The 50,471-nt window shown below is 53.0% G+C and overlaps 3 protein-coding genes across 3 annotated transcripts; all 3 read left to right on the top strand.

The window, feature by feature from the left end:
* The first annotated feature begins 21,288 nt into the window (after positions 1 to 21,288).
* NANOS2 (nanos C2HC-type zinc finger 2) lies at positions 21,289 to 21,745 on the top strand. The gene has a single exon (XM_025914271.2). It carries the CDS (start codon positions 21,289 to 21,291, stop codon positions 21,703 to 21,705), a length of 417 nt encoding a protein of 138 aa, XP_025770056.2. The 3' UTR covers positions 21,706 to 21,745.
* An 11,889-nt stretch (positions 21,746 to 33,634) lies between these two features.
* Positions 33,635 to 41,312, top strand: MYPOP (Myb related transcription factor, partner of profilin). The gene is made up of 3 exons (XM_086690155.1): positions 33,635 to 33,709; positions 34,452 to 35,003; positions 39,986 to 41,312. Exons 2-3 carry the CDS (start codon positions 34,505 to 34,507, stop codon positions 40,693 to 40,695), a joined length of 1,209 nt encoding a protein of 402 aa, XP_086546281.1. The 5' UTR covers positions 33,635 to 33,709; positions 34,452 to 34,504; the 3' UTR covers positions 40,696 to 41,312.
* A 3,721-nt stretch (positions 41,313 to 45,033) lies between these two features.
* Positions 45,034 to 47,567, top strand: IRF2BP1 (interferon regulatory factor 2 binding protein 1). Its single transcript, XM_086690154.1, has one exon. It carries the CDS (start codon positions 45,418 to 45,420, stop codon positions 47,170 to 47,172), a length of 1,755 nt encoding a protein of 584 aa, XP_086546280.1. The 5' UTR covers positions 45,034 to 45,417; the 3' UTR covers positions 47,173 to 47,567.
* Positions 47,568 to 50,471: the final 2,904 nt, after the last annotated feature.

The raw sequence follows: 50,471 nt of genomic DNA, 5'->3' as shown, positions 1-50,471 counted from the left end.
GGGAGTGGCTCTGAGAGAGCGCATCAGAGCAAGGTCATTTGGAGAGAACAGAGAAGGTAGAGGTGGACCGGCAGAGAGGGAAAGACAAGCAGAAACACGAAACAGACAAGAGACAGAAACAAGACAGGGATGGGGATACGGTTGCCAGATGTAGCATATAAAAATACAGTATGTCCGGTGACCTTTGAATTTCAGATTAAAAAAAAAAATTTTCCTTAAGGGTAAATATGTCCCGTGCAATGTTGGAGCTATACTCCCACTAAGTATTAGCTGTTGCTTATCTAAAATCCAAAGGTAGCTGGGCATCCTGGATTTTATCCGGCAACCTTAAAAGGAAGAGAACAGAGATCTGAGGGGCATCAGTGACGCCAGGACAACTAGTCAGAGGAGTCAGGTCGTCTGGGTCCACTTTCTGGAATCCTAAAGCCGGGGGTGCTCAGCGCCCCCCTCTCTCCCCGGGTCCCCTTCTCTCTGCCCCTGGGGCTCCCTCTTCTCTGCGTCAGTCTCCCCAGCTCTCTGCCTCTCAGACCCCTCTCTTTCCCACTCCGTCTCCCTCTCCTGCAGACAGTCTCTCTGTTCCCTCCATTCCTCTTCCCCCTTCAGTCTTGCTCTACCCTCAGGCATCTGCCTCAGACATAAAGGTGATTGACCCACCAGGTCACCCTTCCCCAAGTGAAGTGGGCTTCAGGGCAAGTGACAGGCAGGTGGGGAGTGCATTCAGGGACACTACTGTTTTCCTCAGTCAGGGCTGTTGAAGCTTGGGGCTGGGAGGGGGAAGAGACAGTCTACTGGAAAAACTCTCCATCAGCAGGGCAGGCCTTGAGGAGTCTGGCAAGTACAGACCTCCCCAGGGTCCCCTCCATCCTCCTATCCCCAACTGTGACTTAGTCTTTCTAAAGTGTCCTCTCCGCCAAAACGCCCCATTGCAGCATTCTGGAGAGAGCTCGGCCACATGGTTTCTGGCCCCCTTGCCCTTGCCTCTGTCTCTCTCTCTGCCTCAGTTTACCTTCAGTACCTCTCTGGGTGTCTGTCTCATCACATCTGCCTCCTTCCATCGCTCTTTTTCTCCCCCCCACCTCTTTTTTTTTTTTTTTTTTTTTTTAATTTCATCTCCTTGTATCCCTCCAGGGCTCTGCCTCTCTGCTCGCTTCCGCTGGGGGGGGGTGGGGGGTGGGGGGTGGGGGGGGTGGGATCTCTGCGTACCTCTCTGAATCACTTTCTGTTTCTGCCCGCCTCCGCATCTCCTTCTCCCTGTGTACCCATTATCGCTGAGTGGCAGCGAACAGAATCCACTCCGGCCAGTGTAAACTTATTAGGGGACACAGAGCCTGTATGAAGAAACTCTCCAGGCTGAGCCTTCAAGGCACTTCCAAATCTACCCTCCAGAAATAGCCGCCCAGGAACTGCTGGTCCTCCTGCAAGATCAGGAAGCCAGCCGCTGGGCTCCGCAAGGGTGCCAGCCCTGGGAGCCGGTGGAGGCAGGGGCGGCGGCCTCGAGGCTACCTCCCTCCCCGCAGACTTTAGTTAGAAATTCAAGCTTCCCGCGGAGGCATCTGATTGGTGGACCCTAAACCTACTTCCGGAACGGCCAACCACAAGGTATTCTGGGAAGTGTAGTTTTTTTTTTTTTGGCTTGCCAGTCTGCGGTCGCAGGAAAGCGCTGCGGAAGACTGGGACAGACGCTACGCGGAAGAGATGTTGGGGGGACCCGTTTTCTCCCCATTATCGCACGCCCTGTTTCTCTGTCCACCTCTCTTTCTATGTGCATGTGTTTCCCACCTTCAGTCTTTCAGTTTGTCTCTATTTTTCTCTTTTTTGCCTCTTTTTCACCGTCCAGTCGTATTTCAGTCCTTCCACCTCTATGGCCTTCTCTGTCTTCTTTCTTCGCCACTGGCCGTGCCAAGCCCCACTGCGTTCCTGCCTCATCCCCACCTTTATGCCCAGTTCCAGCTCCAGTGTTGAGCAGAGTCTCCCTCCTGGCCCTCACCCCATTCTCAGCTGGACTGGAAGCTGAGAGTTCTAAAGCAGGGAATATATGGATGTCCCTGGTTCCAGGAACAAGCTAGGAAGAGAACCCAGGCTCTGACCTTACTCAGCTGCTCTCCCTGCAGGTGGGCAACGTGAACCACAAGTTGGGTGAGTTCCTGGCCAGGGCTGAAGTGGCCACAGAGGTTTAGGGACAGAGCTAGACCCTCTGTTGGCCAGATATAATTGAACACTCCTGGCAGCTGTGGCCACGGCCACCTGCTCCCATCTGCACTATTCTTTCTCTGACCCAGTCATCCCAGAACCACCGGGAAATGGAGCTGCATCTTTCTCAGGAAGCACATGGTCATTCAAAAGGTATTAAGTGTCTACTATATGCCAGGCACTGTTCTAGACATTGAGTAACAAAAAGAGACAATTCTTCCTATCCTGGGGACTTTATACATTATGGGGGGCGGGGGGTGGGGAGAGATGGACAATAAACAAGATAAATAAGTAAATCACACAGTACACTAGGTGATAATACACATCATAAAGAAAAATGAAGCCGAGAAGGGAAACTGAGCATTCTGGGAGAAAGAGGCATTGCAATTTTCAATAAGGTGAATGGTGAGACTTTACTGGAAATATGACATGTGAGTACATACCCGAAAGACGTGGCGGTGGGCATGTGGGTACCTGGGGAAAGAGCATTCCAGGCAGAGAAAACAGCAAGTGCAAAGGGCCTAGGGTGGGATGTCCCTGGAGTATGTGTGGAATAGCAAGGAGGCCAGGGTGGCTGGAACAGAGTGAACAAGGAAAGGGTGGGAGGAAATGGGGTCAGAAAAGAGAGAAAAGGGGCCATATTATTTAGGATCTTGGGGGCTAGTGTAGGACTTCTACTTTTCCTCCTAGTGAGATAAAAGCCATGGGAGGTTTCTGAGCAGACAGATGTGAGCCAACTCAGGTTTTAACAAGATCCCTTTGGGTGGGGGGGGGGGGCTAGAGAGTAAACAAGGAGCCTAGGGAGAGGGTGACTGAAGTAATCCAGGAAGAAGATGATGGTGACTGAACCAGATGGTGACTGTGGACGCAGAATGGAGTAGTCAAACACTGATAGAACATGAAGGGAGCACTGTTAGCATTGACTGGCGGACTGGGTGTGGGGAGTGAAAGAGAAACAAAAGTCAGGGATGACTCCAACTTACATGAAACTCTGAGCGCCGGAGTTTGGTTCCAATTAAGATTAGAAATTCAGAATCAGGCTAAGGCTAAGCTTAAGGATCAGTAGCAATCAGTATTGGTGGAGTTTGGTTTGGGGTTGAAGACAGGGTTAAGGTTCAGGGTACAGGATGGGGCAACTGGGTGGCTCAGTCGGTTGATTTGACTGACTCTTGATTTCAGCTTAAGTCATGATCCCAGGGTAGGATGAAGCCCTGAGTGGGGCTCTGTGCTGGGCATGAAGCCTGCTTAAGATTCTCTCTCCCTCTCCCTTGTCTCTCTCTCTCTCTCTCTCTCGTTGAAAAAAAAAATTTTCAGGTAAAGATGACAACCAGCCTAGTGTTTGGGTTATGGCTATGGTTGGGGTTAGGGCTGAGTACACAGGACCTGGGTAAAGACTGGGTATAGAGTTAAGACAGCTAGAATCAAAATCAGGGCTAGGATTGTAGCTAAAATCAGGGCTGGATTTGGATCTAGGGCTGGATTGGGACTGACACAGAGATCAAGCTCAGCGTGAATCTCTGCTTAGGACCAGGATTAAGGTTCAGACTTGTGATATAAGTGGGTCATAATCATCAGACTTACTTAAGAGGAGTATCAGGGCCAAGGTCATTAGAGAGAGAATTAGGCCAAGACAGTGTTGGGTTCAAGGACAAATTCAAGTTTGGGTTTATACCAGAAACAGAGCTAGGGATTCACCTGAGGTCAGAGTCAGGTTAGGTCAAAGGTAGAATTGAGACTAAGATTGGGGTAAGATTACCTTTAAATGTTCACTCAGCTTTTGGCACGATGTGAGTTGGGTCCTAATATGAGAAGACATTGTCCTACCATTGGAGATGGATATGTGAATTGAAGATTCAGGAATTTTAATGTTGGGGTCTTGTCAGCTTTCTGTATGAGAAGGTAGGTTGGGCATGGTAGGTAGTAAGGTAACTTTAGCTGCTGTAACAAATAAACCCTGACATCTCAATGGCTTAGGACAACAGCAGGTTAGCTCCTGCTCACACAACAGTACAATGTGGGCTCAAAGTAGATGTCCATTTATAGGCTCCACCATCACCAATGCGTGCTGCCCAAGGAAGGGGACGGGGAAGGTGGAGAAGCCTTCCTAACTTCTTTCTGTCACCTCTGCTAATCTTCTATCTGCGAACACTAATCACTTGCCCCTTACCAGTGATACAGAAGAGGACCCTGGGAGGAGTAGAGTGGAGTAACAGCCTAGAATTGATGGGGAGAAATATGCGTGGACAGTCTTCAGCCCTGGTGTTGGAGGGCTGAGAAGGGGCATGGCCAAAAATCCAGGTAGATGGCAGAGACTGAGAAGGCAGAGAAACTCAGTGTCGGAGAGAAACAGACAGAGACCCCAGAGAGGAGGGGAGAAGTCAGAGAGAGGGACAAGAGACGCAGAGAAAGGACAGAGACACACAAGAGAGGCAGAGCCAGAGAGATGGGGGATAGAAACCCAGAGAGAGCAGGACGGACGTATCATGAGGGGGTGAGTAGAGACCCAGAGAAAGAGAAAAAGAGAAGCGAAAATACAGAAATCCAGGGAAAGTGGCTGGGGGCAGACCCCAGAAGCCCCCTCCTCACCTTCCATCTACCTCTCACTCCTCTCTTCATTCAGCGATGAATGACCCCCCACTCTGGGTCCTTCCAAGTGATACCGATATGTAGTTAATTTGTTGATTTTAGTAAATGAACTGTCATTTCCCTTTCTTTCCTTTCCTTTCCTTTTTTTTTTTTTTTTTTTAAAGTTTTGCATCTTAGAGGCAGGAGGGAGTCTGCCCAATTCTGACCACTCCCCTTTAAAAACAAAACAAAACAATCATAACGCTTTCCTCTCTTGCTATAGATTCCAGAGATTGGGTGGAACTTTGAGGATGAAGGTAGAAAACAAGCGGCCTTTGGTGAGGGGTATCCCCACATCACCCCAGGTGCCTTTGGCTCTTTTCTCCCCACCGGAAGATTGATCCCTGGAGACGTTTTTCAAATACAGATCACTTGCGGACCAAGAGGGGGTGGGCAGAGGTCTCTGGGTCGGCTTCTGCCTACCCCGCGAGGCCCAGAGATTCATGTGTCCGTAGGGCAAGATGTACTTCGCCAACCTCCCATGGCAAGACCTTTTTGCGGGCAAATAAAGTCTCCGGGACCCACACCCTTCCACAACCTAGTGACTGCTCCAGGCCAGGTGCTAGAAGGGGGGCGGTGCTGGAGTCGGTGGGGGAGAAGGCGTGGCTAGAGCGGGAAGAGAGGGAGGCGTGGTGTGCTGTGGGAGGACTTCGGCACACCCAGCCGTGGAATTGACAGATGGGCGTGGCTTAATGGCCTCACGCCTGGGATTGGAGGGCTGAGGCGTGACCACACAATGTTGGGCGTGGCTAAGGGAAGCAAGCTTCCGGGAGAGGGAAGGCAGCTGTCGCTGTTTAGCCCTGGGATTGGAGGGCTGGGGAGAGGGCGTGGTTCCGGAACCCCGGCCTGCGCGGGCGTCTGAGAGTGGATGCCAGGGTTAACCTTGTAACTAGCCCTGGGGACAGAAGACGCGGAAAGTATCGACGCAGGTCCTCCAAGCGCTCAGGAGTACACGGGTTGGCAAACATAACACCCAGAGGAGGCACAGTGAAGTTGATGGAATGTCACCCAGCAGACACTGTGGAATGACGCACTAGATCGAATAGGCTGCCCTTGAGGAGCCCCTTGCCACGGGCTGGGTGACCCCCGACATGCTCCATCTCCTTGAATCCTCCCTCACAAAGCCTTATGAGGTGGAAGCTGTGATTGCCTCCATTCTACAGACAAGGAAAAGGAGACACAGAGACGCTAAGTAATTTGCCCGAAATCGTCCCGCTAGTGAGCCGTGAGCAAGAGTTGAAGCCATGCCACCTTCCCGAGCCTATGCTCTCATTTACTAAAGCTCAAATACTCCCACGGACCCCAGGAGCAGACACAAGGTAACAAACAACAAACGCACACAACGCACACCCTGACTGGATCCTCTCCCCGTGCCCACCTTGCCAGCTGTGGGACTCCACAACCCAGCCTCCCCGCCTCCCAAGCCTGGGGTCCTCACCTGACCCAGCAATGACAATCCTTGCTTTATTTACCCAGCTTTCTTGGCGCGGCTGGGGTCAAATAACCAAAGTTGCTAGCCACTGAGCCTGAGACCCTTGGAAAGACCTAGCATGGATTTCGGAGTGTCTTTGCCCCCTAAGCTTGAGTTAACTTGGAGGGAGTCCTGGCCTAATAGCTAAGAAGAGAGACTCCGGGTTTGTCACCCTTCCTTTGTCATTGGCTACCTGTGGGATCATGGAAAAGGCAGCCCTCTCTCGTTCTCTCTTTCCCATCTATACCATGGGGGATCATCAAGGACCTTCCGTCTTGGATTGTGGCAAATACTGTGCTATCCGTTTATAAAGTACTTAGAACACAGCCTGACACAGACTAAGGGCTCTGTAGGTGCTAGTTATTAGTAGATGTGAGTCTCCATTTCTCTGTCCAAGGGGTGCGACAAACCAGATAGTCTGAACCTGAGCATTCATTGAACCCCCCGAAATTGCACACAAAATTGCATGTGTTTACATACAACTTTTATTAGATTCCCCAGTGGGTCCCCAAAATGGTAAGAGAAGTCCACAGGAAGGCACAAAAAGGTGTCTTTCTCTATAGCAAGGGACCCCCAATCACATCACCCTGTCCTGACACCAGGCTTCCCATGTAAAATCCACACTACCCATCCCGGTCTGCAGCGTCCCACTCCACTGGCCAACCCATCAGCCTGACCTTGAGGGGACTCGGATTCAGCCTTGCTGGCTCTCCTTGCCACCCCCCACCCCCCATCCCTGGCCCTCTCTCTGCTCATCAAACACACCAAATTCTGTCTGGCCTCAGGGACTTTTTACATTTGCTTTTCCTCTTCTTTCCAACTCAGCTTCCTACCTAAAATAGCCACACAACTCACCTCACCCCTCCCCAGAGTCTCTCATGAATATCCCCTTTTAGCGCCTAACGCTCTTCATTCATTGCTTCCAACATGACTTTATAAAGCGGACGTGTCAGGTGCTCTTTCAGGCAACAGACACAGCAGTAAACAAGACAAAGTCGCTGCCTTCATGGGGGGCTGACCCTCTGAACCTCTTAACTGTTTATTTGCTGGTCTATTGTCTTCCTCCACCACCCCACCCCCAAATAAAATGTTTACTCCCTGAGAACCAGAAGCATTCCTGTCTCCTGCTCTCTAACACACTTTTTTTAAATGTTAAAACGTATCCTAAACAGGATCTGCATACAGTCTCCATGTGTGTTCCAGACATTCCTTGGTAATTACAAAGGGGGGAAGGTATTTATACAGTGGTGAGATCATATGTCTCATCTGACTCTGTACTGACACCGTGGGAACCTGCTTGGGAGTCTCTCTCTGCCCCCCCCCCACTTGCATTCTCTCTCTCTCTCTCAAAAATAATAAACAAACTTTAAAAATATATGTATATATATGCTTGAATTTCAAATTTGAACGTGCGAAGTTTGAACACTTGAAATTTGAACGTTTGATAGTATTAAGAAATTATGATTAATATTTAGACATCCTATTGTGTGGCTGTACGTCAAAAACAATCTTATTTAGAGCCGCATACTCTAGTGTGAGTAGTCGAAATGGTCTTATGGCTGGGATTTATTTCAGATAATCTAGCAGATGCAGGAAGAGAGATGAAACGAGAATGGCCATGTGGCAATAACAGCGGAGCCTGGGTGACAGGTATGTGAGGCTTCAGTAAACCGTTTGTGTATGTATTAATCTGCTCAGGCTGAGGTAACAAAACTCCCTAGACTGGGTAGAGTAGATCACATACATCTATTTTCTCCTAGTTCTGCAAGTCCAAGAACAGGGTTCTCGCCGTGTCCTCACACAGACTTCCCTTCGTGCTGGTGGAGAGGGAGAAAGAAACAGAGAGAGAGTGCGCGCTGGTGTTTCTTCCTCTCTAAGGACACCACTTTCAACAGATTGGGGTCCCACTCTTATGTTCTCCCTTAACCGTAATCACCTCCCCCAAGACCCCATCTCCAAATACCATCCCCTGATGGTTAGGGCTTCACCATATGAGTAGGATGGGAAGGGAACCACAGTTCAGTCCATAACAGCGTGTGTTTGAAATTTTCCATGATAAGAAGTTCTTCAGGAGAATTCTCAAATGCCAGTGTGCATCAGAATCGCCCTGAGTGCTGGTTTAAAATGCGGCTACTTGGGGGGGGGGGGATGGGGGGGGGAGTGCCTGGCTAGCGCAGGTGGTAGAGTGTGTGTGTGACTCTTGATTTCAGCGTCGTGAGTTCCATCCCCATGTTGGGTGTGGAGCCTACTTAAAAACATAAAATGAAATCTAAAGTGCAGCTACTTAGAGACTCATCCTCAGAAACATCTGATTCTCTGGTGTGGGGCCCAGAGGCTGCCCGTTTAACGAGCTCCCCAAGCTCTCCTGATGACCCTTGGATCATCATCACCCTACTTCACTCCCAACCTCGGAAAAATAGTGCCAAGTACAGAAATCCAGGAGTTAGGGTGCAACGCAGTCCCTCTGAGTGCAAGAGGTCAGTGGACTCTGGGGAGTGAGTCCCAGCCATGCTTCGTGTAAACCTCCACTGTTAATTCAAACACATTCCAGCCATCCTGTCATTTTATCCATAGATTCCAGGAGGTATCTTTAAAAACAAGGGCTTTTTAGAGGCACCTGGCTGGTTCCCTCAGAAGAGCATACGACTCTTGGTCTTGAGGTCATGAGTTCAAGGCCCACGTTGGGTGTAGAGATTACTGAAATAAATTAAAAAAAAAAACTTAAATAAGGGCGTTTAAAAACATCACTAAAATACAATTATCACATCTATTTTTAAAATTTTTTAAAAATGTTTATTTATTCTCTAGATAGACAGAGTGAGAGTGGGGGAGGGGCAGAGAGCGAGAGACAAAGAATCCCCAGCAGGCTCCAGACTCTGAGCTGTCAGCGCAGAGCCTGACATGGGGCTCGAACTCACAAACCACGAGATCATGACCTGAGCCAAAGTCGGACGTTTAACTGACTGAGCCACCCAGGCGCCCCACACCTAAATTTTTTTTTAGAATAATTCCTAACATCACTTAAAACTCCTATGTCACCCAGTGTGTTTTGAACATATGAGAGGAGTTTTTACTCTTATGGTGAGGATTCCATGGTGGGAAATTAAGCCAACAACAACAGATGGCAATTATTCAATCTCATGAAAACAAAAAGTTATCAGAGAAAATAAATGTAATCATAGCACACTATAAGGCTCAGCTGGGGACAGGATTTTACTTAGTCATAATAATACAGACATGAATATTGATCTAATAATAAATTGCAAAGCGATTCTACAGTGAGGAAGGAGAGGGGACATGAAGTCAATAGATAATGTGAAATAGAAACATAAGAAGTAGAGATTTAAACATGTTATCCAGAATCCTGGAAGTAAAATACCAAAAGAAACAGTTACAAGATTTCAAAGTGGTGGGGCGCCTGGGTGGCTCAGTCAGTTAAGCTTCTGACTTAGGCTCCGGTCTTGATCTCTCGGTTTGTGACTTCGAGCCCTGCCTGGGGCTCTGTGCTGACCGCTCAGAGCCAGGAGCCTGCTTCGGATTCTGTGTCTCCCTCTCTCTCTGCCCCTCCCTTGCTCACACTCTGTCTCTCTCTCAAAAAAAAAAAAAGGTTTCAAAGTGGTTTGATAAGAATAAAAATTAAATAAATTTAAAAAAAAAGAATTGACATTAAATGCACTAGGGGTCCTTATCATGGAGTGTCCATAGTCTCAGAAGGGTGGCGGTCCTTGGGCCATAGGGTTTTGTGTTTGTGTATGTTTTGTTCAAAGAAGTGGGGTGCTGGAGTGGTGCCTGAGTGGCTCAAACAACAGACTCTTGGTTTCCGCTCAGATCATGATCTCATGGTAGTGAGATCAAGCCCTGAGTCAGTCTCCACACTCTGCCTGGGTCTGGAATCTGCTTGGGATTCTCTCTCTCCCTGTCTCTCTGTCCCTTCCCCCACCCCATGCACACACGCCTCTCTCTCTCTCAAAGATAAATAAACTTAAAAAAGAGAAAGAAGCAGGTGCTGGACTCTGGAGGTTCTCTGAGATGAGGCAGTGGGGGGGAAGGTGGAGGCAGAGCCACTAGGATTTATAAAGAGCTTAGCACAAGTTCAGGGAGCTCTCATCACCCCCCCCACCCCCGCTGCCAAAGGAAACTCAGGACCCCCCAGGGAAAGCCAGACTATTGTCCCCAAAGGAAACAGAAGGCACGTTCCATTGGAGTTGTTTCAGCAGCTGAATGAGGAGGCTATTTACAAAGGTATAGCCAGCCCCCAAGAGGACGGTGCAATATCCTGGGTCAGGTAACCTTGGGGAGCCGTGACCACCCCAGGCTGGGAGCTGTGAGGAGGGGGAATGCGACCAGGACCCAGAGATAGGGAAGGGTCTTCGAGGGGCTCGGGCAAGAGCTGATGCCTTGACCTGTCTCTCTCCCTTCAATTCCTCCCTTGTCTTGGAGGGAGAGGGGAGGCAGGCATTGGCCGAACCCGACAGGAAGGGGAAGCGGGATCCCATTGATGCACCCCGATCAGAGGTGGGAGAAGAAGGGCAGAAGTGGATCTGACACGGGCAAATGGAAATTGACCACAGCAGGGGAGCTGAGGGACAGACCAGTGAGTCAGATTCAGCGCGCAACTGAAAGGGAGGATGGTGATAGCCAGGCCCTTGGCTACGGGGAACCTCCCCCCTGCCTCCCCTTACAGACGCCCGGATCTCTTCCCCGGTCCTCTCCAAGTGTTTCTCCTCACCACCCGCGTTCCTCCTCCTTCTGAAATGCTTCCCTGGTGAGGAAGGTGGTTCCTGGAAATAGCGAAGGAGCCACACTGGACCAGAGAATACAAATGAGTCATCAGCATAAGAAAAGACACTCACCTTAGGGACCTTGGACAAGGGAATGAAACCAGTAACGATCTTTAGAAAAGATTGCAACCTGGAGAAGTCGTGGTCTGGCCATCGTCTGAAAGACAATATGTTGGAAAGTTTAGTTTTTTTCTGCTTCCGGTAATGGCAGGCTGAGTTATTTGCCTCAAGGGAAACGCTGGCATGTATAATGTTTAATCTCAGAAGCCCCGAGGAGAAAACAGTTTAACACTTTGTTACAACACCAATCAGGCAATTATCACATGACCCAGCAAGTTACGTTCTGGGCAGCTTCCCGGAGAAATGAAAATATACGTTCGCACGGGCAACTGGTACATGAATGGTCATGCATGGCAGCTTTGTACAGATGGTCAAAAATCAAAACCGATTCAGATGCCTTTCAGTAGGTGAACGATTTTGAAGGCACCGGGGTTCGCCCATGCCCCGGACCACAACTCAGCAACAAGACGGAACAAACCATTGGCACATTCAACAACATGGATGAATTTCCAGAAAATTACGCTGTGTGAAAAAAGCCAATCTCTTGGGGCGCCTGGGTGGCTCAGTCGGTTAAGCATCCGACTTTGGCTCAGGTCATGATCTCACAGTTTGTGGGTTCGAGCCCCGCGTCGGGCTCTGTGCTGACAGCTCAGAGCCTGGAGCCTGCTTCTGATCCTGTGTCTCCCTCCCTCTCTCTGCCCCTCCCCCGCTCGTGCTCTGTCTCTTTCTCTCTCAAAAATAAATAAAAACATTAAAAAAAAACCTGCATAGAACTAAACGCTCACACACACACACATACACACAGATGAATTCAACGAAATGCAAACTCCAGATAAGATCAGCAGATTGTATCAACATCTACATCGCAGTTGTGGTATTATATTATGGCTTTGTAAAATATTATTAATCAGGCAAACTGAGCTAAGAGCGTGCAGGATTTCTATTATTTCTTACGACTGAAGGAGAGCCCACAGTTTATCTCAAAACAGAAAGTTTTATTAACAGCATTCACGAGATGAAAACACAGACGGGATATAAACCTGCTAGAGTTTGCAGTAGAAACAGAGATGTGGGAAGAATTTACAGAAGGTGTTGTAACCTAAGGGTGTTTTCCTGGAGGACACAGTTGGGTTTCCTATCGTGGCCCCCCAGAGTCAAAGGCCCATTGCCTGGCCAAGACAGGAAGTAGACTGGAAGGCACCCCCACATTAACCTGAGACCCCAAAGTGCTTTTCCGAGTTAGGGCAAAAGCCAGATCTAAACCTGTCCCTGCCCCGACTCCAGGCGCAACCGCCTTGACACAGCAGAAGAGGAGAATGACATTTTCAAAAGTCCTTTACAGAGGTGCCTGGGTGGCTCCGTCAGCTAAGTGTCCGGATTGATCTCAGCTCAGGTCCTGATCTCAGGGTTCCTGGGATCAAGCCCCCCATTGGGCGCTGGGCTGACAGCACAGAACCTACTTGGGGTTCTCTGTCTCCCTCTCTCCCTGCCCCCCCCCCCCCGCTCAAAATCAATAAATATTTTAAAAACCTTTTAAGTTTATTTATTTATTTTGAGAGAGAGAGAGGGAGAAAGCACAAGCAGGGGAGGACCAGAGAGAGAAAGAGAGAATTCCAAGCAGTCTCCGTACTGCTCAGAGGCCGATACGGGGGCTCGAACCCACGAACGGAGAGATCATGACCCGAGCTGAAGTCAGACGTTCAACGGACTGAGCCACGCAGGCGCCCCTCAAAATAAGCAAGCAGTTTTTTAAAAATCCCTTAGAGGGGGCGCCTGGGTGGCGCAGTCGGTTAAGCGTCGGACTTCAGCTCAGGTCACGATCTCGCGGTCCGTGAGTTCGAGCCCCGCGTCAGGCTCTGGGCTGATGGCTCGGAGCCTGGAGCCTGTTTCCGATTCTGTGTCTCCCTCTCTCTCTGCCCCTCCCCCGTTCATGCTCTGTCTCTCCCTGTCCCAAAAATAAATAAACGTTGAAAAAAAAGTTTAAAAAAAAAAAAAATAAATAAAAAATAAAAATCCCTTAGAAGTTGTGACCTCAGAATGACTCAGGGACAGGGATGCCTGGCTGGCTCAGTTGGAAAAGCATGAGACTCTTGGTCTCAGGGTCATGAGTTTGAATCCCACGTGAGATAGAGAGACTAAATAAATAAACCTTAAAAAAAAAAAATGACTCAGGAACAGATTGAAACCCCTGGGACAGAGATCTAGGTGAGCCAAGGAACATCAAGGCAGAACTGGGTCTAAGGTGGCTCTGATTGGAAGTGTTGCCCCAGAGCCCGGCCAAAGCAAACACAGCCTCCGGTGGTGGCACATCCGTGTTGGGACTAGGGGAAATCCCACAAATCAGTAATCATCAGTCAGAAATAATCAGGTCACAAGGAAATACTGCAACATCAAGAGCCAAGAGAACAGAACAGGTGAACTCAGGCTACAGGTTCTAGAATGATTAGACACTGATTTTAAAAGTTATGCTTATTACCATGTTGGAATAAGGGCACGCACGCTTGAGAGTATCTGCCGATAATGAGGAACCGATCGAAAGTGACACTGTTTTCTGAAAGAGAACCAAAAAACCAGAAATGAAAAAGAGGAGCAATGAAATTTAAAAACCAACAGGTGTGGGGCGCCTGGGTGGTTCAGTTGGTTGAGCATCTGACTTCAGCTCAGGTCATGATCTCCTGGTTCTTGAGTGCGAGCCCCGTGTGGGGCTCTGGGCTGACAGCTCAGAGCCCGGAGCCTGTTTCAGATTCTGTGTCTCCCTCTCTCTCTGCCCCTCCCCTCCCCTCCAAAAGAAACATTAAAAAAAATTTTTTTTAATAAAATTAAATAAATAAAAATCAACAGGTGTGTGTAACAGCAGGATGGGTAGAGCAGAAGAGAAAGCAAACGAAATTATCCAAGACATAGCACCAAGAGAGGTAAAAACAGAAAACACAGAGAAAGAGAGAGGTCGATAGATAATACAGGGAAAAGGTCTAACACGCACCCTTACTTCCAATCCTAGAAGGAGGGAAGAGGGAGGATAGGGCAGAAGTAGTATCTGTAGAATAGTTGAAAATTGTCCAGAACTGATCAAAGACATCAGATCACAACTTGAAGAAGCCAGCGAATCCAAAACAAGACAAACACAAATACACACGTTGAAAACTCAGAGTAAAAAGTTAAAAGCTTCCGGGTCAGGGGCGTGGGGGGAGGGGCAGGCTGGGGGGGGTGGGGGGCGTAGATTACTTTCAGCAGAAGGCTGTTAAACTAGACGTGACTCCTGGACAGCACCAGCGGAAGTCACCAGAACGTGACATGAAATCTCCAATGTGATAAAAGGCTATAACTTCAAATGTAAAATTTCGCAACCTGCACAAGCAACTCCTAAAGGCTTAACGTTTTAAATTTTGCACCCGTAAAAGGCACTCCTGGTTTGGGGGTGCCTGGCTGGGTCAGTCAGAAGGGCACGCGACTCTTGATCTTGGGGTGGTGAGTTCAAGCCCTATGTTGGGTATCGTGACTATTTAAATTAATAAATAAAAACTTGAAAAAAAGAGGGTAGGTTTTACTAGTTTTGTCGGGCCATCATGACAAAATACTACTGACTGAGTGACTTAACAGAAACTTATTTTGGAGGCCACAAGCCCAAGACTACGGTCTGCGGGTTTCCAGACCTGAGGCTTCTCCCTGTGGCTTGCACATGGCCACCAGTGAGAACACAGTGGCTTCATATGGTCTCTCCTCTGTGTACCCATGTGTCTTGGGTCTCTTTTTTTTTTTTTTAATCCTTTAAAAATAGGGGCGCCTAGGTGGCGCAGTCGGTTGAGCGTCCGACTTCAGCCAGGTCACGATCTCGCGGTTCCGTGAGTTCGAGCCCCGCGTCGGGCTCTGGGCTGATGGCTCGGAGCCTGGAGCCTGTTTCCGATTCTGTGTCTCCCTCTCTCTCTGCCCCTCCCCCGTTCATGCTCTGTCTCTCTCTGTCCCAAAAATAAATAAACGTTGAAAAAAAAAAAAAATTTTAAAAATTATTTATTTCTGAGACAGAGACGGAGCATGAGCGGGGCAGGGGCAGAGAGAGAGGGAGACACAGAATCGGAAGCAGGCTCCAGGCTCCGAGCCATCAGCACAGAGCCCGACGCGGGGCTCGAACTCACCGACCGTGAGATCATGGCCTGAGCCGAAGTTGGACGCTCAACCGACTGAGCCACCCAGGCGCCCCTCTTGTGTCTCTTTCTATGTCCTCATCTCTTCTTCTTCTTCTTCTAGGACATCAGTCATATTAGGTTAAGGCCCATCCTAGCAACCTGGTTTTCACTGGATCACCTCTTTAAAGGCCCTATCTCCTGATACAGTCACGTTCTGAAGTCACATAGTGAGAGTCAGACTCAGCGTCAGTCACATACTGAGAGTCAGGGCTTCAATATATGAATTTCGAGGGAACACAAATCCGTCCATAACCTAGGTAACCTAAAAAAGATTTTCAGACTACAAAATGAGTTCATGAGAGATGAGAGATGAGAGAGATGAGAGAGTTCATCACCACCAGACCATCATTAGGGAAAATTATGAAGGATATACTTTGGGCAGAATGCAACACCATCCCAGAGAGAAGGTCTGAGAATGTAAAAAAAAAATTAAAAAATAAAATAGAATAGTAATGTTGGGGTGCCTACTGGGTCAGTAAGTGGAGCATGATCTTGGGGTTGTGCGTTTGAGCCCCATATTGGGTGGGGAGATTACTTAAAAACAGAATCTTAACTGAACTAAAAATAGCAGACAATAGTAATTCATACACTGGGAACAAATGAAGGGAAGGTAAAGTGTTCTCAGGTCCTTGTATTATCCAGAAGCGGACGAAAGCGTAAATAGTGATTTCAATATGTGAACTATGCATTTGTAATTTCCGGGATGCCCAGTGAAGGAACAGAAACGGGGCACCTGCGTGGCTCAGTTGCCTTCTGCTCAGAACCCCACCCTCCCACTCTCCCTCTCAATCCACCCAAACCATGATGTCCCTTGAATACCTCCGTCATGCCCTGACCTCAGGGCCTTTGCACCGGCTGCTCCCTCTGAGACATTCTTCCCCCACGTATCTCTAAGACTCCCTCTCTCACCCCCTTTAAGTCTCTTCTCTAATGTTACCTCCTCCAAAAGATCTTCCCTGGCTGTTCTCTACCTGTATCCCACACCTTTTATTTTTTTTCTCTATAGCACATAGTCTTACCCAATACACTATCATCTGTCTATCTTATTTGTTACCTGTAGAAAATTCCAGCTCCATGAAGGCAGGGGATTTCTGGATATTTTGCTCATCGCTGTATCTTTAGCAACTAGAACTGTGCCAGACACACATCAAGTGATCAGTAAATGTTTGTTGAATGAATGAGCAAATATTCTCCCCATCTCTCTGGGCCCCCACTGTCTGCATGCCTCAGCATAGCACTCCTCAGTAAATCTTTAGTGAGAGAGATTAAGCATAATGGCCAAAGGTCACTATATACCTGTGCTAATGACTTTACCTGTGTTCTCAACTGTCATCCTCAAAAGCAGCCCCAGGCGCCCCTGGGTGGCTCAGTCCGTTAAGCAATCCGCCAGCAAGCGATTTGGGTTCAGGTCATGATCTCACGGTTCGTGAGTTCGAGCCCCCACGTCAGGCTCTGTGCTGACAGTTCAGAGCCTAGAGCCTGCTTTGGATTCTGTGTCTCCCTCGCTCCCTGCCTCCTCACCACTCGTGCTCTCTGTCTCAAATGCAAATAAACATTAAAAACGTAAAAAAAAAAAACAACAACAACAACCCAGTCCCATAGTAGGGGGTCTGCAATGGTCTCCCTTTTTGTTAAACAGGGGAGACAGAAGTCCAGAGAGGTGGCATGACTCCCTCAAAAGCACACAGCTGTGAGTGGCAATGCCCAGATTTTACCCAGGCACTCTGGCTGCAGTGACCACACTCCCAATCACCAGGCGACATCACGTATTTTTCTTTTATACGTGTATTAAAAAAAATTTTTTTTTAGCATTTATTTATTTTTGAGAGACAGAGAGACAAAGCATGAGCAGGGGAAGAGCAGAGAAAAAGGAAGACGAGAAAGAGGGAGACAGAGAATCCGAAGCAGGCCCCAGGCTCCGAGCTGTCAGCACAGAGCCCCACGCGGGGCTCAAACTCAGAATCGCGAGATCATGACCTGAGCCGAAGTCGGACGCTTAACTGACTGAGCCACGCAGGCATCCCCGTAGCATATTGTTCTTATGTTCTGTCTCCTGTCTCCATCTTTCTCTCCAAGAGTCTCTCTTTAACTTCCCTTGTGTTGGTCTCTGCACAAGTACACCCCTCCGGTCCCTCTGGGAATCCCTGCTGCCTCTCTCTGTGTGTCTCCCCCACTTTCTCGGGGTCCCCCTCCTCCTGACTCACGCGTGCCCCGCCCCGTCCTTCTCTGAACTTCCCAGGAGCTGTTTTCCCACCAGGCACCAGGTTGAGAGGGAAACTCACGAGTAAACAGGGCAGCCTTGGAGTCTGGTCCACTGAGAGTGGTGTGGCCATGGTGGGAGTGGAGGCTGGGATCGAGTAAACACCATGGCTGATGAATTTCTCATCAGTATCATCTCTGACTTTCCCTCAATACACAGCTCTGACCACTCCATGGAAGAAGGCTTGTCTGAAGAGGGATGTCCTTCAATTACTGATCCAGTAAAACACCACTGGGAGGGGGAGGCAGGGTAGCCATGTGCTAATAACAGTGTCCTAGAAAAAAACGACCCTGGGGGTGGGGCAGGGCGGGAGGGGGGAATAATAAGGTTAAAAAAAAAAAAAAAAAAGACTCGCAAGCAAGGGAATCTGAGAGTCTCCAAATGGTAGGTGCGATTATTAAGGGGAGTTCATGGAACCTCCAAACCCCCACTTCTCCATAGTCAACCTCACACATGCAGCGGATACCATGGCTTCCGGGACTGGCACCGTGTCCCTACGTCTCCGTCCTGCAACGCACAGGGACTCCTATACCTGCTGGCGCGAAAGCTCCCAGCTGTGACTTTGTGGAAAGCACTTAGCACAGAGACCCCCACACTCGTCCTGGTCCCTCCCTCCAGGAGCCTTGTTCTTCCACATGGCAGATTCTGGTCTCTTCCGCCTCAAGAGGGTCCATCGATGGCCGGCAGGTCTCTTGTGTTCTCCCTGTGAAAACCTATGTGGCTCAGCTACCCCCAACCTTCCCAGTTTTCCACTGCAGAATGCAGAATGTCCCTACACCCGGGAGGTCCCTTTCTGCTCCTCTCCTAACCACTTTTGCAGACTTTCAGGGGAGTGGGTGGATGTCCTGAGTTCAGCTCCAGCCCCCACCCCATACTATCTATATAACCTTGGACAAGCCCCTCGGCCCCTCTGAGCCTCCCACTGCTTATCTGTAAAATGGGGCTGCCTTACAGGGTCTGGGGAGGATTCAAGAACCCAGGTAGCCTATCATGCTGACCCAAAGGAGATGCTCCGTAAATAAGTGCCCTTAAAATCATTGCCTTCTCTGTGTCTTAATTATCCTAGCTAACGTTTTTGGTTGGTTGGTTGTTTTTTTAGAGAGTGAGAGACCGTGCGAGTGCTGGGGAGAGGGAGAGGGAGAATCTGAAGCAGGCTCCACACCCAGCAAGAAGCCCTCCACAGAGCCAGACACGACAGGGGCAGGTGGCACAACCATACGCGGAACCTGATGTGGGGCTCAATCTCACGAGTCAAGAGTCAGATGCCAACCTGACTCAGCCACCCAGGCAGCTCTCTAGCTAACATTTAATAAACATATCCAGGGGCGCCTGGGTGGCTCAGTCAGTTAAGCCTCCGACTCCGGCTAGGGTCGCGATCTCCTCAGGTCATGAGTTCGAGCCCCGAGTCGGGCTCTGTGTGGACAGCTCGGAGCCTGGAGCCCGCTTCAGATTCTATCTCTCTCTCTCTCTCTCTCTCTCTCTCTCTGCTCCTCCCCCCCCAGCCCTCTGACTGTCTCTCTCTTTCTCAAAAATAAAAATGAACATTTAAAAAATGGTATCTTTCGATAAATAAATAAATAAATAAATAAATAAATAAAACCCATCTCATCAGGCGGATACTAGCATCTCTGTGTAGACGTCCATGAATGAGACAGGAATAAACTGTGTGTTGTCTGGACAGTTGCCACCATTAGGCTGGGTGGTGGGGCTTCTCGAAATAGTGAACAACTCTGGAAAACAATATACGCGGTAATTGCGTTCCAAGAAGAGTCAGTGTATCTGAAAATATCGTGAAAGTGCTGGCGTTTATACGCAAAACACAGCTAGGTTCTAGGCTTAGATCATCATAAATGGCTTTTTCTACACATGTGGGTGTCCAATAACACACTGGACAGTTAAATGGGGCCCAAAACAGATCTTGGTCATGTGGGTTGTTGAGCTATCCGGCATTCTCTGCTCACTAATTCCAGTCACACTTCCTTTTTTTTTTTTTTTTTTAACGTTTATTTATTTTTGAGAGAGAGAAAGAGACAGAATGCGAGCACGGGAGGGGCCGAGAGAGAGGTAGACACAGAATCCGAAGCAGGCTCCGGGCTCTGAGCTGTCAGCACAGAGCCCGACACGGGGCTCGAACTCACAAACTTCGAGATCGTAGCCTGAGCCGAAGCCAGACGCCTAACCGACTGAGCCACCCAGGCGCCCCTCCAGTCACTCTTCCAATCGCTGTGACAAACCCAAAGAGCCCCCAACCATTTCCAAAACATCCCCTAAAAGCGATCCATAGTCCGATGGCTTCTAGCCACCCCTGCACGCTGGGCTGGCTTATCTTGGGATACTCGCTCTGTCCCTATCCCTCTTGCTGTCCCCAAATTTTAGGCTTCCATAGCTTGCGTTCCTCTTTCTGGAAGATTCTTCTCTGTGGTTTCAGCTTCTAGGTTACTTCCCTCAGCCCCGCCTCCCTTGGAGCACCCTCGCTATATGTAAGCGGGTATTTTGGGTCTATTGTTTTCTCATTTGCTGGCTGTCCCCCCAGTGAACTGGCAGCTCGTGAAACGGGCACTAGGTAGCCGTCACTGCTGAGTTTCCAGCATCCAAAACAAGGAGCCTTGGTGACTCTGCACTGAGTGGTCAAGGCAACAAATGGAGATGGTTAGTGGAGGAAGAATTCCCCGAGGTGACGTGGGCAGGAGGCAAAGGCTTTTCCTGGCCCCCAAGTTCAGGTAGGATTTGTGACAACGCACAGGGCCATGACGGGGCATTCTAAGTAAGGCTGTGCCATGCCAAGGTCCTCTGCCTGCTGCTTCTAAGATCAATTCCCAGTATTTCTAGAGTCACATGGGGCGTGAATTCCAGTTATGCCATTTCCCTACTGTGTGACCTTGAGAACCTCCCTTAACCTCTCTGAGCCCCCTATCCTCCTCTATAAAATGCAAGTGATAACCACCTCCTTGAGTGGCTATGAGGCTCAAAACCTGTTTATAGATGTCACTTATAAAACACTGTGGTGTGCACTCAAAAAACATGTATTGAATATATGCTTCCCAGGTCCAGACGTGATGGAAAAATTAGCTTTTAACCCAAAAGAGCTAGGTGGAGTGCTTGCTTTGGGGTCCCGAAGACCTGGGTAAGAGCCCCAGCTCGGTCACTTGCATGCTCTGTGACTCTGGGCCGGTGAGTTTCCCCCTCTGAGCTTCAGGTAACTCATCTATCACATGGGGCCCATAACCGCAGTGAGAAGGAGATCAGATCGCGCAGGGAACTGTGCAGCATAGCGTGTGGTCCGTGGTAAGGGGCGGTTATTATAATCAGGAACGGGTCTGGAGTAAATGGAGGACCCCGGCCCGCGAGTAAAGGAGGAGGGGGGTCAGAGGGGCATTTGTGGACACGGAGCTTTATTGAATGGATAGAGAAACTGAGGCCAGGGGAAAGGAAGGGCCTTTCTGGAAGTCTCGAGGCACCCTGGAGGCAGAGCAAGGACCAGAGACCAGGGAAAGGGCCTCCTTCCTGATCTCTGTGGGGGATTACAGTCAGATGGAGTCGTGGGTAAGGAGTGGGCCCTTTAAATCCTAAGCTCCACCTTTGCTTAGAAGGGTCTTTGGGGGAGTATAAAAGGGGGTGCAGTTCCTCCCTGCTCCGTAAAAGCACCTGCCGCTCTTTCCCCCTGGTCCCCGCGGCCCTGGCCTCTCTCTAGCCACGCGTCACCTCTGCCGGAGAGCCATGCAGCTGCCTCCCTTCGACATGTGGAAGGACTACTTCAACCTGAGCCAGGTGGTGTTGGCGCTGATCCAGAGTGGGGGGCAGAGGCCAGAGGCCCCAGGGACCGGGGAGCCGAGACCTGGGCCCCCGCTGGAGCAGGCTCAGGGTCCGGGAGGGCCCGGGGCCAGCGGAGGCCTGGCCACCTTGTGCAATTTCTGCAAGCACAATGGGGAATCGCGTCACGTCTACTCGTCACACCAGCTGAAGACCCCAGACGGCGTGGTGATGTGCCCCATCCTGCGGCATTACGTGTGTCCCCTGTGCGGGGCCACCGGCGGCCAGGCACACACTCTCAAGTACTGCCCACTCAACGGTGGCCAGCAGTCTCTCTACCGCCGCAGCGGGCGCAACTCGGCCGGCCGCAAGGTCAAGCGCTGAGGACTGTGAGGTGCCCGCCCCCCACCCCCTCCTGGTTCAGTCCCTGCCAAGTCCCAGGGCCCTCCCCCTGACTCCCCCCGCCCTCTGGAACTCCTGGCCCCCCAGAAGGACATCCCTGCTGGATCCTGAAACAACAGAGGCTGTTAGGGGGCCAAGCCAGCCCTGCCCCTGGGACGTCTCGGCCACGGGGGTTCTGTCCTGGGGGTGTCTGTGGATTCTTGGTGCGGCAGGACCGCTGCCTCTTGGGACCGCACGGCCTCGTGGCCCTTTGTGCGCCACCGTTCATGGATCTTTACTCCTCCTGGGGCTGCTGGTGACACTAGCCCTGCCCCCCTCAACTTCTCAGCCCTCTGGTTCCATTCCTCGTGGGTTCTTGCATCCATGGACCTAGGGGACACCGTGTGCTCTCCCAGGCCAGCCCTCAGAATCTGGAGAGAGTGAACAAGACTGGTTTGGACACTCCCCACCCCCCCAAGAACATTCCAGATGGGATTCTGACTCGAGACCAGCCTTGTCCACCTTCTTCAGCCACCTGTAGAGCCACCGGTGCCTCATGGACCTCCCTGGACTGTTCCTTCCCTGGCCCAGCAGCCCATCCATCATCAGGAACTGGGGGAGGGAGGGGACACGGGGGGGGGGGCACCCTGTCTTCGAAGGCTTATCTGGGAGTGGAGAACCTTGTGGTGTGCTGACACCTTTCACCCCCCCCCACCTTCTTGTTCATTCCATTTCACAGCACTCAACCCCCACCTGCAAATCACCAATGGGTGTTTTCACCCAGCCCAAGGGCGTCTCTCCACCGCCTCCCACCCTTCAAATCCTGCTAGTTTGCTAAAGGTCTTTTTTTTTTCTCCTGTTTTTTTTTTTTTTTTTTCATCCTCCAACACTTAAGTCAACAAGCTCCCCGAGAAGCATGGGGTTTTAAAAGTGCCCAGAAGGGAAAGGCAGGTGCCTAGATTTTATGTTAGGGGCGAAGTAAAGAAAGAGCCCAGGTCAGGTTTTAAGTTGCGTGGTTTTTGGCTCCTGGCTGGGGCCCTGGGGGGTTGAGCTCTAGCGAATAAAGAGCGTTTCTGGTTGTCTTTGAAATCACTGTTTGTCTTCTCACTGGAGGCTGGGGGAGGGAACCACGTCTGCCCCCAACGCAGGGAGGAAGAGCAGGAGGGGGTCCTGGGTTCCTCTCACGACGTGTCCTCCCTCATGTCCTCTGACACAGGTCACCTATGGACTAGTCCCTACGTCCTGGCCTCCACCTTAACCCCAGATTCCCTTTCTTCGTCCTTCCTGGGGCTCTGTCCAGGGGTCCCTCTCCCGCCCCTCTAAACCACGGGTCTAAAAGGACCAACTTTGATGGTAGCTCTTAAACTTTGGGCTCCCAGACCCCCTTTGGAGAGGTGACAGAAAGTATGGCCCCTGCCCCTTAGAAAGGCACGTAGGCACAAAACATTGCCTGTAACATCAGGTCTTCTTTTATTCCACACGTTCCCAGATATTTATTGATCACCTGCTTTGTGCCAGGCACCTTTCTAGGGGGTGTAGCAGTAAGCAACGCAGACAACACTCCTGCCCTCATGCACCTGACTTTCTGGGGGGGGGGGGGGGGTGCACTGACGATTAATCAACAAATATCTCATGAAATGTCGGGTGGATAATGAGCGCTCCGCTGGGAAAGAAGGCAGGGGAAGGGAGAGACTGTTTCCTACAAAGCGGTCAGGAAAGGCTTCTCCATGAAAGTGACATTTGAGCAAAACCCAAATGAAGGGGCGCCTGGGGGGCTCCGCCGGTTAAGCGTCCGACTTCAGCTCAGGTCATGATCTCACGGTTCACAGGTTTGAGCCCCCGCTGCGCAGAGCCCTCTTCCGATCCTCTGTCCCCCTCTCTCTCCGCCCCTCCCCCGCTTGCATGCGCGCGCGCGCGCGCGCGCGCGCGCTCTCTCTCTCGCTCTCTCTCAAAAACAAACATTACCTGAGCTGAAGTCGGACCCTTCACCAACCGAGCCACCCAGGCACCTTTGCCCCCCCCCCCCCCATTTGTATTCTGCATGTATCTGTGTCTGGACATAATCTACTGACGGCTGATTTCTTCCCTCATTGAACCTTCCCCATTTTTATATTGTTACATTGTCTTAGCTTAATTTTAGTTGGGTTTTCTCCTCCATGCATTTAAATGATTCCCAACCGGTTCCCAGACGTCGGCTATGATTCCGGGGAGTTAACGCTGAAAACCGAAGGTGTTCCTTTCCACCCGGGGGCCCGGCAGAATGGCTCCCACAACGAAGGGTAGCGAGAAGGGCCCTTCTGCCATCAAGGAGGTGGGGTCCAGAGAACACAGCAACATTCACAAGCGCATTCATGGAGTGGGTTTCAAGAAGGGAGCCCCTCTGGCCCTCGAGGAGATCTGGACATTCGCCACGAGGGAGATGGAAACTCCAGATGCGAGCTTTGACGCCAAGGCTCAACAAAGCTGTCTGGGCCTAAGGAAGAAGGAACGTTCCATCGTGTACCCGTGTGTGGCGGTCCAGAATACACAGCGAGGATGGAGGTTCACCAGACCAGCTCTCTACGTTGGTTACCTATGCACCTGTCACCGCTCACAAAAAATCTCCAGACAGTTAAAATGGAGGAGAATTAGTCGCTGATTGTCAAATAAAGGTATAAAACTGAAAAAAAAAATTAAAAATAACAATAAATTGAAAATAATAATAATTAAAGAAAAGATATTTGGGTTTTTTAAAATTTTTTTTAACGTTTTATTTATTTTTGAGACAGGGAGAAACAGAGCATGAACAGGGGAGGGTCAGAGAGAGGGAGACACAGAATCCGAAACAGGCTCCAGGCTCTGAGCTGTCAGCACAGAGCCTGACGCAGGGCTCGAACTCACGGACCGAGAGATCATGACCTGAGCCGAAGTCGGACGCTTAACCGACTGAGCCATCCAGGCGCCCCTAAAGAAAAGATATTTGTAAAAAAAAAAAGAAAAAAAAAGAAAAAAAAGTCAAGGGAGCAATGTACCTTGACCTCCATCTTCCGGCACCTCACCCCTGTAGGGCCCCGTGCACCTCTGCGGGTACAGCCTCGTCGTGATCTCCACACCAGATTTAGACCCAGCTCCCCACTTAGCCCAGACTCTCAATGAGTCACGGCATCCTGGCTGCCTCCCCTAGATGCCCAGGGGAAGGGGACGGCTGGGTGACACGCGGGTGTCGGGGGCAAGTCCCGGTTGGAGGTAATGGGGTCAGTGAGGACATGATGAGTATAAGGTGCTCCAAGGGTGTTACGGGTTGAGTTTTGTCCCCCCCCACCCCCAAAAAAGATGTGTTGATGTCCTAACCCTCAGCATTTCAGAATGTGACCTTCTCTGGAAACGCACGGTCGTCAGAGATGAAATGGGTTCAGATGAGGTCCTACTGAAGTAGGGTGGGGGGCCTTAATCCAATATGACCGGTGTCCTTATAAGAAGAGGAAAGAGGGGCGCCTGGCTGGCTCAGTCCGCAGGGCATGCAACTCTTGATCTCGGGGTTGTGAGTTCGAGCCCCAGGTTGGGTATAGAGATTGCTTAAAAGATCAAATAAAATTTTAGAAAGGAAAAGGAAAGAGAGGTGCACACAGGGAGGACAGAGGCAGAGATTGAAGTAGTCCTGCTACAAGCCAAGGAAGGACCCGGGGCTGCCGGAAGCTCCAAGAGGCGAGGAAGGATCCTCCCCAGTGACTGCGGCACTACCAACAGCGTGGCTTCAGGATTTCTAGCTTCCAGAACTTGGAGAATACATTTGTGTTGTTTTAGGCCACCCAGTTAGTGGTATTGTTATGGGTGCCCTCGAAAACTGAGGCGTCCCTAAGAAACGAATACACCGGGCATCCAGGGGAGGCATCCAGAATGTTCTTGGTGCCAGGGGAGTCTGGGTTGAGAGGGGAGCTGGGTCTAAATCAGCTCTCACGATGGGGCGCCTGGGTGGCGCAGTCGGTTAAGCGTCCGACTTCAGCCAAGTCACGATCTCGCAGTCCGGGAGTTCGAGCCCCGCGTCAGGCTCTGGGCTGATGGCTCAGAGCCTGGAGCCTGTTTCCGATTCTGTGTCTCCCTCTCTCTCTGCCCCTCCCCCGTTCATGCTCTGTCTCTCTCTGCCCCAAAAATAAATAAACGTTGAAAAAAAAATTAAAAAAAATAAATCAGCTCTCACGAGAAGGCTGGCGACAGGGAGCCATGGACAGCAGCGAGGCATACAGAGCTCTGCAGGTGTGGGTACATCGAGGCAGGCTCAAGAGGCCTGGCATCCCCCAGCACCTCCCCCGTCCCCCATGAACACAGAGACAAGGCAGCTGGGCAGATGCACAAACACACAAGGCAGCCCCCTGGGCTCAGAGCAGGCAGACAAGGGGCAGGGTGGGCTGGGAGAGCATCTGGAAAGTTCTGCTCAGAGGCCTTGTGCGCCCACTCTGTGCCTGCTAGAGCACAGCAGACGAGGAGACAAGAGGCTGCACTCCATGCAGAAGTGCAAATGCTTAGAAGTGACCCCCCCCCCCGCCAGCACCACGCTGGGCTTAGAGCCAGGGAAGGAAAGTCACGTGCACCCAAGATGGCTCTAGAACCCCACAGAGTTCCCGTTGCCCCCTGAAGCGTACGAGCCTCAGGCCGAATTCCCTGAACCTCAGTTTCCCACTGTGCGCATGGGTGCCTACCATTTTGGGGGTGTCGGAAATTGAATTTGTGCCCCGGTGGAGGTCCAGGGGTCCCCTGGTGAGGTGTGACTATAGGTTAAAGCTGATTTTTTGTTTTGGGGGGCGGGCAGGAGAAGCAGAGAGAGAGGGAACGAGAGAGAATCCCAAGCAGGCTCTGCACTCCCAGCACAGAGCCTGACGCGGGGCTTGAACTCACGATCCGTGAGATCATGACCTGAGCCGAAGTCAAGAGTTGGAGGCTTGACCAGTTGAGCCCCCCGGGCGCCCCTCTACCAGCCATTCTGACAAACACAAACCTTCCTCCCAGACCCCATGCTCATCAGGTACCACTGCCCACGAAATACCCACGCGGATGTCCCATCGTGTCCAAAACGGACATCCTGTCAGCTCTACCCCCCAGAACACACCCCACCATCTGACCGTCTTCCCCCCCCCGGCCCACTGTTTCCTGATCCCCACCACAACCTCTCACCAGGACTAACGCAGTCACCTCCTCGCTAGTGTCCCCGCTTCCGCTCTTGACCTCCTAGAGTCCACTTCAAACCCCAACAAGAGTGACCCCGTTCCTCCTCAGCTCAGAGTCCTCCTGTGGCCCCTGTCTCACTAAGTAGAGGCCAGAGTCCTGGCCTCTCTCTCTCTCTCTCTGACCTCTTCTCCCCCGCCCCATGTTGTTATTGTTGTTTATTTATTTTGAAAGAGCGAGAGAGAGCGCGAGTTGGAGAGCGGCAGAGCAGGAGGGAGAGAGACAGAATCCCAAGCAGGCTCTGCACTGTCAGCATGGAACCCGATGCAGGGTTCACTGCGAAACTGGATGCAGGGCTTGAACTCACGAACTGTGAGATCGTGACCTGAGCTGAAGTCAGATGCTCAACCGACTGAGCCACCCTGGTGCCCTCCCTCCTTTTTTTTTTTTTTTTTTTTTTTTTTTAAGGTCCTCACTGTTCCTTGAATGCTCTAGGAACTCTCATGCCTCAGGGCCTTTGCACTTACCCTTCCCCCTACTTGGATTGCCCTTGCCCCTGATAGCCACACATTTTGTTCCTTGCCTCCTGCAGTCCTTGGCTCGTACATCACCTCCTCTGTGAGGTCTTCTCACCCTCTCACTCCTGATGTTTCTTTTTTTTTTTTTTTAAGTTTATTTAGTTTGAGAGAGAGAGAGAGAAAGGGAGAGCATGAGCAGGGGAGGGGAAGAGAGAGAGAGGAAGAGGGAGAATCCCAAGCAGGCTCCATGCTCAGTGTGGAGCCCAGTGAGGGGCTCGAACTCACAAACCGTGAGATCATGACCTGAGCCGAGATCAAGTTGGGCACTTAACTGACCGAGCCACCCAGGGGCCCCGCTCCTGATCTTTCTTACCCTGTTCTAGTCCTCTTTCCTCCTCAACACCGACCAGCACCTAACAGGGTTTACCACTTACTTATTGATGATGTCTGTGGTTAAGATGGTCAGTTTGATGTATCCCCTTGATGAGGCTATAGTCCCCAGTTATTGAAACGCTAATCCTGGTGTTGCCACGAAGGCATTTGGTCGATGTGATTAAAGTCTATATTCAGTTCACTTTAAGTAAGGAAGATTATCCTGGATAATCGGGGTGGGCCTGATCCAATTAGTTGAAAGGTTTAGACAGCAGAAACTTGCTCTCTCGAATTCAGTGCCTTTCACTTTTTTACTACAAACCACAATGAGAAATTCATTTCACGTCTTTTATTTTTTTAATTTTTTAACGTTTATTTATTTTTGAGACAGAGAGAGACAGAGCATGAACGGGGGAGGGGCAGAGAGAGAGGGAGACACAGAATCGGAAGCAGGCTCCAGGCTCTGAGCCATCAGCCCAGAGCCTGACGCGGGGCTCGAACTCACGGACAGCAAGATCGTGACCTAAGCTGAAGTCGGACGCTTAACCGACTGAGCCACCCAGGTGCCCCTCATGTCTTTTTTTTTTTTAATGTTTATTTATTTTTGAGACAGAGAGAGACAGAGCATGAATGGAGGAGGGTCAGAGAGAGGGAGACACAGAATCGGAAGCAGGCTCCGGGCTCCGAGCTGTCAGCACAGAGCCCAACGCGGGGCTTGAACTCACGAACCGTGAGATCATGATCTGAGCCGAGGTCGGTCGCTCAACTGACTGAGCCACCCAGGCGCCCCTTCGCGTCTTTTTCTTTAAAGCTTTTAAACATGTTTTTTACTTATTTTGAGGGGGGCGAGCAGAGAGAGAGGAGGAGAGAGAATTCCAAGCAGGCTCCACACTGTCAGTGCAGAGCCCAATGTGGGGCTTGAACTCACAAACCATGAGATCATGACCTGAGCTGAAATCAAGAGTCAGACACTCAACAACTGAGCCACCCAGGTGCCCCAAAATTCATTTCACATCCTTTTTTTTAATGTTTGTTTATTTTTTGAGAGAGTGTGAGCAGGGGAGGGGCAGAGAGAGAGGGAGACATAGAATCCAAAGGAGGCTCCAGGCTCTGAGCTGTCAGCACAGAGCCTGACGTGGGGCTCGAATCCATGAACTGCGGGATCATGACCTGAGCCAAGGTTGGATGCTCAACTGACTGAGCCACCCAGGCGCCCCCCGAGATGTGTCTTAAGAACGTCTGAAAATATCTAACAAACCAGAGTTCCTCCAAGCAATACTTACCCCACACAGCACATTCGGATATTTGGGTTCTTCAATGCTTGTGGCAACCCATTAAATATTTTTCAGGATCCACAGTTTAGAAAACATGCCTTAGAAAGGCTTCCCTGGGGTGCCTGGGTGGCTCAGTCAGTTGAGCGGCCGACTACTGGTTTGGGCTCAGGTCATGATCTCGCAGTTTGTGAGTTTGAGCCCCGAATCGAACTCCACGCTCACAGCTTGGAGCCTGCTTTGGAACTTCTGTCTCCTTCTCTCTGTCCCTCCCCGACTCCTGCTCCTGCTCTCTCTCTCTCTCAAAAATAAAGGAAGGAAGGAAGGAAGGAAGGAAGGAAGGAAGGAAGGAAGGAAGGAAGGAAGGAAGGAAGGAAGGAAGGAAGGAAGATAAAGAAAAGCTTCTCTGTTCAACCAGCATCCCAGGGCCCTGGCTCTCTGACCTCCTACACCCACACCTACAGACCTCTATCCGCCTCACCTCTGCCCATGGTTCCTTGTCTCCGGCCTTCTCATGAGCTCCAGACCTGATGTGGATCCACAGCACCCCCCCAACCCACTCTTCTCTGGTTCCACCAGCATCCTGGATGCCTCCTCTCGATGCCCAGCGTGTTAGCTTTCCCAGCGCTGCCATACCACAGTACCACAAACCAGTGACTTAAAACGAAAGGTATTCTCCTAGTTCTGGAAGCTGGAGACCCGAAATCGAGCTGGTGGCAGTGCCGCAGTCCCTCCGAAGACGCTAGGGGAGGATCCTTCCTCGCCTCTTCCTCCGGCCTCCCTGCTTCCTTCCTTGCCTCTTGGAGTTTCTGGAAGCCCCCGGCCTGCCTTGGCTTGTGGTAGGATCACTCCCATCTCTGCCTCTGTCTTCCCTCCGTGCGTCTCTTTCCTCTTCGTATAAGGACACCGGTCATGTTGGATTAAGGGTCCCTCCTACTCAAGCATGGCCTTATCTCAACTAATTACATCTCCAATGACCCTATTTCCAAAGAAGGTCTCATTCTGAAGTCATGGGGCGGTTAGGACGTCCACGTATCTTTCTGGGGGGACAAAGTGGAGTGCCTTACAACCACCTTGTCCTGACTGACTCCACGCCCCCGACAGGAACCTGGAGCAGAGGACCGGCTGTCACCTAGAGGGCTCCCTTCCCTTCCCCAGACTGACAGTCACACCCCGTGTACATGCTGCCTCTCAAATGTCTCCCAATTCATTTCTACCCTTCCCACCGTCCCCTGCCTAGTCTCCTCCACCTCTCTTCCTAGCTCCCTCCTGCCCCTGCCCCAGATTTCTCTGTTGAGTCTAGCCAATAGTCTTCCTCCTTCCCATAAGAGCGGGGGAGAGGGGTGTCTTTCTAAAGCACAAATCAGACCCTGTCCTTTCTTGCTCAGAACCTGCACTGAAGTTCCTTAATGTTGCCCACAAGGCCTGGTGTGGGCTGGCCCTGAGCTCTGGACCTCATGGGGCCCATGGCGGGACCTCATATAAACCCAGCCCTGGCGAAAGTCAACTTGTTACTCACTGTGCACCTGCACCCACTCAGAGAAGTGCGACCCGAGAAAAATTCATCTCACTTCAACCTCATAGCCGATAACCTCCAAAGATTGGGTCTATTTGTCTACATTTCCCCGGCCACTCACTCACTATTTCAATGCTTTTCTCCTTTGTTGTCCCTAACCTCAGAGCCTCCCTCTCACCTCAGACCCTGCTTCCTACTCTACTGAGACAACCGAAGGAACAGAGGAGAAAATTCACACGGCCCTGACATCACATCCTGCCTCCTGCCTGCCTCTGTGCCCTCCCCCTCCCACTGTTTTCTGTAGATGACCAGCTCGCGCCCCTTGGACCACTCTCTACTTGCGCCCGCCCTGCCTAGTCAAGGCTCCAGCCACTCTCCCCTCTCTCCTCTGCACCATTAATCTCCCCTCTTGTGATCCATCCTGAATTGGGACACACCATACGTTTACAACTCCCGTCTTAAATAAACCTCTGGAGATCCCATGCCCCCTTCCAGATATACCCCTTTGCTGTGCTAGAAAGGATCATCTACACTGGTTCTCCCCAAACCCTCTCAACAAACACATAAGCAAACCCTCTCTTGAACCCATCCAATCAGACCACTGCCCCCACCGCATCACCAAAGTTGCCCTCTTCGAGATTACTAATGACTTCCAGATTGCTGGTCCCAATGGTCAGCTCTCAGGCTTATGGGCCTTGGGCTCTAGGCAGCATTTGGCATTGATTCCTTCCTTTGTCTTTGATTGACGCCCTTCGCTTGGCCTCCCGGACAGCAGACAGCCCTGGGTCTCCTCTCATTTTACTGATTCTTCAACCTCCTTTGCTGATGTCAGCCCTCCACCACTGGAGTGCCCCCACCTCAGGCCGGGGACTTCCGTCTACAGCTGTTCCCTCTCTAACCTCTCCCATTCTTGGGGATTTCGATTCATGTAGTCACTGACAACGCCTAAATTTATATCTCATGACCCAACCGCTCCCCTGACGTCCAGTCTCAAACATTCCAACTGCCTACCCCACATCTGTACTCGGTTGGGTAAAGGCCACCTCAAGTTTGGGGAAACTTGAACTCTTCAACGTTTATTTATTTTTGGGACAGAGAGAGACAGAGCATGAACGGGGGAGGGGCAGAGAGAGAGGGAGACACAGAATCGGAAACAGGCTCCAGGCTCTGAGCCATCAGCCCAGAGCCTGACGCGGGGCTCGAACTCACGGACCGCGAGATCGTGACCTGGCTGAAGTCGGACGCTTAACCGACTGCGCCACCCAGGCGCCCCAAGTTTGGGGAAACTTGAACTCTTGATCCACTTGAATCCCTGCCCATCTTCCCTTCTGGTAGCTCCAGACTTCCTGGTGCTCAGACCAAAGACGATGGAGTCACCCTCAACTCCCCTCTTTCTCTCGCTTCCTGTACCCAGTTCTACTGCCCCCACCCTCCCCGCCTACCCCTCTGGCGGGAACCCCCACCCCCTCTCTCCTGAACCACCTGTCTGTCTCCTCAATTCACTGGGCACCCAGCTTCCAGTCTTGCTTCTAAACTCAATTCCTCCCCGCCGCGGAGGAATCCTATTAAAACCAGAGCCAGACCATGTCCTTCCTCTGCTCGGGGCCCTTCTGTGACCCTCACTTGGGTAAAGGCCGAAGGAAGTCGCTTACAGGGCTCTGTAAAGCCTGCACGTTCCTGGAACACGGCAGGGCACAGCCGCACTTCTGACTGCACCCGCTCCCTCACCTCCTTCGCGTGTCTACTCAAATGTCCCCTTCTCAGGTAGGTCTCCCTTGCCAACTTATTTTAAAGTCACAGACACATACAAGGCACCATACTCCCCAACCCTGTTCCGACGTCTGTGTTTTCCCCATAATATTCATCACCTCCTCACGTATGTATCATATTTGCATACTGTTTCTCCCAACTAAAATGTGATTTTAGCGTTTACTTTTTTTTTTACGTTTATTTATTTTTTTGTGAGACAGAGAGCGAACGGGGAAGGGGCAGAGAGAGAGAGAGGGAGACACAGAATCTGAAGCAGGCTCCGGGCTCTGAGCTGTCAGCACAGACCCGGACGCGGGGCTCCAGCCCACGAACCATGAGATCATGCAATGACCTGCTTAACCGACTGAGCCACCCTGGTGCTCAGATTTTTTGTCTTTTTATTCGCTGCACTTGGAACCGCGTAGGTGCTCAATAACTATTTGTTGAATAGATGAACGAAACTCTGTCTGTTGGATGACCTTGAGGGCTCCTGCAAAGATGCAAATCAAATTTCTCAGCCCGACTTGACTCCATCACCCTTTCTTCCAGCTCATCCAACCCGTGTTCTAGATTAATTGCTGCCTCCGCGCATTTGCTTGAAGCCGTACCTGCGCCAGGATCACCCTCCCTACACGCCGAACTCTCCCTCTATAAATTCTCGCTCCCCGCGCCATGACGTCACTGTGTGGACAGGGGCCCCCAGGCACCGTCGGAAGGTTGACGGGTTGCCATGGTTACTGCACCGCCTGGGGTGGAATATCCCCAGGGTGCCCCGCCCCCGTGGGTACGAGTCGGCTGGCAGATCCAGGGCAGCCCCGCGCCGGGGCAGGTACGAGTGGGCGGCAATCCGGTTTCCTTACGCCCCCACCCCGCCCACACCGTTGTCATGGAAACGCAGCGCATCCCTTTAGCGCCGTCTCCCTCCCCTTTCTCCTAGAGAAGGGGACCCCGGCACGGTAAGAGGGCTGGGTTCGGCTGGAAGACTGGCCGAAAAGCGAGGACGCAGCTTGTTCTCAGCGCTCTCTCTCCATCATTTCTCCCACTTCCTCCAAGGATTGCCACGCCTGCGCAGGGACGCAGCCCCGGGATACCAAAGCTAACTAGGAGCGAGGGGCACGCATGCGTGGACAGAGTTCCGCGCGAATGCTCTTGTGGCCTCAAGAAGCTAGGGGAACGGACGCAGCGCTAATGTTGCGCCTGCGCAGCTAAGCCCCCACGCGAGGAGGGCGGTGGAAGGCAATTCTGCGCTTGCGCCGTGGGAGGGGCGTGAAACTCTAGCGGTAAGGGCGTTGGGGGCTGACTGGCGCTAGGTGCGCCTGCGCCCTGGCTCTTGGGGCGGACGGGGGCGGGGCCCAGAGGGGGACGAGAGAGGAGGGGGGAGGGAAGAGGCCGCAGAAGCCCGAGCCTTGACCGACGGGCAGGCGGGGGCTGCGGCGGCGCCGGTGAGTGACCCGCGGCCCGACTCGGTCCCCACCCTCCACGACCCTCACTCTTCATGGAGTCCCCCATCGCCTCCGTTGTCCCCTCTTACTCCCGGACCCCTTTACCCCCAGAGATCCTCTTAATTCCTGGCAATCCCCAGAGCCCCCACAATCCCCGCAGACCCTAATCCCTAGTATTTGATAGTCCCAGCTTCTCCACTGTCCCAGGAGCCCCCAACTCCCCATTCTACCTGGACATCCCTTCTGAGGACCCCATCTCGTACCGTTCTTACAGACGTCCTATTGCCCCGGAGCCCCCAGAGCGCTCCTCTGCTCCAGATCCCCCCTTCGTGCTGCGTCTCTCCTTCAGCATCTCCTTACCCCCATGCTTCTTCGACCCCGAGACACCCCCATTCTCCCTCCATTTCGCTTTCTCCCATGCCCCCATTCTCCTCTAACTCCTGCAGACACCCCCTCTTCTTTCGCCTTTCCTCATTTCTCTCCACCCCTCCAGACCCTCCCCCAATTTCCATCAACTCCTCGGCGTGGCACTTTGCGCCGCGCGAGGCACAAGAGGAGCGCTCAGCGGGTGTCAGCTATTATTAGGCGCTCTGAATGTCCCCCGTGGCCCGTCGCCCCCGGCCACTCTCCGCCCCAACCCCTGGCCCCGGGGGCATTGGAGGCGGTGTCTGGGCGGCCGGGGTGGGGCTGGCGGCGCGCGGACGCCGAGCCCCCGCCAGCGCCGTGCGCCCTGTGCCCGCAGCGCCGGCGCCCCCCCATGCGCCAGGCGGCCGGACGGCGGCGTCGGGGGGCGCCATGGCCTCGGCGGCGGCGGGCGAAGCGGAAGAGACCACCCGGCTGCGCAAGCCGCGCTTTTCGTTTGAGGAGAACCAGATCCTGATCCGTGAGGTGCGCGCCCACTACCCACAGCTCTACGGCGCGCAGAGCCGTCGGGTGAGCGTGGCCGAGCGGCGGCGTGTGTGGGACGGCATCGCCGCCAAAATCAACGGCATCACCAGCTGGAAGCGCACTGGCCAAGAGGTGCAGAAGCGCTGGAATGACTTCAAGCGCCGCACCAAGGAGAAGCTGGCCCGCGTGCCGCACTCCACGCAGGGCGCCGGGCCTGCCGCCGAGGACGCCTTCTCCGCGGAGGAGGAGACCATTTTTGCCATCCTGGGGCCGGGAGTGGCGGCACCGGGAGCTGGTGCGGGAGCCGAGCAGCCCTCGGTGGCCGCTTCCTCACAGCCGTCAGCCGCAAGTGCGGGCACCCAACGCTACGTCTTGTCCGAGGATCGCAGGGAAGACCGACGGGCAGGTGAGTTCCTTCGGTGTCACCTTAGCCAGAGCAAGACAGTCGCGAACTCAGCTGTTTGCTCGGCACGGTTCCCCAGCTCTTTACGTGGCTTGCCCAAAGTCCCACAGCCCATGACTGTCAGCGTCATGAACGGAACCTAGAAGGCCTGGCTCCAGAGTCCACACCTGGGATTATCAGCACAGGCAGGATTTCATTAAACGTAATGTAGGGTAGTGACCAATGGAGGCTGACCGGGCTCCAGTCGTGACTTTGTCACTCAGCTGTGTCATTCTGGGTCCGTTATCGCAGGTCAGTTTCCACATCTGTAAAATGGGGATTAAAAAAAAAAAAAAAGCCCCCACCTCAAAAGCATGCTGTGAAGATTGAACGAGTTAATATGCGTGAATTGCTGAGTACAGCGCTTCCTGAATCTTCCTCGTTCGCTCTTGATAGGATTACCAATGCTGCGAGGTATGAACTATTTTGCCATTTTATGTATCAAAGCCTTGGAGAGGTTTGGTAACTTTCCCAAGGTCATGCCATGAATAGAGGAAGTGTGGAGAGCAGAGTACAAAGACATCCCACTTGGCCTTGACTCTGGCTTCGTATTTCTTCTACAGCTATTTCCCCAGCACATCCCCTGTACTGGGCAGTGTTGGGGACACTGCGGTGAGGGAGACATCTCCAGCCCTGCCCTCCTGGGCCTGAGTTTGGGAGTCCAGAGGGGGCACCTAACCCAGGCTGGAGGTCAAGGAAGGCTTCCTGGAGGAGGAGACATCAGAAAAGCAGAGTGAGAATGAAGAACTGAGGAAGTGTTGCTGGTAGAAGAAACAGCATGTAGAGTGGCTTTGAGACAAGAAAGCTTAGCCAGTTTAGGAACTGAGAAGTTTCCAAGTTAGAGGAAGGGGAAAGTAGAAAGATTGAAGAAATGTTTTGAGATGAGGTCAGAGAGGTCAGCAGAGGCCAGACAGTGAAGAATTTTATCCAGAATGCCATACGGAGTCACTGAAGGGTGTTTTGAGAAAGGGACGGAGGTGGATATGATCAAACAAGTTCAGGATCATGTGGTTCAGAGAGTTTCATTCATCCACCCAAGGTCACCCAGAAACTAAGTAGTAGAATTGGGACTCAAATGCAGGTTGTGTCCAACTCACAATGCATGCACTTAACTTAACCACTGGGCTAGATTGTCTGGCAATAACAACAACAATTAATATTGACTGAGAGTTAATGGGTATGCCAGAATTAGATCACACGCAGTTTGTAAGTGAAGGTCAGAACTTTGGACTTTATCTTCAGGGCATTTGGGAGGCGTGAAAGTGTCTTAAGCAGGGGAGAGAGAGACACGATCACGTGGGACCCCTGTTCTCCACATGAATCTCAAACCTCATTGTTTCTGTCTGTGAAACGGCCACACTGAACCAGAGCAGAGACGGCAAACATTTTTTCGAGAGTCGTACAACTGTGTTATTCCTGCATTAATTCAACAAATATTTATCGAGCACCTCTTCTGAGGGAGGCGCTGTGGCAGATGCGGGGAATACCGTGGAGAAAAAGCCACCTTCCCTTTTCTTACGGAGCCAGCATTCCAGTTATTGGAGAAAGACAGGAACAAACAACCCCAAAACAGATCACATACCAGGAGGTGATAAGAACTAAGAAGAAAAATAAAGCATGTTAAAAGGATAGGGAGTTGGGGTGCCTGGGTGGCTCGGTCCGGTTAAGCGTCCAAATCTTGATTTCCGTTCAGGTCGTGATCTCACGGTTCGCAGGTTCGGGCCCCAGGCTGGCCTCCCCGCTGACAGTGCAAAAGCCTACTTGCAAGTCTGTGTCTCCCTCATTCCCTGCCCCTCCCCCGCTAGCCCTCTCTCCCTCAAAAATAAATAAACATGAAACACACGAAAGAGGACAGTAAGTGATAGAAGGGGGTTGCTCTAGATAGTGTAGTCAAGGAGGGCTTCTCTGAGAAGGTGGAATTTGAGCAGAGACCTGAATAGAGAAATTGCGGCAAGTAGATAATCTGATAGAACAGCACTTGAGCCAGAGGAAGCAGTATATGCAAAGGCCCGGAGGCAGGAATGTGCTTAAAGCATCCTTGATTAGAACCTCACGCAAATTACCCACTGCCTAAAATTCATAAAAGACGAATAGGCTTTGATTGAAAGACTGGAATGGGGCCTGGGGCGGCCTGAGGTGTCTGTGTTGACACTAGAGGAGAGCTCAGGATAATTTATCTCTGACCTAATATTTGAAAACAAAAAAACAAACAGTAACAGCATTGAAGATGCACTGTGCCTGGGGTGATTCAGTTAATCCCTGTGATGGCCCTCAGGGAGAGGTTCTGTTATTGGGTCACTTGGTCCTTTGCCTACTTGGGCGCGCGCGCGCGCGCGCGCGCGCGCGCGCGCACACACACACACACACACACACACACACACACACCTATTTTACAGGTGGGGAAATGGAGGCCCAAAGGTTGCAAATAAATGATTTTAAATGTAGCAGTGGCCCTTCCGTGACCCCTGTGGGCACGAAGTGTGGGCCATTTTCTGTTCTATTGTTCAGTAGGCTAGAAGAACAGTATTCCAGAATGGCAACAATCCTCATACCCCTCATGAGGGGGACTTAACCACTCTTGAGCCCTCAAATGCCTCTTCTCGCATTCACCAGCACTGTGATGTCTCTCTGGGCCTCAGGTCTCTGCATCTGTAAAATGGGATGATAATGGCAGCACGGACCCCTTCCCCTCCACCCCCGCCCCCAGGAGAACGGCTGAGAGGACTCACTGAAATAACGTAGGAGGAAAGCATAGCCGCTTCGCCCAGGGCCTGGCCAGGAAAGTGTCCAACAAGTGTTAGCTCTGGTTATCATCTCTCTCCGTGCCTCCCCCACCTCCTCTGCCTGCCTGGTCCAGGGAGGCTGGACCCCCAGCATTGAAGGCTGGAGGGGATTGGCTGTTTCTGCAACAGGAGAGCAGGGAGATCAGATCTGGCCTAGGAGCAGGAAGCAGGCTTCTCTGAGGAAGGACTATCTGAACTGGCCAAGAGGCCATGCAAGGGGGATACTCTTAATAGAGGGAACCTCACACACACTCTCCCTGAGGCAAGGAAGAGGGACCGAAAGGGGTAAGTGCTAGGGCTTTGTAGCCTTAGGGGCTGGACTGTCCCCTGAGGGTGCTGGGGAGCTGTGGGAGGGTTGCAGCAAGGACCTGGGGCCTGGGGCCCCAATCCGTGCTGACTCCTTGGAAGCCACAGTTCTTTTTTCATTAAAGAAAACATTTTGTGCTGGACATTGTTCTAGGCGCTGGGTAAACAGCAGTGAACAAAACAAAGCCCTGCCTGATGGAGCTGACATCAGGAGGAGGAGACAGACAACAAACAGAGCGACCCCATGCCAGGTGGAGATAAGTGCTAATAAAAGAAATCAGGTAGGGTTAGGAGAGAGAAGAGGACAGAGACGGGAAATGCTGTCCACAGAAGGTCAAGGCAGATCTTCCCAAGGAGGCCGCATTTGAGCAGAGGAGCTGAGAGAGAGGGAGCCAGGCAGGTGTCTGGGGAAAGATCTTTCCAGGCCAAGGAACAGCAAATGCAAAGGCCCCGAGGCAGGAGCAGGCGTATTGTGTGTGTGGACCGACAAGAAGGCCAGTGTGGCTGGAGCCTAGTGAGTGAGACAGAGAAGGGAAGGGGTAGAGATGAGGTCAGGGAGGCACTGGAGCAAATTGTGCGGAGCCTCGAGAGCCTCAGGGACTTTGCTTTTAGTCTGAGACGTGAGAGCCCCAGGAAGCTTTTGAGCGGAGAAAGACAACATCTGACTTGTATTTGTTAAACACCTTTATCGAGATACAATTCCCATACTGTATCGCCACCCCTTTAAAGAGGACAGTGCGGTAGCTTTTAGCATCCTCGTGGAGTTGTGCAACCATCGCCACTATCAATCTTAGAACATTTTCGTCACCCGAAAAAGAAACCCCGCATCTCTCAGCCATCACCCCCACCTGGCCCCCCCAGCTCCGCCCAGCCCCAGGCAACCACTAATCTTTCTGTCTCTGGTAGATTTGCCTGTTTGGACATTTCCTATACCTGGATCCTCCGATGTGTGGTCCTCTGTGGGTAGCGTAACTGACACGTATATTGTTTGGACCTCTGAGACTTTGGAGGAGGCCGGCGACCCAGTCGAGGAAGCAGTTGCAAAAGTCCCAAGCGGGAAATGCGGGTGGTTGGACTGGGAGGGGCTTGTGGAGGTGGATGGAAGCGGGACGTTGAAATAGTTTGAAGGCAGAGCCAGTGACCATTGTACATGGACAGTGTCTTGGGCGAGAAACAGAGTGAACGTTGTGGCCCCCCCGCCCCACCCCCCCCCCCAGCGGCTGGAAGGATGGGGCTGTCGTTAGCAGCGATGGGGGTTGGCGGAGCCGGGAGCGGGATGTGAGAGGGTCAGGAGCTCAGCTCCAGGCAGGAGAGTGTGAGGCAATACTAGACCGTCGAGGGGCTGTGTGGCCGGTACACAAATGGAGCAGAGGTTTCAGGCAGGGCCCGGAAATCTGAAAGCCTCTGTATGCAGACTCTGTCCAAGTTCATGAGCGTGAATGAAGTCTCAGGTGACAGGAGACGTGTGCGGAAACCCAACAGGCTTGGGGTTGAGGGTTGAACTGGTACAGACCACAGCTGAGGGAGAAATCCCACCACCCGGCCAGAGAGAGCCCGAGGAGGCGTGTGGTGGGGGGAGCGTCCAGATAGTTGGAGGAGCCTTCTAGAATGTTGGTTCTGCCTGGCTCCAGCAGGGGACCTCCAGGACCCTGTTTCCACCAAGGCTGGCATCAGCCACCAGGTGGTCATTCGCTATATTGTTTTTCTCCCCTGTGTTCTCCTCCAAGGCACGATCCGACTTGGGTTTTGAAAAGATGGCTCTGGGGCCAGGGTGAGTGGGAGGTGGAAAGGGGAAATCGAGACACATGGTGGGGGGAGGGGGGTCACGTCACCTTACCTACATCTCTCTCTCCACAGATACACCAGCCCACAGCAAGGGGGGCTCCAGCAGCCCCGAGCAGTGGGCCCGGCCCTCCTGCAGCCCCCAGGAAGGGGGCTGCCCGCCACCCAAGGAGCGTGAGTCCCCGCCCCCTCCGGCCCTGCAGACCGTGCAGCTGCCGCGCCTGGCCTTGTCTCCTCCGCCCCCGGCCCCTCCACCGCCACCACCCCAGCCGCCTCAGCAGGTCCACGTGGCACCCTCGTCCCCCAGCCCACCACCTCCTCCACTGCCACCACCCACGCCCTCGGCCCCGGACCCCTCCCTGGACTTCCTGCGGGCCCAGCAGGAGACGGCCAACGCCATCCGGGAGCTGGCTGGCACCCTTCAGCAGGGACTGGCCAAACTGAGCGAGGCCCTCAGCGCCCTACTGCCCCTTCTGCCCGGAACCGCCGTCGACAGGCTGCCCCCGCCTCTGCCCCCACCCCCGCCCCCGCCCCCACCCCCCAGGCCCCTCTTGCCCCCGCCTACCCCGAAAGCGGAGATCACCCCAGAGCCCGTGTCCGTGGTGGCTGCTGTGGTGGACGGAGCGGTGGTAGCAGCCAGGGGGGTGATCATCGCCCCTAGGAGCGAGGAGGCGGGGGCCCCCCGGCCTCCCCCGGCTCCCCTTCCTCCCCACGACTCACCCCCACACAAGAGGAGGAAAGGTTTCCCTACACGGAAGAGGCGGGGGCGTTGGAAATCTCCCTGAAATCTGCTGTTGGGTTCGAGCTCCTTCTGCCTGTACCTCCTCCCCACCCCCACCCCCAGCTTAGCCCAGTGGAGGAGGGCGACGCACCTTCCCCATCTCGGCTGCACCCTGGCTCCCTGCTGCGGGGGGGCGCGAGCACCCCACTCCCTATACTAGTTAGTGCCTGATTCTCAGGGGGGCTTGTTGATGGGTCCCCCACCCCTTTCTCCAGTACAGCGCTGTCTGCCTGGCTGCTTCCCTGAACCCTAACTTCTAAGCCATCAATTTTACGTTATTTATTATTGCCCTTTGTGGGTTGCGGAGAGAACCTCTCGGGTCTGCACATGCGTCCCCCTTCCCTAACAGCTCCTGGTCTTGACTTGAAGAGAATTGACCCGTAGGGGCCTCCTCACCTCCCCAATCCAGACTTTGGAGGGGGTGGGAGTCGCAAGACAAATCAGAATATGGATGACAAAGGATATAGCAGTCTGTACCCTAGGGAGAGGGGGGCAGAGTTCTCACTGGGGAGATACAGGTTGGGCCCTCTGCCTCCCATTGCTGTCTCTGACTTCCAGGGCTCAACCCCCTCATTTCTCCCCAGTGGTGACAAGATACGAATAAACTTATTTTTAATACAATTACTTTGGGCTCTGAGACAGGCCTGGGGTTTCAGCACCTACACCTGTCCCCCTCACCACCCTCCCTCCCCCGACCCTGCCTCCATGGACCAGTGGCATCCCTTTGAAGTTGGGAGGCTGGTGATTTTCCAGCTTTTTTCTTTCTTTCTTTCTTTCTTTCTTTCTTTCTTTCTTTCTTTCTTTCTTTCTTTCTTTCTTTCTTTCTCTTTCTTTCTTTCTCTTTCTTTCTTTCTTTCTCTTTCTTTCTTTCTTTTTCTTTCTTTCTTTCTTTCTTTCTTTCTTTCTTTTTTCTTCCTCTTTTCTTTCTTTCTTTCTTTCTTTCTTTCTTTCTTTCTTTCTTTCTTTCTTTCTTTCTTTCTTTTCTTTTTCTTTCTTTCTTTCTTCCCTTCCTTCCTTCCTTAAAGCCATCAGATCCTGTGTTCAAATCTTATTCCAACGTATTCATCCTTCCCATACCAGCCTAAGTGTCCTCTCCTCCAGGAGAGCTTTCTGGATTTCCTCCTCCAGGCTAGGATGGGTCTGCTCAGATTATCTTCCAGTGTCCTCTGTTCTCTAAATGAATACATGCCTTTATCTGTTTAAAGCTGCCCCCCCCCCCACACACACACCCCCACCCCCTTTTCATGAAGGCAGGAGCTGGTTTTCTTTTTTACTCCCAAACCTGCTGGAAAGCAAAGTAGCCAATAACCACCACCCTGAAATCAGTCACACCTGGCTCCGTCCCTGGTGCTGCCCTGGCCAGCTGTGTGGGTCTCCCTTTTCCTCGTCTGTAAAATGGGCATAAAAATGTAGGCGTCTACATCTACGTTCTATGTTCATCCTTCAGGTCTCAGCTCAAATATTGCTGCCTCAGGAAAGTCTTTTCTGGCACTCCCTCTCCCCTAGCAGTCGGGGGGTGGGGGGGGGGGGTAGGGAGGTGGGGAGAATGCAGTTAAATAATCATTTGAGTAAATTTAAGTTGAATGTCTGCCTCCATCACCAGGATGAGCCTTGTCAGGGCAAGGCCTGAACGTATCTCAGTCACTGCTGTGTCCTCAGCCTTGCCCAACACAGAAGAGGGTTGCATCTTTGAATTAATGAGCAGCTTAAAAAACAGTTTCCATTTATGTATGCTGTTCCTTTTCTGGGCCAGGCACCATGCTAAACGTTTATATGCGTGTTTTCATTTTAACTTGGAGCTATCCAATGAAGAGCAACTTCTACAGCGTCTCTGTCCTGAGAAGTGTAGGGACTTGCCCTAAACTTGCCAGGGGACAATCCCAATTCAGCCCACCTGAAGCCGAACTCTGGCCAGAACTCTTGACCCCCCCAGGAGTGTTTACTGAAGAATGGCTTAAACGCAAGTTTAGGTGATCCCTGAATGGCCTCTTTAGTGGTTCCATACATAGTGTTAACTTACTTGATTAAAATGTAGCTAGTTCATAAAAAAAAAAAAGTAGGACTGTGCCCATAATACAGACATACCTCGTTTTATTGCGCTTCGCAGATACTGCTTTTTTTTTTTTTGCGTTTATTTATTTGTTTTGAGAGAGAGAAAAGGAGGGAGAACACAAGCAGGGAGGAGCAGATAGAAAATCCCAAGCAGGCTCCACACTGTCCACGAAAAGCCTGATGGAGGGCTCAGACTCACCAACCATGAGGTCATGACCTGAGCTGAAATCAAGTGGGACGCTTAGCTGACTGAGCCCCCCCCCCCCCCCCCCCGGCGCCCCAGATACTGCATTTTTTTAGAAGTTGAAGGTTTGTGGCAACCCCGCCACAAGCAAGTGTATCAGTATCCCTTTCCCAACAGCCGCTCACTTGTATCTGTGTCACATTTTGGTAATTCTTTGACTATTTCAAATTTTCTCATTATTATGACATTTGTTATGGTGCTGTGTGATCAGGGACAAAATCTGAAAGCTCAGACGATGGTGACCATCTTTTTTGGCAATAAAGTATTTTTTAGAAGTTTTTTTTTTTTTTTTTTAACGTTTATTTTTGAGAGAGTTAGAGCGTGAGCAGGGGAGGGGCAGAGATAGAGGGAGAGAAAGAATCCGAAGCAGGCTCTAAGCTGGCTCGAGCTCACCAACTGTGAGATCGTGACCCGAGTGGAAGTGGGACACTTAACCGACGGAGCCACCTAGACGCCCCAGCAATAAATGTATTTTTAAATTAAGGTATGTACCTTGTTTCTTTGGACATAATGCTGTTGCACACTTAATATGTTACAGCCTAAACTTAACTTTGAGATGCACAGGAAAAACCGGAACGTTTGTTTGCCTTGCTCTATCGTGCTACTTGCTTCATTGCCAAGGTTTGTTGTATCGTGGTAGTCTGGAGGGAGAATGCAATATTTCTGAGGTATGCCTGTATTGCTTAGGAGGAGGCAAAAGTAGATGGCCTTTTTTCCCATGGGAGTCCATATAAAGAAAAGAATACAGGTGGTGAGTGAAATTGCAAAGCTGAGGCTGATGTTTGGAGAACAAAATCACAGCGGCTGTGATTGCAGCGGGCTGGGGGAGAGGAAGCAGACAGTCCGATTAGTTTGAAAACCAGTAACGAATGCAACTCTGGCAAGTCACGTAAATACTTTTGAGCGCTTATCACGGACCCAGGCTTAGCAACAGAAAGAGGGTGATGGGGGGTTAGGACCCGAAGACTTGCCTCTCCTCCCCTCCCTACTCTTCCAGTCTGGCTCCCACTGTTCCAGATGTTGAGAAGAAAAACCTGGGCGGGGGAGTCCCCAAAGCCCGGTTGGGCCGATCAGGGAATGAGCGCTCAAGGCTGGAGAAAGGTGGTTTCCCCGGAAACTAACCCCACAACTCTTAACTCGCCATCTCTGGCCTCCGTCCCTTCCCCCAAATTAGGGAGCAGTAGAGGGTGAGGATTTCCTCAACCCACCCAGTGCTCCGAAAAAACGTAAAGCCACCCCAAAATTGAGCCGGGGGTGGAAGACAGCGGGAATCGGGAAGGCCTGCCCCCACCTCCCATTCAGCGGAAGTGCGTCGTTTGTCCTCGCTGCAGAGCATTTTGGGAATTGTAGTGAGTGGTTGATGGGGCTAGCAGGGAGAGATACAGTGTAACCCTTTGTAGACCAGAGCGCGCCGGCAAAACTGGAAGAGAGTTCGAGGGCGCTCGACCACTCTCTTTAATGGATGAGGCAACTGAGGCAGAGGCCTTGACCGAGAGGCCTTCGTTCTTCCCCTTTCTCCCGCTGTTGCCAGCCCCATTCCGAGAATGGTATACAAGAGTTGAGGAAAACGAACTGCCATGCAGAACCCTCCCTCCCCCAGTTGCCAGCTTCCCGTCCCCCTACCCCGAAACCGTCCAATCAGAGCCCCTCCGCCCCGCCCCAGGAGATGCTGCCTTCCTAATCAGTCATTGGCCCACCTCTGATGGGCGGGGAACTGAGCCTCAGAAAGAGCAAGACTTTTGCCTAAAGCTGCACAGCAAGTCGGAACTGAAATTATGCGCGCGGAACCCTGTCCACTTCCTACCATTTCTGAACCCGTGGCAGCTCTGGCCATTCATATCTCCTTTCCGCCCCCAAACCCTGTGCCGGAGCTCCGCGAAGCGCGCCGAACTCCCTGCCCCGCCGTGATGAGTGGTCGGGTTTGCGCGTCGGAGAGGCGGCGAGCCCACTCCCTCTGCCGCCGGCTGTCCCCTTTAAGAATCAGCCCCGGCAGGACTACGTTTCCCAGAAGGCTTTGCCGGCGCGTTATGTAACTTTCCCTGCGAAGCGGCCTCTGGGGCAGAAGGAGGTGGAGGCGGCGACGGCCGTTGCAACGGCGGCGGCGTCGGCGGCGGGAGCGGCGGGAGCCCGAGGCGGCGGCGCCCGCGGCCCATCGCGGGGCCCAAGCTGTGCGCCTCGGCCGGGAGCCCGGACCGGGCGGGGGCGCCGACGTGCCTCTAACAAGCTTTTCAAGGAGGCGGGAGTGAGGAAAAAGGCTTAGGGCCCAGGGGGCGGGGAAGGGGGGCCGGGCCTGGATCGGCGGGGAGGCCGAGCCGGAGGCCTGACTGTGGCTCGCGCGGTCCGGGGGACACGAATCAAACGTCGGCGGCGCGGATCGTACGTCGGCGGCGGGTGGAACGCCAGGGCTCGGCGGCGCGCGCGCGGGGGGTCATGGCGTCGGTGCAGGCGTCCCGCCGCCAGTGGTGCTACCTGTGCGACCTGCCCAAGATGCCGTGGGCCATGGTGTGGGACTTCAGCGAGGCTGTGTGTCGCGGCTGCGTGAACTTCGAGGGTGCGGATCGCATCGAGCTGCTCATCGACGCTGCCCGCCAACTCAAACGCAGCCACGTGCTCCCCGAGGGCCGCTCTCCCGGGCCCCCCGCCCTCAAGCACCCGACCACTAAGGACCTGGCTGCGGCCGCTGCACAGGGGCCTCAGTTACCGCCTCCGCAGGCCCAGCCCCAGCCGTCAGGAGCAGGCGGCGGCATCTCTGGCCAGGACCGCTATGACAGGGCCACCTCGTCGGGCCGCCTCCCCCTACCCTCGCCCGCCCTGGAGTACACCCTGGGGTCCCGCTTGGCTAATGGGCTGGGCCGCGAGGAGGCCGTGGCGGAGGGGGCGCGAAGGGCCTTGCTTGGCTCTATGCCCAGCTTGGTGCCCCCCGGGCTGCTGGCAGCTGCGGTGTCTGGCCTGGGAAGCCGAGGCCTGACGCTGGCACCCGGCTTGAGTCCTGCCCGTCCAGCTTTTGGCTCCGATTTCGAGAAGGAGAAGCAGCAGAGGAATGCGGACTGTCTGGCAGAACTGAACGAGGCCATGCGTGGCCGGGCAGAGGAGTGGCACGGGCGCCCCAAAGCGGTGCGGGAACAGCTGCTGGCGCTGTCAGCCTGTGCCCCCTTCAACGTCCGCTTCAAGAAGGATCACGGGCTGGTGGGGCGGGTGTTCGCTTTTGATGCCACTGCCCGCCCGCCCGGCTACGAGTTCGAGCTGAAGCTTTTTACCGAATACCCCTGTGGTTCTGGCAACGTGTATGCGGGAGTCCTGGCCGTGGCGCGCCAGATGTTTCACGATGCTCTGCGGGAGCCGGGCAAGGCTCTAGCCTCCTCAGGCTTCAAGTACCTCGAATATGAACGGAGGCACGGCTCCGGGGAATGGCGCCAGCTGGGGGAGCTGCTGACCGACGGTGTCCGCAGCTTCCGAGAGCCAGCTCCTGCCGAGGCCCTGCCCCAGCAGTACCCAGAGGCAGCCCCTGCAGCTCTATGTGGCCCACCGCCGCGAGCCCCGTCCCGGAACCTGGCGCCCACGCCACGCCGTCGCAAGGCATCCCCTGAGCCCGAGGGTGAGGCGGCTGGGAAGATGACCACCGAGGAGCAGCAGCAGCGGCACTGGGTAGCACCCGGTGGCCCGTTCTCCGCCGACACCCCTGGTGTGCCCTCACCCATCGCCGCCCTGAAGAATGTGGCCGAGGCCCTGGGCCACTCCCCCAAGGACCCTGGCGGGGGCGGGGGCCCCGTGCGCGCTGGGGGCGCCAGCCCCGCAGCTTCCTCCGCAGCCCAGCCTGCGACCCAGCATCGTCTAGTGGCCCGCAATGGTGAAGCCGAAGTCAGCCCCACAGCTGGGGCAGAAGCGGTCAGCGGGGGTGGTAGCGGCACGGGGGCGACCCCCGGGGCACCCCTGTGCTGTACCCTGTGCCGGGAGCGGCTGGAAGACACCCACTTCGTCCAGTGCCCCTCAGTGCCCGGACACAAGTTCTGCTTTCCCTGCTCAAGGGAGTTCATCAAGGCACAGGGCCCTGCTGGGGAGGTGTACTGCCCCAGTGGGGACAAGTGTCCCCTGGTGGGCTCCTCTGTCCCCTGGGCCTTCATGCAGGGCGAGATCGCCACTATCCTTGCTGGAGACATCAAGGTTAAGAAAGAACGGGACCCCTAGGCCACCACTGCCACCAGTCTACTGCGTCCTACCCCCTTGCCACCCACCGCTGCTGCGGATAAATTATTCCGTCCCCGACCCAACCCAGTGCTACCCCCGCCTGTGTACATACCCCTTCCTCATCCTGGATGGTTCCCTGGGGTAGATGCATTGAGGGTGGGGGGAGAAAGCTTGTGGCTTCTGCCCAAGGGGGTGTTTGGGGTCCCTTGGCCCCTCCAGTTTCCCTCTCCCCTCCTTGGCTTGGCTTTGCTGCTGCTTATAGTCGGGGGAGAGGTGCCCCCCTCCTCCTCGAGAAGGGGCCTCCTGAAATCTCGCTCTTTATAAACAAAGCAAAAGCATTTTATTGCCCCCCCCTCCCGCCCCCTTTTCCTCCTTCAATAAACCGAAAGATGGTTTTGTTTTTTTTTTTTTTCCTTCTTGGTCCCTTAGTTGTGTGAGACGCTGCGCCCCCTTTGGGACCGAACTGATCCTGCAGGGAAAGGACGATGCGTGGTAGCCTCCAGGTGGCGCCCTCCACTCAGGCGGGCCCCCTGGCGCTTTTCAGAAGTGCTGGCCACTGGTCAAGCGTTCTAGCCATCTGCCCGTTTTCCAGATGACAGAACTGAGGCTTAGAGAGCACGGGAAGCTCCTTGCATGGGAACCAGAGCCATGCTCGGGAATTCGGTTTCTCTTCTGGTCCCGCCCCTGTATCTACCCAAGGTGTGGGGGACTAGCGCCCGCGAGGGGGGGGGGGGGGGGGAAAGGAGAGAGGCATTAGGAGGCTTCCTAGAAGGGATGGGCAGTGAGTTCTTGCTCAGCAGGCAGAGAATTACGTTACATTGCTTAGAGGGACTGCCCTAGGAAAGAGGAAAATTACCTCCATGGGGTAATTTGGATCCTTGGAAACAAGGTGACTGCATCCCACCTCTGGTGGTGCCCTGAGCTGCGTTGCTCGCACCCATCTTGGGAGACCAGCCTCAACGGTGGCCATCCTAGGACACCGTGACTGGCAGGGTGAAAGGCACTCCCCCCCGCGGCAGCCTCTGATGTGCGCGGCCTTGTCCCGCACCTGTCCCGACGGGCTGATCATTAACCAGGACTTCCTGCTCTCTGGCGTCAAGGGGCGGGGCCTGAGCAGGCTGCGGCAAAGCAAGGGTTAAGGGGAGGGGGCTGCCCCAAGAGCCCAGCCTAGACCCCCGGTGTCTCTGCGACCCTGAAGTGGAGACTGCGGGAAGGGGGAATGCGGAGCGCCAAGGCCAGTGGATGGACAGAAAGATGGGGGGGGGGGGGGGGGCGGGGAGATTGTAGTGTGTCCTTTGACCGCACAGCACTGTCCTACAGCCCTGAAACCCCAGGTTGCCCCGGATCTCAGGAACACGGGTGTTCCACCGCCGAAATCTGGAAGACCTTAAAGTCTGGACCCATCTGCTTGGTTATCCACGTGTCCGACGCACACATCTTGCAGAGTCACATGGCCCAAATCCCAAACATTAAGGACGCTGGGACTTTGTCCTCCGCATCTGAGGACGCTCAACTCTTAAACCGCCAGCTCTTGGGCTGAGGGGTCCCCTCCCCTCCCCCAGCCATCAGGTCTCAGGTGTTCTGTCACCCCCGGTACTGCCAGCCTGGGCCCTGGGCAGGGCTGGGAAAACCACCCCTGATTAAATATACAGGCGATAAGCCTGGGGCAAGGGAGACGCTGGATGGAGCTCCAGGCCTGGGCACCCATCCCTGGCAATCTTGTGGCCTCCCCTGCCCCAGCTCTGTAGACCCAAGCACTGGGTGGTTCCCCCTCCCCCATCCCCAGGGCGAGAGGCCTCCAGATGCCAGGGTCCCCAGTGAGGGCTAAAGAGCTATGGAGGACGCCTGGTCCTTTAAGAACAGCTGGTAGGGGGGTGGGCAGGGGAGTCACCCCCAGCCTGGCTGGTGTGTGTATTCTAGATAGAGGTTGAGTTAACCATTAACGGAGCAGACGGCCTGACCTGTGTGGGTGTGGGGGGCTGAATCAGTCCCCCTTCCCCCAGTGCCAGGGTGGGGCCAGAGTGGAGGGATTCTGGATGTATTGGGGGGATCCGTGAGTAGGTGAAGAGACTTCCAGAAAGGAGACACAGACCCAGGGAAAGATGGGAGACAACAGAGGTGGAAAGGTATAGAAAAACCAGCTCACTGGAAGAGGACAGACCCAGAGGGGGACAAGAGAGCTCAAAGACCCTCTTGAGATGGAGGAAACGAGGTAAAAACAGAGGGACAGACAGACGTTCAGAAGAGAGATATACCCAGATAGGTGCAGAGAGCCTGAGATACACAGATGAGACACCAAGAATAGAGACCTAGAAGGAGGGAGAGAGCATTTGAAAGCAGGAGAAAGGGGAGACTGTGGAATCAAGGAAAGGTTCCAGTTTAAATTATTTTTTTTTTCCAACGTTTATTTATTTTTTGGGACAGAGAGAGACAGAGCATGAACGGGCGAGGGGCAGAGAGAGAGGGAGACACAGAATCGGAAACAGGCTCCAGGCTCTGAGCCATCAGCCCAGAGCCCGACGCGGGGCTCGAACTCACGGACCGCGAGATCGTGACCTGGCTGAAGTCGGACGCTTAACCGACTGCGCCACCCAGGCGCCCCGGAAAGGTTCCAGTTTAAACTAGAGAGTTAAGACATCTTGAAACGCAAATTCTGTGAAGACAGATCGCTTCTCGGCCTTCTGGCTAAGATCAAGTGAAGTTCTACGAGGCAGAGGGAGAGAACGGAGATCTGTGAAGACGAGCGAGGCTGGGTCTGTCTCGATCAGTTGGTCCCCACGACAAGGCCTGGCTCACTCCTACTCATCCCTCAGGTCTCTGCTCAGCTACCACCTCCTCCAGGAAGCCCTCCTTGGCCCCCCAGCTGTGTCAAGTGCCATTTCTGGGCTCTCCCAGACCCTGCACTCCCCTATCCCGGCCCTGCACATTCTGGATCGTCATTGGGAAATCGACTGTCGGCCCCCTGAGGGCAGGGTTGAAGCCGTCTCAGTCACCACTATGAACCCAGCATTGCCTAGCACAGGGCTAGTTTAAAGGACGGATAGGGAACAGCAGGGAACAGAATGCAGCCCCTACTCTCATGGAGCTGACGTTCATGTAAGAGGTACAGACAGACCCATAAAATGTGACAGCCATGGAGCAGTGAGTCCTAAGAAGAAAAAAGAAACCAGGGGAAGGGGATAGAGAGTGATGGAGGTTGCTGCCATAAAGGAGGAGGTAGAGAAGGGCTCACTGAGGAGATGACACTAAATTGAAGGAAGCGAGGGAGCAAGCCGGGGGAAATCTAGGGGGATAGCACA

This window comes from Puma concolor, chromosome E2 (assembly GCF_028749965.1).
Source record: "Puma concolor isolate L17-30 chromosome E2, mPumCon1.1.hap2, whole genome shotgun sequence".
In the NCBI taxonomy this organism is placed as follows: Eukaryota; Metazoa; Chordata; class Mammalia; order Carnivora; family Felidae; genus Puma; species Puma concolor.
This window is presented reverse-complemented; position numbering and strand designations above follow the sequence as displayed.

Bases quoted from the DNA above. Each gene is read 5' to 3' on its own strand.
- NANOS2 (XM_025914271.2), top strand. From the start codon at position 21,289: ATGCAGCTGCCTCCCTTCGACATGTGGAAGGACTACTTCAACCTGAGC.
- MYPOP (XM_086690155.1), top strand. From the start codon at position 34,505: ATGGCCTCGGCGGCGGCGGGCGAAGCGGAAGAGACCACCCGGCTGCGC. The intron at 35,004-39,985 runs GTGAGTTCCTTC...CTCTCTCCACAG, and splicing joins CAGGGAAGACCGACGGGCAG to ATACACCAGCCCACAGCAAG.
- IRF2BP1 (XM_086690154.1), top strand. From the start codon at position 45,418: ATGGCGTCGGTGCAGGCGTCCCGCCGCCAGTGGTGCTACCTGTGCGAC.